Source organism: Panulirus ornatus, chromosome 31 (assembly GCF_036320965.1).
Source record: "Panulirus ornatus isolate Po-2019 chromosome 31, ASM3632096v1, whole genome shotgun sequence".
Classification (NCBI taxonomy): Eukaryota; Metazoa; Arthropoda; class Malacostraca; order Decapoda; family Palinuridae; genus Panulirus; species Panulirus ornatus.
The window spans coordinates 1,787,465-1,859,553 of record NC_092254.1 but is presented as its reverse complement, the minus strand read 5'-3'; the positions used below and the strand labels follow the sequence as shown (position 1 = coordinate 1,859,553).

At 39.7% G+C, this 72,089-nt stretch overlaps 3 protein-coding genes across 5 annotated transcripts in view; 1 reads left to right on the top strand and 2 right to left on the bottom strand.

Moving 5' to 3' along the window:
* Nucleotides 1–21,070: 21,070 nt before the first annotated feature.
* Nucleotides 21,071–32,708, top strand: LOC139758673 (myotrophin-like). Its single transcript, XM_071680260.1, has 4 exons — nt 21,071–21,226; nt 23,807–23,920; nt 25,195–25,278; nt 27,970–32,708. Exons 1-4 carry the CDS (start codon nt 21,161–21,163, stop codon nt 28,054–28,056), a joined length of 351 nt encoding a protein of 116 aa, XP_071536361.1. The 5' UTR covers nt 21,071–21,160; the 3' UTR covers nt 28,057–32,708.
* Nucleotides 32,709–39,566: 6,858 nt separating this feature from the next.
* Nucleotides 39,567–55,264, bottom strand: LOC139758671 (uncharacterized). 2 transcript variants are annotated; one of them, XM_071680255.1, is made up of 5 exons: nt 54,834–55,264; nt 53,791–53,950; nt 52,874–53,069; nt 52,557–52,654; nt 39,567–41,899 (listed from the first exon to the last, which is right to left on the bottom strand). In XM_071680255.1, exons 1-5 carry the CDS (start codon nt 55,072–55,074, stop codon nt 41,776–41,778), a joined length of 819 nt encoding a protein of 272 aa, XP_071536356.1. In that variant the 5' UTR covers nt 55,075–55,264; the 3' UTR covers nt 39,567–41,775. The 2 variants fall into 2 exon arrangements, with proteins under 2 accessions (XP_071536356.1, XP_071536355.1); XM_071680254.1 differs by lacking the exon at nt 39,567–41,899 and adding an exon at nt 47,637–48,700.
* Nucleotides 55,265–57,545: 2,281 nt separating this feature from the next.
* Sec8 (Secretory 8) overlaps nt 57,546–72,089 on the bottom strand; it is a 20,602-nt gene continuing 6,058 nt past the window's right edge. The window contains exons 6-19 of one of the 2 annotated variants that reach the window (XM_071680252.1): nt 71,760–71,889; nt 71,187–71,354; nt 70,942–71,079; nt 70,167–70,294; nt 69,637–69,761; nt 69,383–69,536; nt 67,649–67,826; nt 66,597–66,817; nt 66,374–66,452; nt 63,536–63,664; nt 62,384–62,566; nt 60,378–60,542; nt 59,604–59,810; nt 57,546–58,038 (exon numbers count right to left, since the gene is read on the bottom strand). In XM_071680252.1, coding sequence (XP_071536353.1) covers nt 57,871–58,038; nt 59,604–59,810; nt 60,378–60,542; nt 62,384–62,566; nt 63,536–63,664; nt 66,374–66,452; nt 66,597–66,817; nt 67,649–67,826; nt 69,383–69,536; nt 69,637–69,761; nt 70,167–70,294; nt 70,942–71,079; nt 71,187–71,354; nt 71,760–71,889 — 2,173 coding nt within the window. In that variant the 3' untranslated portion in view covers nt 57,546–57,870. The remainder of the gene's footprint in view (nt 58,039–59,603; nt 59,811–60,377; nt 60,543–62,383; nt 62,567–63,535; nt 63,665–66,373; nt 66,453–66,596; nt 66,818–67,648; nt 67,827–69,382; nt 69,537–69,636; nt 69,762–70,166; nt 70,295–70,941; nt 71,080–71,186; nt 71,355–71,759; nt 71,890–72,089) is intronic. The other variant, XM_071680251.1, reaches the window with a different exon arrangement.

The following is a 72,089-nucleotide window of genomic DNA, read 5'->3' as shown; positions in this document are numbered from 1 at the left end:
ACACTGCTGTGTCTCTTACGCTCCCTCTTCAATAACTCCAACTTGGCAACTCCAGAGTCGATATCATGAGCCTCGTATTACAATCAATAGATGGCGGTGGCGTTCGGGAGTGTGTGTGTGTGTGTGTGTGTGTGTGTGTGTGTGTGTGTGACGTCATTGATCCGTCGTCTGCTGCAAGATGTTATTGACCGCTCGGTCTCGCCTTCCGACTTTTACGCAGACGAGCTTTTGAATACAGAATAGACTCGTTTGCCCAGCCTCGATAGATAGAGCCAGGACGATCTAGATACTCTATAGCTCTCTAGATAATAGATATAGTTATCTCTTATTAGACTACTTTCCCCTCGACGTCACGGATAAAAAGTGAGGTATATATTGTGATGGTATTACTCACATGGCTCTTGGTGATGTTTGTTTGATGGAAGTAGATGAAAACGATGATGTTTGATCGCTCCTGCAGGAGGACGGACCCCGGACGATCAGGGGTTCTGCCTGGCTGGAGATGATACTGGAGGTCAACACAAGAAGAGATCGAAGATTCAGCTGTTTCCAGGGCCGTCTTTACCTCCCACCTCCCAGCGTGATGTTTACCTCCCCCACCCAGGGTGATGTTTACCTCCCACCTCCCAGCGTGATGTTTACCTCCCCCACCCAGGGTGATGTTTACCTCCCCCACCCAGGGTGATGTTTACCTCGCACATCGCCCTTCTCCCCAGGTCGACCTCATATCTGAAGTCATCTTTTATTGTTTAAATTTTCGGGTCTGGGGTTAGGTTTGGGAGGATTTTATACAGAGTTGAACTCAGTCATTCGTGAGTTATTGTTGATATTATGGTCACGGCCCTGCCATCTAGTGGTCAGTGGCCGTACTTCACTAATATGGCAACTTCATCGACAAAAGTTTCACGTCTGTCTCAACTTCAGTGAGAAAAGTATCCCTTCTGTCTTGTATAACAATATCCTCTCCTTCCCATGCGGGACTTTGCTTCCCTGACCTGCAGACTACTAAAAAGCATTGAATCACCTTTGTCATGTGTGGTACGCGTATGGTTCGCAGTCTGGCATAATTGCCGTCCGGCGCCAAACGCTTCAAACCAACTTCAAACATCCAAGCGCTATTTCATGTGGCCAAACTGGTCGTGGAAAGACCTTTCTGGTTTTGACAGTACATTATCTCCCCGTCCTAGACCCGTCCTATACACGTATTTTTCCCTCGCTCAACTCTCCATTCTGCCATCTCGTATCCGAGGCATTGGCTGGGGGTTCGAAGCGTGGGATATGAATGGGCGAAGCACTCCAGTGATGAGCAGTCCCAGGCCTTTCTGGCCATTACTGGCGATTGACAGCCCTGTGAGAGAGAGAGAGAGAGAGAGAGAGAGAGAGAGAGAGAGAGAGAGAGAGAGAGAGAGAGGAGGGGGGGGGGGCAGCTTCAGGTGAAAATGACGGGAGGAAACAGGTCGACGAATATGAGTGAAAATGACGTGTAGGAGCAGGTTCGATGCGCTCTGGTGAAAATGAGTGAGAGGAACGGGTTGTTTGCGCACACTGCCCACGTCAGCCGGAGCTGAGCGAGAGATCACCCTGAGGAGATGAGAGATTAACGGCGCCCCAGTATATCACACTTGTCTAATTCGCTTTATCGTCCGTAATAACGTAAATTCGAAGGAGGGTTTACTGCCTGGCACATGTTGTACTTAACGAAACAGCCCTCGTTAAACGCTATAGAAAAGAAACATACCCCGCTTTCTCTCCCTTACCCCACCCCACCCCACCACATCTACCTATCCCCACGCTTGAGATTCGAACCGAGACACTCGTGTTAACACGTGCAGCGGCCAAACCACCAGACCACAGCGCCCCTAGGTGACCTCGTCTCTCGTCCCCCCCAACATCCAGGTGAGTTTTCTGAAAATGACAAACTTGTTTGTGAGTTCATGTCATTACCAGTATTTCACAAGACATGATGTCTGTTGATTGTTATATAATTCTTCCTTCCATTGTATTCCCACCGTGTTGACTAGGGGGGGGGCGATGCCAGGGTTGGCTGGGGGGGATGATGCCAGGTTATCCTCACCGTAAACCCATGATCCACACCTGTCGAATGATCAGGTACAAAAGGGGGAGGACCAGAGTTTATGGACGAGATACATTTACCCTGGAATTTCTAATATTTCTACCTTAAGATCGTGTCCTTCCATGTCATATACAATGATCCCATTTTCTTCGAAGCCAGCCACCCCCTCCCCCTACCTTGCTAACCTGTGATTCTCGTTTTCTATCACCATTTCTTATGTGTACCAAATGCCCCATTTTCCAACAGATGTCCTGTTATTTGCCAGCGATAACTCACGTCCCTGTCACACTCTACGTCACACCCAAGAATACATTTTTTTCCTTTATCCGGAATTTAGAAACATCGACGTAGATTAAAAAGAAAGGTCGAATTTATGTTCCTTTTTTTTCTTTTGCTACAAATTTCTGCTTTCCTGATCTTTGGTCTGACGCCATCTTGTGCTGGAAACCTTCAACTCAACCGCCATCCAGGCAGGAGATGGTCCAGCGCCCTGGCCTCCTCATCCCATCCACTGGAACAATTATCTTCACTACATTTCCAGGCGAGTAAGTGGCTTCATCCGCTTAAAAAGAAATGACTTGCGTAAGAAAACAAGGCCATAAATTTTTCACAGTTCCCCCCCACTGTTCCCTCAGGCGGAGGATAAAGAAAAAGAAAGAAAGAAAACGTCTCTAGTATACTGTGCTGCTTCCCATTTTCTCTGGGAGGGAAAACAAAGAAAATGGGCGTGTGGTTGCCCGTTTTTCTCCGCCTCACGGAACAAAAGGGGGGAAATCTAGACTGAAATTTGAATCATATTCGGATGAAACGAGATCACGATACGGGAGAGAAAACGATATCCTCCACCTGCTGTTAAAAAATAATTCTCTCTCTCTCTCTCTCTCTCTCTCTCTCTCTCTCTCTCTCTCTCTCTCTCTCTCTCTCTCTCTCTCTCACTCACATATTTGCGTCAGTATGTTAATGAGTCGGGTGCGACAGTGGGTTGCAGAGCGCAATAGATCGTCAAAGGACTATGTGGATGACTCGACTGGACGACGCGCGCGCGAGCGCGCTGTGCCACATTCATCGAATGTCACTTTCTCTTCCTGACCCCGTGTGACCTGACATGACCTGATCTGGTCTGCTTGTTTTGACCTGGTGTCAGGAAGCACCTCAGACTTCCACAAGTCTTGATGTTGGAGGAGTTAACGTCGCCAGCACCACACGCCAGCCTCATCTCCAACACTAGACACCTGGGGCATCTCCAACAGTAGAAGTACATCTCCAACACTTGAGGCCAAGCTGGAGGTATCATCTTGCACACGTCAGCTGGTCTGAACTACGCTACATGACCGTAATTCAAGCAACAGATGTTGACCTTTGGTGACCTCCCGTCACCCAGTTCGACTCTCTCTCTCTCTCTCTCTCTCTCTCTCTCTCTCTCTCTCTCTCTCTCTCTCTCTCTCTCTCTTTATCTATCTATCTATCTATCTATCTCTGATATCTAAATAGGGAACCCCATTATAGAATTCCCTTTCTATATATATAGGGATCCTAGTTATAGAATTTCTATATCTGGCTTAACAAGGTCTATACCACTCAGGTGAGAGTTTGATGGTCTATTAACAGCGTCACTGCAGAGCCATTTCCCCATCGATAGTGATAACAGTTATCACTCTGGGTGTGTTAATGATCACTCTTATCTTATCTTCAGTGAACCAAGGAACAGGAGTGGGTAGTGCAGGGCGTCAGGTGTGACCCCGTGTGGTAAGGTCGGGATTCCTGGGGACCACCTTGCTTGTCGTCCTGCCTCCCGGCCAAACATGAGATTTAATAAACATGTTTTTGCTTCTAAAAGTTTTCGGTCGTTGGGTCGTCCTCTGAGAAGGATGACGCTATTTTTCGACCATGTTGTAATTGAATTTGACCCAGCCCGCGTGGAAGTTAGATTGGATTTGTTACTCCAGTCAATTAATGAAAAAAAAAAAAGATCACAAGGAGACCCTGGTGGTAATTTCACAGTCATACAGGATCTGATCCTATACTGGGCAGGTCCTACACCCATACAGGATGCGATCCTCTCACGGGTAAGAAATCCTGTGAGGAGTTTGGTGACCTTGTGTGAACTTTGACCCCACAGGACAAGGATGAGAATGTCTGGTCTTTAAATTGATATGTACGAGTCAAGGGTTGCTCAACTCTCTCTCAACTTACCTCCTCCTCCTCCTCCTCCTCCTGTGTCTGTAGTTGCAATAGTATGTCTCAGTAGTCTAAAAAAAAGATTGTTTGTATTTGTCTTTGTTTATGTAAATCTTCATCTACGTCTTCCTCAACTTTAGTTCTGTCTGGAGTTCATCCCGTAATTATACACATAGTCTTCTGAAATCACATAGTCCTCGCTACTCCGCCTTCTGTGGTTGATCACTACAATGTTCGTTCATCTAACGTTTCTTACAATCAAGAACCAGATGTATGATAACACGACGGTGGCTGTATTTTCCACCTTAATCCACTAACCATTCCACCAAAAGGGATGGTCATTGTACGTGTCTATCTTCACTAATTGATCGTGATGTATTCAATGGATCAACTTTTTCCTAATTTCTATAATTTAAAATCTTTTCAACGAATCCCTTTTATTGATTCGAACCCTTATTATATGAACCATTGATCTTGGGTTATATATATTCAAAACACATTCATATTGTGTTCGTCCCAAATGTTCCTGATTTGTTCATCTTCGTAGAACACACACACACACACACACACACACACACACACACACACACACACACACACAGTAGAGGAATGTCTGTCCGTATATTTGCGGCTAAATATTCGTGTTTATTTGCTGATAACCACGAGTGGATATGAGACGTGTTTCATTTGACTGTTGTGGGTTCATCAGCAAATACTAGGCCATGGGCATTCCTGTTTATGTGTTATATGCGTGTGTGTGTGTGTGTGTGTGTGTGTGTGTGTGTGTGTGTGTGTGTACACGTACTGTTACATATATAATACATTGAACTTCTGTGTATAATATTCATGTCTATGCCTTTGTGCTGTATAGATGAATCCTACGTATAGATATAGACTATTACATAGGAATATAGAAACACCACAATGGTACACATAGGTTTTCCTTCGTAAGGACTTGACCTGGTAAATCCCTGGAGAGTTATTCGACCAGGAATTGGCTGTTGGTAAACTTCCGAGACGTGATTGGTCAGGTCCCGGGGTTCGAAACTTCTGTGAGACAAAGTGGTTGGCTGGAGATGTAATTGTCTGTGGTTTTGCTGCCTGCCGTGGACTGCTGGGGGAGTTGAGTTCCAGGGTTCGATGCTAGACGCTCCTTGTCGCAACAGCAGAAAGAGTCTCTCTCTCTCTCTCTCTCTCTCTCTCTCTCTCTCTCTCTCTCTCTCTCTCTCTCTCTCTCTCTCTCTCTCTCTCTCTCATGCCCCCCCCCCCCAGTGTGACCCATTAGCCCCTGCCTTCACAAATAATAGCGTCTTTCTGTTCCATTGTGATGGCGGGCCCGGAGGACGGCAGAAGCGTCATAACTTTTGCAATAAGCCAGACAGTAGTGCCACATGGCTCTAATGGAGCCATGCAGTATGTGCATATGACTAAGAGGCATAGAGCCTGGGGCTCTACAACACCCTAACATAGAGCCTGGAACAACCGTAACATAGAGCCTGGGACTCTACAACACCCTAACATAGAGCCTGGGGCTCTACAACACCCTGACATAGAACCTGGGGTTCTACAATACTCATATATAGAGTCTAGGGTTCCACAACCCCCACACACTTTATAGAGACATAGAGTCTGACCCTCTGCGAGAGAAGTACATTATATAGAGCCTTCTTTGGGGGACCAGTTTACAATAGAGCTGCGACAGAACTCTAAAGCTCTGTAGAATATATAGATGGCTGTCGATGCCTTAAAGAATGGGTAAAGTTCATAATATAGTTTATATAGATAACATTTATATAAATCAAATAGTTTATGTAGGCCATACAGTTATATACACACCATATATTTTATATGAGACGTGTGGTATATATGGAGAGCTTATAATGTACAGGGGAAATATGTTTTTATACATTAGGAAAATCATTTTTATTTTTCGGTTTATTGATGACCATTCAACCTAATCCAGCAACCAGTTATGGTGTCTCAACTTGGTTGATATTTGGGTTGATGACCAAGGCTCCACCATGTTACGTTTTCTTTAGGCTGATCGAAGAATTTTCTCTTTATAGGAATTAATCAAATTAATCCTGTAGGGATTAAGAGATTAAGTGTGTGTATGTGTGTGTGTGTGTGTGTGTGTGTGTGTGTGTGTGTGTCTGTGTGTGTGATCCTACTGATATCACAAGGTTCAGGAAGAATCACAGAATCACAAAGATCATTAAGAATCACGGCGAGAATCACACGATTCTCTCGAGGTGGAGAATCAAGTCAGAAGCACCAGCCAAACCACCAGACCCCTTGTAAAGGGACCAGCGCACCACGATGACGTCAGAGAGCCAAGTCACTAGGTCGTATTTTTCCGATCCATAGTAAGGAAACTCGACCATGATTACACGGTTTGTGAAGCTCGGTCTTGAAGCCAGAAAGGAAAAAAACACTGGCTTAATGTGTTTGATGATAGCTTCAGTTTCAGCCTTCCATTAAACACTTAGGTTTGACGATTTATTTTTTCTTTATTGTATTTATGTCTAATGCGTCAGCTTGTATATATATATTTTTTTCCTCCCCTTTTAGATCATTTCCACGCCGTTTCGTTCAGAATGAACTATTATTGTGGCTTAGTTATCGTTCAGCAGTTAATCTTTAACAACCCTGACCTGACCTTGTGTACTTAGATTTGACCCTTAATTCGTGTAGAGCAATAGAGTAAACTCTATATATCATTATAGGTTAAGGGTATTTCTATAACATCCTGTAAGTACATATGTATATAACTTGCTCTATGTGGCTATAGAAATGTCACGATAAAAGCGTCCTCTCTGATCGTTTTGACCCGGCATTTCTTTCTCTCGTTTGTTTATCTTCTCTCTTCTCTATCGCCTGGCTTGTGATACATAGAAATCGTTTAGAGTAAATCCTGTTGACTAACACAGTTCCCCTCCCCCCTCCCTTCAGTATCGCTACTGATAAATGACCAAGAAAAGCAACTCAGGGCATTTTTTTTAACTTGTTCGTGAGATATGAGCCAGGACCCGCGTTTCCTGCATCAGGAACACTTGGTTGGTTTACAGGTGGCGAGTTGGACACCACTGCCATCTGGCGGTCATGGCCCACAACTCCGTCAGTGCCATCTGGCGGTCATAATCCATAACATCATGACCTTGTGTGTGATATGGAACTCCACCGTGTGCGTTTGGTTGGCTGAGAGTAGCGTATCAAAGGAAACCTTGTCTATGGCCTTCAGCAACACCATACGCCTCCCTACAACCGTTACATGTTTAACCTTTTCTCTACAGGAAGGTTAAAGAGATAAAGACAAGAACCAACCATTAGAGATAAGGGAATCCCCAGTCACTGCCTTGGGGGCCGAGGGATTCGGCGGTCGATCCCAATATTGGGACCCCGGGACACGGTGGTCTATCCCAGTATGGGAGTCTTGGATTAGTCAAGACGACTCGGCTCTCTGGAGACCAGCGCCCCTGGCGGTGTCTCCGGCAAGTTCTTTCACTCAAGCGTTGTGTGATGGCCTACTTGACTGAGACGTGGGTGAACAATTTTTTTTCCGAACAAATGAAGGGGAAAAAATATATATAACTTTTTAAATTCATATCAAACGTGGACGAAATTCTTTGATCTGGTTCTGGACAAAACGATTTTGACATTTTTCACGTCAGGATAGACGGCGTTACGACCTCCATCATACTTGGGTTAAAACTCTTTTGTTTTGGTCGGTCTCCAGGGCTGGTCTGTTGTGTTTTCCGGAGGCGGCCATTGGTTTATTGAGACGAAGGAGATGTTCTTGCTCGGCTGCCAGTCTTGCATTCTCTTTGACCTTCAACCTCGGGGTTAAGTTCTCAAGATTTCTCTTCGAGGTCTGTCTTTCTTCCCCAGTATGACAAAGACCATTAACATTTCCAACGTAACGTAACGAAGAAACTGAGCTTAACGAGAGAGCTAAATGCTTACTGCCTCCCTCACGACGTAAGAAGTGTCGTGGTTTCTTACGAACGTGGAGGAATCCACACAGACACAGACGGTGAACACATCCACACAGACACAGACGGTGAACACATCCACACAGACACAGACGGTGAACACATCCACACAGACACAGACGGTGAACACTTCCCGTTCAATATAGATAAACATCCATTTTCGTTAACACATTATTATTTTCCAATGCGCTTCTAAGGCCCCGCCATTTTCTCTCCTGTTGCACTAATCTATTTGTAAAATCCGATTTTCTTCCTTTTATCGAAGATCTGTATGCCCCCCCACCTCCCCCTCCCCCTCCCCCCCAACCCCACCCCACCCCCCCAAGCGGCCGAGTGTTGCCATCACGAGAGCCTTGAATAAAAAGCCTGGTCTACTGGGATTCCTCATTCGCGACGCCAGAGTTATGAGACGCCCCCCCACCCACCCACCCACCCCTGTCAAAACCCAGGACACGCCATGGGGGCTCTCTCTCTCTCTCTCTCTCTCTCTCTCTCTCTCTCTCTCTCTCTCTCTCTTTCTCTCTCTCTCTCCGACCCTAAGGTGTTCCCCCCCTCCCTCATGTGACACGCATGATGTATCTTTGTGCTTTTCCAGCATGTCGTCCTGACGTAATTCTTTTTTCCTTGAAATGTTTGCCACGTTTCCCAGGATTTTGCTCGTGTACTTTTTTGTTTTTGTTTATCAGATTACCATAATGTTACTTTTTTACCCCGAGGTAAATGATTTCTCTTCATCATGTCTTGTGTTCTCACCTCTGGTCATCTTCTTCTAGTCATCACCAACTACAGGAATTACCAGACATGTTTTTGAATTCGATTTATTTCCCTTCTGACACTAGGATGATATTCCTTTGTTCTTAGTAAAGAAACGTTTTGCTTTACGTCGCATGTATCGACATCAACTTAGAATTGATCAGAAGGAACACCAATATATGTGTGTGTGTGTGTGTGTGTGTGTGTCTGTGTGTCTGTGTGTGTGTCTGTGTGTCTGTGTCTGTGTATATAACACATGAAGCCAGTATGAGAAAAATAAAAGTCCATTAGTACAAAGAAAACAACGGCGCATCACTCGCCTGGTAGATAAACGGGAGAGCGTCAGTCAGACCTTAAAAAAATATAACAAAATCGGATGAAATGTCCTGAATACTGGCGGGCCGTTTGGCGGCGTTCATGGCTGTGGGCGAGGAAGACGGCAACCTATCACAGCTTATCTTTATTCAGAGCTTGAAGACCACAAAACCCAGCTGCTGATGGGAGCTCAGAAGGTTGGACATAAGAAAAGTGGACGATGATGAAGAGTAAGTGCGTCAGGAGGGAGGTCCTGGAGCGGGTGTATCGGCAGGGCCACAGAACACTTAAAGTGACAGCGGATGATTGTTTACATGGAAGAGTTATCGTTCGAATATGATGGCTGAGAATTACCTTAAACATGTACATTCATTGAGGAATTTACGATGTAAAATAGAAGAAAGAATGATGTTTTACTTCAGGTTTACTTAAGGTTTACTTATGTAAAGTACCACGTGTCCTAACAAGGTCAAAGCATACTTAAACTCTTTCGAATCCCTGGCCTAGTCATGGGTTGGGACACAGTTGGTGTTAGAGCACGTCCTTGCTAACTACATTACCTTTTTTCCGCCAACATCCACTTCGACAAAAAGAAAACCTGAACCAATTTCGAAAAAGAAAAACGCGCGCCGAAGATCAAATAGAATCCAATATAATTGCTGTAGTAGGAACACTTGTTTTGAATAAATACGCCCTCAAAAAAAGCGATAATAAAGTTGGCAAAATTCCAAACAAAATTAGCTGTTGAGTTCTAGAAACGAGAAAAAAAAGAGATACGCTGCTCAAAGACATGAAAAGATTAAATCATTCTTTCAGATGCCAAAAAAAAAAATATAGAGTCCACATTTAACGCTGGCGAAAAAAGAATTACCTTTGTCTTATACGAACAAAAGAGCTTCGAATTCCCTTCATCTGTTGTGAACAAAAGAGGCCCAGGCTCGTCACAGTCAAGGAGGATCAAGATGCTTGACTGTGAAAGGATGAGCTTGAGGGAGGGAGGGAGAGATCCCCCCGCCAGGGGCGCTGGGGTCGTAGTCAACATGACCTCCTGAAACATGAGTCCTGATGACTGATCCACGACCAGCCCCCCCCCCTCCCCAACACCCAACCACGGATCCCTATATTGGGATCAACCCCCCCCCCCCGGATTCTGGGGTCCCAGTGCTGGGATCAACCCCCGGATTCTGGGGTCCCAATGCTGGGATCGACCCCCGGGTCCTGTCTTTGCTTTACGCCTATGTTCAGAGGTACACTTCTATATAACATAGATATTGGTTAAGGACGTAAGGAGATATTTCTCTGACTCTGTTTGCAGGGTTCGATCCCCAAAACCTAAACCCACTTCACGATAATGGAACACCAAGTCACTGTCTCCCTGGCACACCCTCGTTTTCCTCACCTTTGATATACTGTCGACATTTCCAGTAAATTCTGTTTTGTCCTTCACTGAGGACGCAGAGACAATAGATCCTGGCCAACAGAAGGCGGAGAAATAGAACTTCTGTTCTCAACAGAGGAGGAGAGAAAGAACAAAAATAACAGAGCGAGACAAGGGACAGCCCTTAACCCCCCCCCCCAACAACTACCCCCTCCAACCAACTGGAAACATCAGAACAACAGAAGCTCAACCGACTGTTTCCTCCGCTATTGTGCAGAAGAAGACTGTTTCCTGCGCTGTTGTGCAACAGACCCTTTTGTCCTGGGCTCGTCGTGCAGCAAACAACTGTACTTTCTGGTGTGCAGCAGACGTCTGTGTGTAGCAGAAGTCTATATCTGTTAGCGGGCCGGTTGGTGCTGCAACAATTGCCCAGTACACAGACCTCGCCAGACCCAGGCATATGACTGTAAGAGTTTTCCCCCCAGACATAAAGGACGAATTTTATTGTTATGTTTGTGGTATTAGAAATTCGCAGTGCACACTGTTTTTAAGTTGGTCGGGGGGGGGGGACTTGGGGGTTGTTATTAGCACATGGAGGACCCCTGGCTCTGTGTTCTCTCTCATTGAGGAGTTTAACCCGAAGACACGGGTTCGAGGAGTGGGGTCTGCCCACGTTAACCGGTCGTGGTATTATTAATGTATTATGGATTAAAGCCACAACTCGGGTTTAGCTACTGACAAAGTCCTAAGACTCGGCCAAGCGGCCAGACTTCCCCTAACCGTCAGGAGTTAGTGAACAGTGAGGGCTTTTGTGCAGGGAATTCATATGTAAATAATTCAGGATGTTGATATGGCCTCCCTGCCGGCTCCCACGCCAGGATTATCATACTAATATTCCCGAAGCGAGGCAAGTGGTTTGGCCTTGTAATGCACAACGCTCGAATACTTAACAACACAGGTCTTCCACGTCAGTGAAGTAGGTCTTCTCTGTAATGCTCCTGTACTTACTACTACTACTACTACTACTACTACTACTACTACTACTACTACTACTACTACTATCAACAGGAGACGATGTAGTATTGTGTTAAAAGCCCTTTATTGTCCATTAATATCTGTGCTTGCCTCTTCAGCCCGACTGTCTTCATCCCAGACAACACTGGGGATCTTTGCTCCCACCATTGTACCTAGTGACGCCCATGTTGGCACGAACCGACCCTCTTCCACGTCCATCCCACCCGCGCCCATTCCTCCCACGCCCATCCCTCCCACGTCCATCCCACCCTCCGCTTTGACGTGGTTCATCTCCTATGAGTCAATCTCCCTCCTAGACTTTCTGTGTGAGGTTCGACGCTGTATCTTGCTGACCTTTGATGTTGCTAGGCACGAGGTCGCTCAGGACACCCTCTCGGGGGAGAGGGGTCGTACCATCACAGACACTCCCACACGCAGTTGCTACACCCTTACCGCCAACTACAACATCGAACCCTGAGCCTGGAGTTTCACCCACCCACCTTACCACCTCTGGACACGCCTCTCTGCATATGAACCCCACTTCACTAGCAACGACTTTCTCGACGAAGGAAACAATCACAGTGGCTCAAGAGCGTCATTAGTAATCACTTATGTTATCTATACGTCCTCCTGACCCCAAACCCTTTCAGGTCACTACCTTTCAGGGTCAGGTCAGGGCTGTGTTTCGAACCGGCTGATCGAACTCGAGGGATCACCACCACCGAAGCTGAGACCGTCGCCAAACGTCACCACCTGAGAATCTTCAGGACGCCGGCGGTGGCGTTCCTCAAGACCTTAGTGACTGGGTCCTTCTCTGTTTCTCCCGTGCAACAGACAACGTTGCCAGTGGATATATATTTTGCGCCTGAAGACCAGATACAGTTACAGGCTCAAGCCAAGCAGCATGGTCGCCTATAGTAATGACCCCAAGTCATTGTCGACCACCACCACCATGTTGTCCCTTCTGGTTACCACCAGCCCGACTCCGACGCCAGAGGTAATTCTCTCACCGCCGAACACTCCGACAGCCGACCATTGATCTGTATTACGACTTGCGAGGAAAATACTGAGTGTGGACGTCGACACAGAGGACCACAGCGCTGCAGGGGGCCAGCCTGGCGCACAAATACACCAAAGGAAACGATAAAGCGAAAATGGAGAGGTGATATAGATGTTATTGAAAATATGATGAAAGGAAATATCAGACTTTAGTTTCTACAAATACGAAATGAAACACAAGGACCAAAGTGTTGAAATACAGGGAGAGAAATACCTTCCTAAAATCAGTTTTCTGTATTTTTCTGTAGTGACCTCGTCTATATATGTTGAAGCCAATCCAGTCTTCAGACAAGACCTTGTTTGAATTCCCAGACGGCGCTCAAGTGAGGAAGTTAAAGATTGACTTCTGAATTCTAGCAGTTTTTCACTTTGGTTACCAGCTGGTCTTACTGACAGACAGACACACGACCCAGGTCACTAAGTTAACCCAGGTCACCAGGTTAACCCAGGTCACTAGGTTGATCCAAAGTTACGAGAAATTATATATTTGATAAGGCAACTTTACATATAGATATAGCAATAGCAACTTTATAGATGTAGTAACTCTGAATAGATAGCCACTTTATACACCGGTTTTGCTATACTATTCACGAAAGACTCGTATGTTAGCTGTCTTGGCCAACTATCTTAACTGTCTTGGCCAGCTGTCTTACTTGGCCGGCTATCTTAGATATCTTGACCAGAAACGTGTCTGTTATCTTGGCGGGGAATGTCGCTGGCCGGCCAGATATCTTGGCCAAGGTATGTCGTTGACCAGGAAGATATCTTGGCCAAGGTCGTCATTGGCCAAGATATCAAGCAAAGGATTGTGCTCAAGCTTCACGGTCCAGATTATCTTCCAAGCTTTATGCTAAGGCTGGCGCCCCGCCCCCCCTGCCCCCAGTCTGGTCGTTAGGTGGAGAGGGAAGCCTGATGGCTGCGCCAGAGTTGTGTCCCCAGAGATAGATAGCAAAATTCTCCTCTAGATGAATTCTCTCTCTCTCTCTCTCTCTCTCTCTCTCTCTCTCTCTCTCTCTCTCTCTCTCTCTCTCTCTCTCTCTCTCTCTCTCTCTCTCTCTCTCCACATGGTGCAGGTGATGTCGTGGTCATGTGTAGTGGTGATGTCAGGTGTGTGTGTGTGTGGGGGGGGGGGGGGGGAATGAAGTCTCCTGGTGTCGCCCTGTTGCCAGTGACGTCATGTGATGTCGTGCACATACGCAACGAGGTTGTTAGGTAGAGGCCAGGTCACTGTGGAGGATCTGAACCAGTTAGGGTCGTGTTCCTTTGCCCAGGACGCCCCTCCCCCTTCCTCCCACAGCGTCAAGACATGGTCATGCTGCATATATATATATATATATATGCATGACCTTTGACCTCATGGGAATTTCTCTCTCGCTCAGATATGACCCGGAGTCTCCCAGTAGACTGTAAGAGAGTATGTGAGAGAGTATGTACAGTTTGGGGCAGCTGGGAGAGTTGATCGGTGGTGGGAATGTTCGCCAGCCATCATCACGTACAGTGAGTGATGTTGACTGTATCTGTTGTCATGACGATATCATGATACATTCACGTGATAATGAAGATAAATATTATCATAATTTGTTTACAACAACAAGATCATCAGCCACAAGTTTATCTTATTTCATTTTTCAGAGGAAAACAATTCGAGATGATGTGTTTGTCATTATGCTCAAGGGGTTAAGTGGTCGTACTCAAGGGGTTAAGTGGTCGTACTCAAGGGGTTAAGTGGTCGTACTCAAGGGGTTAAGTGGTCGTACTCAATGGGGTTATGAACACAGGGTCACAGGTCAGCTGGTGAGTCACCCCGAGGTCACTGCCGACATAACATGGTAAGACGAACCAGATTTTACAAGAAGGAAAATATTACAAAATCATTCACTCCCCATACACGTCCCCTCATCATGGATCCTCCCCACACTGTCCCCTCATCATGGGTCCTCCCTACACTGTCCCCTCATCATGGGTCCTCCCTACACTGTCGCTCATCATGGGTCCTCCCTACACTGTCGCTCGGGAGGAGAATGGATGACATGATGTCTTACTCTCCTCCTCAGTGTGTCCAGGATATTGCTCAGGACCCACGTCATGGAGCAATATTCCTGTATTCCTGCAGTAGTGGTGGTAGTAGTAGTAGTAGTAGTAGTAGTAGTAGTAGTGGTAGTAGTAGTAGTAGCAGTAGTAGTAGTAGTAGTGGTAGTAGTAGTAGTAGCAGTAGTAGTAGTAGTAGTAGTAGTAGTAGTAGTAGTAGTAGTAGCAGCAGCCCCCCATATATCACTGGCTGACGATATTTCTTCATTAGGATTTCCAAAACTGATCCAAGAATTGCCGTCCAGAAGTAAAACTTGGGCGAGGCGGAGCGACTATATATATTCCTGCTGTGTCGAAGTCCATGAATGCCGGGTTAAGTGCGCTTTCAGGCAGTGAATGGCGTGGATAAACGACCTTATGGACAAGCATTAGCGGTCGTGGCCTCCTGATGCTCCGGGGGATTATAATGATATACACCACGTTACTGTAAAGACGGTTTTGGGACGAGAGAGAGAGAGAGAGAGACAGACAGACAGACAGACAGACAGACAGATAGACAGACAGACAGACAGACAGACAGACAGACAGACAGACAGACAGAGAGAGGCAGGCAGAGAGAGGAAAGATAAAGAGAAAGAATGTTAGAGAGAGAAAGGGAAAAGGTAGAAACAAATAGTGAAAGATAGAGAGAGAGAGAGAGAGAGAGAGAGAGAGAGAGAGAGAGAGAGAGAGAGAGAGAGAGAGAGAGAGAGAGATCACGGGAGAACTGTGTGTCATGAGGACCCACACATTTACCACTGTACATTTTCCTGTATTCTGTTTGTAAATCAAGACAGGAGAGGGACATGGCCACCTGGACTCCGCTCTCGGTGACCTTATCACTGACCTTATGACCCTGTGTTGGGACGCATTATGGCCAGACACGAACACCACACGACGTACGTATGACCAGTCCACCGAGGGGGATCGAACACCACAGCTGTGGGTGACCAGATAGATGGATCCCACGCCACTGTGGCGACACCTTAGTTACTTATGATGTTAGGGCGAGAAGCTTACACTCGTGTTACCCCGTCTTTTTAATCTTGTATATATGTATCATGTCCTTACTCCTATGTAGTTATGCACACACACACACAGACACACACACACACACACACTAAGCTAGGTACCCATTTGCTGACCAGCCCTGAGGGTAAGTTGAACACCTGGGTTGGGTGTGGGCCAACTGCCGCGCCAAGGACTCGAACCCATGCGATCCCGACCCAGGACCGGCCCATGCTGACTCATGGTCAGTAGCGCTAACCACCACACCACGGCTGCATGTGTATGTGTACACGTGTATGTACGTGTGTCGTATATCACGTGTGTGTGTATTTTTGTCAGGAACCAAACATGTGTACGTTTTGTGTGTCTGTGTATCTTTTCCCCAGAGACTGGGGAACATTTGGACGGATCCAGCTGACCCAGAGGTGTGTGTGTGTGTGTGTGTTGTTGTTGTTGTTGTTGTTGTTGTTGTTGTTGACATAGACCCTACCACAACCATCCACCACAACAGTAGCCATCACGGCCGCTGGTCGTCTGCCGTCCATCATCAAAGGACAACAACAACAACAACAACAACAACAACAACAACTACAATATCTTCCATCATAGAGGGACTTAAGGGATTATCACAACTTTCGACATGAGTGTGTTAAAGGCCGGGATTTTCCCCCTTATGGCGTGATGAAGGCAGTAGTTCTGGAACTGTCCACTAGGGCGGGAGAAGACTGTGCATTGTGGAGAGAGAGAGAGAGAGAGAGAGAGAGAGAGAGAGAGAGAGAGAGAGAGAGAGAGAGAGAGAGAGAGGTTGTTCCTCAAAATTTGGAGCTACGTTTATTGTCATCAGTTGTCCAGTGACCTTTTTTTTTTTCCATTAGTGACTCTCAACCCATGTTGACCTTTGACCTGCTGAGATAGCCGACCTCTGATGACTTCTCCTGACCCTCAAAGAATGACACTTTTTCTGTCCATCATCTTGAAATTTCACCCTTCTTTCCTTCTTTTCTTTGCGTGAACTGTGACCTATGATGGCAGTTTGTGATCTTTGACCTCTGCTGATACATGACCTCTGGTAATACCTAGGGTTCAGCCGGTAACTTCTGGCAATCATTGCCATATGACCTCTGTAACAACAGAGTGATAAGAAGCCATACTGTATCATGACGTGTACGTGTTTAGAACTGGTCATAGACATGTTTCATCCCTGCACCAGCCTCTGTCCCCCACCCCACCCACCCCCCACCAGACCCCTGTAAACACCCCATTCCCCCATTCCTTGCCCCATCCCCCCATTCTTTGCCCCATCCCCCCAATCCTTGTCCCATCCTCCCTTCCAATCTATGACATCCTGGGCCAGGCAGGGCGTGACCCAGGATGTCATATTGAAGACGTTGACATCAATCGTTGTTCAGCTTCGTCACACACGGGTGATGTTTGTCTCGCCCAAGTCTCGTGGGGGACGAGACTCGCCGGGTTTTTGGTCTGATGCAATTTAGGAAACTGTCAGTGAAGCCTTCGTCAACCTAACCTGCACGGGAGGGTTACGCCCTCGTCTCACCGAAATTAAAACCAGGTTTCCTTCGTACGTTTCCAGTCCAAGTGATGACCCATTTTCTTCTCTTGTGCATGACTGTGCCACCCCCCACCCCCCCCCCCCTCCTCAGGTGGTCAGTCATGACTCATGATCGACTGGTCGTTTGTGACTGACGCATCTCACTCACCTTGCATACGAGGGAGGGAGGGAGGGACCTGCCATTACTCCCTCACTCGTCAGTCACGTGAGGGCGAGAGATCAAGACAAGGTCAACCCTCATCACGTGTCTGTAAAGCAACCTCATTGTCACTTACTCTCTCTCTCTCTCTCTCTCTCTCTCTCTCTCTCTCTCTCTCTCTCTCTCTCTCTCTCTCTCTCTCTCTCTCTCTCTCTCGCAGGAGCCTGTGGGCCGTCCTGTAGTCAAGCCATACATAGCATTATAATCCCGCAGAGCATCACGAGGCCAAAGCCACTGAAGTGTTCTCCATAAAGTCGTTTATTCCGCACATTCCCTGCCTGGGAGCGCACTTAACCCCATGTTCATTGCCTCCCACATTCTCAGACCGTACACAAATACCGGCCTTGACTACACTTTTATTTCTCGATGAAATTCTAAACTTTTCTAAACTTTACGTCTGGCCATTGTGGCTCAAGTGGCCTCTGAACGATATACGGCGCTAAAGATATCGTATTCCAAGGTTTTGATCGTCGTACTCAAGGGGTTGAGTCGTCGTACTCAAGGGGTTATATAGTCGTAATCAAGGGGTTGAGTCGTCGCACTCAAAGGGTCCCCGCCAACCTCCACCCATAAGTGGTGTCCCCGCCCTCCTCCCGCCCTCCTGCAAGCTCTCTTGCAAATAGAGCTGCAGCATTACTGGTCCCAGCAGCCTCCCGCCATGTGCTCGACGTCAGTAAATATGGCTTACTGCACCGATCACCTCCTCATTCCTCCCTAACACTCCTCCCTCACAGTCTCCCTCATGCTCCTTCCTTACAGCCTTCCTCACACCCCTCCCTCACAATCTCCTTGAAACTGCTTTACAGTCTGCCTCACAGTCCCTCTAACACATCTCCCTGACCGTCTCCCTCATTCTTCTCCCTCACGGTCTCCCTTACACCCCTCCCTCACACTATCTCCCACCCTCCACCACAGTTCCCCTCACATTCCTCCCAGCAAACTCCTTCCACTTTTCCCTCACAGTCTACCTCACACTCTTCCATCACATTCACTCAACGAAAATTAAACTTTTGATAGATCTCACTTATGAGCAGTATTCTAGAGGACCTAACATGAGGTAAATGGTGTCGGGGTATCGTAAATTTTTAATATGTATATATGTATATGTGTGTGTGTGTGTGTGTGTGTGTGTGTGTGTGTGTGTGTGTGTGTGTGTGTGTGTGTGTGTGTGTGTGTGTGTAGTAGAGAAAAGAAAGTCTCCCCTCAAAATTTTGACATTCACGGGGTTTCTGACATTACAAAGTCTAGATCAAGATAGTGTTCATAGTTTTGCATTATTAAGTACGGCATATCATGTAGATTGAATTTAAATACCACGAAGGAGAGATGAAGTCGAATAGTATTGACACATTGAGACAAAACTGACGAAGAAAGATGAATTATATAGTTTTCTGTAAAGGAAATAAATGATATCGAAGAAAACAAAATCGTTCAATGGGCTAACTTAGTCAAATGGTATAGGTCCCCAATTTCAAAGTTTCAAGCCATTTTAATCATTAAGATTCACGACCTGCACCCCAGTATAAGGACAGAAGTGTTACCCTGAAAAACAGTAGTCATGCTGTTATATCATGATAAATTCTTATCCTTGGTTAGCCGGAAAGTTTTCGGAAATATCTTGGAGGAACAGCGTATACGGATCTTTTGGAATTTCCGAAAGGCCTTTTTAAATGATCCATCATAGGACAGCCAATTATTTAAGAACTGGAGTTCTAGACTGATGTCAACGATGAGCTGATAGTGATTGAAATTAGTTCAGTACGAGAGAACAGAAGGCAGAATTACATTTTTCCTCTAGGCAGAAATGATACGTAGCGTCCCTGAAGGCTCAGTATTAGGGTGTAAAATGTAACTGAAGTAAATATTCGAGAGTGGAAATCCTACAGCGATGCAGTGTAGGATAATGTGGATGGGAAGAGGTAAAAAAGAGATGCTTAGGTTGTTATTTAATGACGTGGTCAACCCTGCTAGACTGGTCAGTCTCCTGACGTGCAGGTGTGTGTGTGTGTGTGTGTGTGTGAGTGTAACATACGACATGAATGGTAGTAGAATCGAAGAAAGATGAGTTACTAGCAGAAAATGGAAAGCCCTCAATTTACTTTCAGTACAGGAAAGGAGACTTAGCAGGGGACATTATAATCACCTTTAAATCTCCTATGATGACGATTACATTGATTTATAAGGATACTCTTATCTTAGATAAGTTTTATGAGCCTGATGGTATACAGTGTTAAATTATTTAACTTTAGTGCAACGATACGACCCTTGAGTACGCCAGATGAACCTGTGAACACGACGCTACGACCCTGAGTGCGGCAGTTCAACCCTTGAACACGACGACATGACCCTTGAGTAGGACAACACAATATTTGTGTATGGTGGCTTGACCTTTAGCCTTAAAGATCAGGTCAAAGGCCATGCCATAATAAACAAGAGTCGTACCGTTGATCTTGAGTGGTTACTGTCGTGTACAATGTTTCGAAATGTTTTCTTTCACATCAAAATTTGTTCTGTAGATAAAGGCAAGCCAGTTGTAACATTAGATATTTAGGCACAAACGAATTTCCAGTGCTTGATTTGGGTCGTAAAGTTATTACCTTATATCGAAAACCAAAGGTTTGAGACAATCCTAATATCATGCACAATTTCACTGTATATGTGGACATTGTGTAATTTTATAGCGTAGATAGATATCCCTTATCTTTTTCTTAATCTAAGAATTATTCTGATCAGCCAATGTTACAAACTAAGCATATATACATATTCTGCCAATCTTCTAGTCCTGTTAACGATCTGCACTTCATCATTTAATATGTAATTTTGGTCAGAACTTGGCTGCTAGTGCCTGCCTTGATGCAATAAAGAATAAAAAACAGATTCCGGAAATCCCGTAGCGGATATGAGTCACCGGCCAGAAGGAAATCGTTATTTCGGCGTAAGTCTGTTTCACTCAAGCTTGACGTATATATGTATGTTATTCCTCCAGTGTCAGGAGAATACAGGTATTGCCGTTTCTGCTGGAACACACTAGGCAATAATTGCAAATTTATGAAACAGTTAAATATTTAATTATTCATGACACCGGTGTCACTGACGTACGGGAGACCTTGATTTCCAAATATTTAGCACTAATTTATAGTCCATTTTACTTTTAATTAGTTCACCTGTCAATCATTTAATTGAAAATAATGGAAACACCCATTAAGGTATCAGTGACAGCTAAATGGCAGTTAGTTAGAAGGAAATTTTTTAAATAACTCTACTCTTCCCTCGTCTTCCAATAATGCGAGGCGGATAATCCAGGATACTTTAGCATTAACACATACATTATTAACGAATCATACATTTATATATTTAATCATATGGGTATTTTTAATAGGAAATATATCGGTTGGTGATAAATCAATGGTAGAAATGGGTTATATAAATTTTTATAAGAGTGTGGTTTCCGGTGCGTGAGTGTGAGACAATCAGGTGTTGGGGGGATGAGTGATCCACTAGACAGTTGTTGTTGTTTTGTTTTGGTTTCGTGTTTTCCTTTAGCTCAGCCAGCATGAGTGAATTTGTGTGGGGCTTAAAGAATGGCGACCTGGACCAGGTCAGAGAGGCCGTGGAGAAGGTGAGGTCATGGCGAACACTACCGCCAGGGAAGAGAGAAATTAAAAAAATATATATTTTTTCCCCACTTAACGTTCTTATAATCCTGATGACAATAGGTTAATTGTTCAGGGGGTGTGGTGGTGACCCCTAGAATTTACGGAAATATGTGTTTAATGTCCTTTAATGATGTTTATTACTCCAAATTTCATGCCTGTCATTGAATATGAATGATTTGTAATTATGGTAGCGTGTAGTACAAGGTTTCCTTCTAGAAGATACTGGTTCTAGCCACTCCCACTATTGCCATTAACACCTGCGGTGCATCAGCTGACCCCTGGGGAAAGGTAGGAGGTCAGGGGCTTCTTCTGACCTCGGGGTCAGGGACAGAGCCAAAACCTTCCATGGGGGAACCCCAGCCTGGCTGCGCCACCCTAGACTAGGGTGGGATCACGTCACGTCCAGTAATTTCATTAATTCTTTACTCTAAGGTTTTAGTAATTTGTAATTAATTACATTAACTAAAATCAGGTCAGTAGATTTCATAATACTGTGACATTTAATTGTAACTGTGCATGGAAATTTGCTTTGGATATTAAATGAAATTGCTTGGCATTGTTTGTGTAGTGTTTAGTGGGTAAGAGTTCCCAAGTGTGATTTGGAGCTTTATGTTTTATTCTTCGATATATAATAAGGCTTTAGTGGTGAGGGTTAAGAATGGTAGGGAAAATGTGGATCCACTTAATTATAACAAGTGTATACTTGTAGAAAACCGCGTATGAGAACTTCAGTTAACCTCCCCGAACAACAGAAATATGTTTCATAGTATAAATATCAATGATGAGTTTATTTCCAGCTATGTGGGACATGATGCTGTTTTTAAGTGATATTTCTTAAAAGAAAAGACATCTTTTCATGATGTAGCCAGTAATTTCCAAATATGTGTTGTGATTTGATAGCTAAAAAATTTTTTATAATAAGTTAATTCAGACTAAAGAGTTTGGGACCATTTGTAGTCAGGGTACAAGAAAAGGAGCTGATCTGTGCCAGGCTTGATTGGTGGGGTAACAAATGTTGATGAGAGCAGAATTGTGATTTGTTACTAAGAAATTGTGATTTTTACGTGGAGATTACTTATGTTGATAACTGCTTATCTTATCAAGGGTTGATTTGACTGTTATACTATACTGTTACTCAGTCAGGGAAGGATCTTACCGTATTCATGTGACAAATGGGGTATTTTCCTATTACATTCATACATTAGAATTGAAAATATGTCCACATTGCTTGTTCCGAATTATTATGGATGAAGAAATATGCATATATGTTTGTAACAATGTCATATGGTTGTATTTAGCTCACAGGAACTTGAATTGTCAGTTTACTGTTAGAACTCACTAGTGAGACACCATTTAATTTGAACCTGATGTGGGTCCATTGTCATGCACATATTGATGAAGCTGAAGTTTATTATCAGGTGCAACCAAGAGGTCTAATACGTGTACTCCATTAGTCCAATGCCCAGATACCTTGCATATACCTTACAGTGGTTTTGTAGCCCATTGTGCCATTCTCTTTAATCTGGAGCTAGTAGATAAGGCATGAATGTCTTGAAAAAAATATGATGAAAGTCATGGGATCTTTTCAGACACTTGCAATACCGGATAAGTTTAAATGTCACATATACTTCTTAACATGAAGAGACTTCTGTTAGATTACCTGGGATAATTGTAATCAGTGAATATTGGAGCTTTGCCATCATAGTTTGTTGTGAGACTGATCCACGTATACTTTTCAAGTTTTACTAACTTTCACATTGCTCAGGAACCAGGCCAAAAGCACAGAAATGTATTTTGTATCTCTTTATTATGAACATTTTCCTGTTATTAACCATTTAGGCATATTGTAATTGTTTTATTTTTATTCATATTCGGACCATTTTCTGTGAAAGATTCCTGATGTTACCCGGGACCTTCCCAAAGGCTCCTGCAGCCCAAGGCTACATCGTGTCCAGTAACAGGGACATGTAGACTCCTTTGGAGTGAGATGTTCTTTGACAAGACTGTACTTCCATTGATACAGTATCTATCAGTGTAATATTAAGCAAACAGCTGTATCTATCACAGTGTAATATTAAGCAGGCAGAGTCCAGTAATGCCAGTACACAGTAATTAGTGAGCTATATATTGTAATTGTGATACCACTTTTCAAGCCAAGTTATAGGTAATAGTATTATACATACAAATTTTTCTAATTGTTCAATAAAGTATTTTTGAACAGATCTACCTCATAAAAGTATGTTTCTCATGCTTGTGATATTCTTCATTGATAGAATTAACAGGTAATGATACTTCACAGCACTTCATGTGTGAAAGAAGCTGTGTAGGAAATGGTTGTCATGGGTAATGTGCCATAGTTATTAACCTCCCACCTCTTTCAATAATTTGTGAATATTTCTGTACAAATGACCATGACATGCATGTGTTATCACCAGTTGAACCAATGTCTTTTGTTAATCACTTCCAAGGATTGTGATATCCACAAGTGTGAAAAGGAGTTAGTCGTAGATTATATTCTACAGTGAAGTCTTCTCTCTTCACAGCAAGGAACAGATGTAAATCTACCAATCGAAGGACGTCCACCACTCTGCTTAGCCTCTGATTATGGCCAGTTAGACATTATCAAATATCTTCTTGAGAAGGGAGCAAATGTGGAGGTTAGTGATGCATTATTAAAATGTCTCTTGTACTTTTGGAACGGTTACAGTCTTAGCTTTTTTTATTTTGAAAAATTAGTTACTTTATTAAATATCAAACATTAAAATGGGTATGAATCCCATGGAAATGTTGGTTAATCCTAATTAAATTGATGCCTTCTGACCAGATGCTTCCATGTACATTTTATTTTAACTGTTAGTGAAAAGAAATTAGCAGGTACTTTTTTGTGATAAAGTATCATAAATTGATTTTATCATTTTTAAATTGTATTGGATGAGATACTATGTCCTATACTGTAAATTAATTGTGCAGTCATTTCTTTGTTACAGCACTACACCCTTCTCATCCAAACCATTCTGTAACAAACCACCAACTCCCCGCTAATTAGTTACTTACAAATCCCCCGCCCCCCAAGTCACAAGGGTCAAAATATATCCACACAAAAATGACTCAACAGGCACTAAATAACTACCCTGTCAACTAATTCCTACGCACCACTTCACCAGACATACACACATCTGATACCACACTCATTAGACATATATGAGATGCTTTTTCTCAAGACCCGTCATGCCCACAACTACCACAGTGAAGACGCTAAACACTTACTGTTCAGTCACCTTGTACTCTCCCCGCCCCCCAAGTCACAAGGGTCAAAATATATCCACACAAAAATGACCCAACAGGCACTAAATAACTACCCTGTCAACTAATTCCTACGCACCACTTCACCAGACATACACACATCTGATACCACACTCATTAGACATATATGAGACGCTTTTTCTCAAGACCGTCATGCCCACAACTACCACAGTGAAGATGCTAAACACTTACTGTTCAGTCACCTTGTACTCTCTCCACATAGACAAGACATGCACACACATCATTATACTGAATGTCCTGTGGTCCAACCTGGTGGATGTCGTTGGCTTCTTGACCATGGGAGGAGCACCTTAGATATGTACCCTAGCCTAAGCTAGGTGCCCATTTATTGACCAGCTCCAAGGGGAGGATCAATAGCTGGGTTTTCAGTAGGTTTACTGCTACACCCAGGATTTGAACCCAGATGGGTCTGTGCATGACTCATGGGTAATGCTAACCACTGCACCTTAGAATAAATATAAAACAGAATGTGAAAAAAAATTTATTTTGGAATTTTGGATAATAAAAACACGCAAAAATATTTGAAAGTACCCTTTCCTCAAGGTATTTCCACTTGATGTGGTGTTGCTAATTCATTCATTTACTTAATACATTTATTTATTTGCAGTCTACAGATAAGCATGGAATCACAGCACTGTTAGCAGCCATTTGGGAAGGACACACACACTGTGTTAAAGTGCTTCTTGAAGCAGTGAGTAATCTTAAAGTATTTCTTTGTAAGTTTTCCAGCTTTCTTTGTAGAGAGTGACTTAATTCCAGTAGAGCCATAGATGAAGGACTGCCTGGACTGTTTTTCTTGGTATGATTGAAAGAAGACAGCTAAGGATCTAATAAGGTTTGACTTCTTGCTGTACTGTTTATTGGATAATATTATCCAGCTTTCTTTGTAAGAGAGCGACTTAATTCCACCAGAGTCATAGATGACGGACTGCCTGGACTGTGAGAGAGAGAGAGTCCCCAGTTAGGGTCCTAGGGTATGTGAGGTGCCAAGACTTTGGGACTCTTATATTCCACATGTAGGATACAAACAAAGCTTCTTTTTCATTAATGTTAAATTATGTACTGGATCAAATTAATCAGGACCCAAAAAGAAAAAATTTCTACGCATGAAGCATAATTGTATGCTATGTGTAAGTGAATTCACATCATCTGTCTATTTACATTATATTTCTGTATGTGTACATGCAGTCAGTGCATTGTTTATTAACCCATGAAAATATTCCAGGCAGACCTATATGGTAGAATTGTGACTTTTATTGCCATTGAACAGTCCAATCACATTGAGATAGTATAATCTTTTGTGTAATAGCAGGTTTCGTCTCCATTAATGAAAAGTTCTTTGATTATGGATGTTATTTTGCTTGCCCATCAGTACTGCAGATTTTAAAAGTTAATTAGCCAACATGTACTTTAACATGAGTAAATTAATGTCTAAAGGTGCATTTTTCCCCATATACCATTTACTATCAGTCATTATTCACATATTTCTCACATTACTGAATGGAATAGTAACTCTCCAGAAACAAGATAGGATAACTCAGGTCTGTAGCCCAGTTAAATGACAGTGACAGATTTTCTGCTTTTCATAGCATGTGTTCCTGTGCTTAACCATGCTACGCCATATTTCTCAGAGTAAGTATACTACTACAGACCACAGACACTATAATGCATGTCTAATTTATCAGTGTTTCATAAGCCCTATCCCTGTATGAATCTTGCACATAAAAAAAAGCTTGTCCATCAGAACTTGCAATTGCCTCTGACCTAAGAAACAATAAGACTGAAAGTGTATGTAGGAGTGATGCACAGTGGGATCTTTGCATCATCATAATGCAGAGTACAAGTTATGTTGATTCTTTTGCTTCATTTCTTGGGTTCATTTGATTTCTGTGAACCATGGCATATTAGAGGAAACCTGATATTTGCATTTGGCTCTAAGTCTTCGTATAGTCCAGAAGTACATTTTGGCTATGACACTTTTAAAGAAAACAAAATGCATTTAGATAGGTGTAAAGAAAAGAAATGCACACTAGCTTTTTTATGAAATAGCTTAGGAAGAAAGACCAAAATGCACTTATAATGTATAAGTAAGACTGCGCTTAAAAGGTCAAAATTCATTGCGCATTATCAGGACCTCAGAGCACTACAACTTGTGTACCTGCTTTGTCTTCATTTCTTACACTCCTCGTCCACATGCTCCTCAGTCCCTGATCTGTGCCTTTTGAGTTCCCCATTCTTACTTATTTTTTCCTCGCTCTCTGCTTCCCTGTACCACCAATACCATTTTCATTCCATACCCCTTGTTTGATTGTTGCAATGCCACTGAGCCTCTGATTCAGTCTTCCCCATTTCTTTGGTACTTGAGTAATTATTCTGTAATAAGACTCATCCCATCTGTACTCATATAGTGTAGCAGTTGGTAGAATTGACTTCTTAGTTGCAATGATCAGAGAATATGGAGAGCTTACAAACAGAAGTTGTCCCAGCATTGCCTTAGGTTAGAGTTTAGTTACTTGGGACATTGCCCTAGGTTTGAGTTTAGTTACTTGGGAGATGGCTGTAGGTTAGAGTTTAGTTACAAGTGTTGGATAGCTCACTTTTGTGAACTGCATTGTTCTCCAGTAGCAATCATAGAATTTCTTGACAATTTTTTTGTTGAGAGCCTGGTCCACATACCTACAACCCTTTTTTAGTTTTCATCATAAATGACACTTTATCCCGTTGGTTAGTTTTCCATGCCTCAAACTTTACATTTAATTGCAATGCCCAGTCATGGAGTGAGAGTAGGCACTCATTGTTATTTACCACTTTTTTAATTTTTCCAAGCAGTTTAATAACTGATAAAGGTAGGACAAGTAGTAGATTACAAGTTCATGTGAACTTACTCTGTTCTTGGTGTGATTTGTGTGTGTAATTATTTTATGCTTCTAACTCCTCTCAATTTGTGTTTATATTGTATGTCTATTTCCATCTTTTTTTATGAGAATGAAGCCTTGGCTGATAATTTAATCAAATTTGTTGTGGTTGGGACACTCCTTTGAGTTCATAGGCAAAGGTCAAAGTGGAGCACTGCAGACAATTATGTTCAGTATTCTTTTATTTTTTATGAACACGTTCTCCTAAAACAGTAGTGCAATAATTTCTTATTCTTTCTTGTGTGCCTTCATGCCCCATCACCATTTCTCTGGCATCTCAGTATTTATCTACCAACAAAATCTTGATGAATTGTGAATTATTATTCAGTCCCATAATCATATTCCCCCTTACTCATTACTATTCCTTTCTTTACTTTTCTGATAAGATGCTCTAGTTTGCTGTTCCATAGATCCTTAGGGTATTATCCAACCTTTGTTAATATCAGGCTTTGTTCTTTTGTAAATAGGGAGCAAACAAGTATGGCACAGCTCCTGATGGCACAAGTTACTTGGATGCTGCTGAGAAGGACGAGATCAAGGCACTTCTGAGATAAACCCAGACAAGTAGTAGAGACTCTAGGGGGTAGAAAGCCATCTTATGACAGTGAATTACTGGACAAATGCTGAAAAGGATAGTTTGAACCAACTTTGTATGTGTAACTTTTTTTGCAGTTCTAAATGTTTTGAGCACAGTGGGATTTTAGGGCCAATGATGGATTAATGTCATTAAGAATGTGACTTGTATTCACAGTTCCAAAAAGGATGAGATACTGAATACTGTCACTTAGTCATAAAATTATTTGCTCCCAAATATTATTGCCGGAGGTGTCTTTTTGCATTTAGCATTTTGCTTTAATCCAGAAGATTGTGGTGTCAGTGCCCATGTTTTAAAAGAGTAAATGTTACGACAGGAAATTTCCCCAAATCACTGAAAATATGTGAAGATATATATATATATATATATATATATATATATATATATATATATATATATATATATATATATATATATTAAAATTACCACATTCTATCCCAGCCAGGACGTTTGTTGAGACTATGCCACCACACTTTGTTCAGTTTCATAGGATACGTCAACTTTCAGGGAAGGAAGTTGGTAGTTGGGATTGTAGCACTGCCGTCCAAAAATAAAAATTTGAGAGTAAGAGAAGACAAAAACTATTCCATTAACATTTGACATGATATCGAGGGATATCCCAATAATGTACAGCATATAGTAAGACTCCCCACCTTCACACACTGCTTGGAAAGAAGAACCAATTTGCTCATTTCTTGTTTGTCTTACGGTTGGCATTCAGTATCGATAATCTTCCAGCAAAGTTTGCAAACATACATTGTAAGGATATTTTGAGATTAATTTTTATTGTCCACATCATTTAAACACTAACATGTATATGAAATACAGAAAAAAAATAAGTACAGCTTAACTATATTTATCTGCCATACTTAAAACCAGACCTTTCGTGAATAATCAAGATTTGGGAATGCATAGGCAGCTATGGCAATTTTGCACATAGTTTAAGAAATAATCTTTTATGGAGGTATGGAGGGAAATTTTTTAAATTGCTACATATATATCATCATTAAGTAGGCTCTCAGAAATTATGAAAAATGGAAAGTATAAAACAATCACAGACATTGATTGTAGTTGTCTAATTCAGGAGACATCTTATATACTAACTGTTAACTAGTAGAACCACTCCTCATCATCTTATATACTAACTGTTTATTAGTAGAACCACTCCTCACGAATGTAAAACTTTAGCCAGTATATTTACAGAAGTGAAATAGTTATAATCTTAAAACATATATAAAGATTTTCGAGTCATGAACAATATAAAAAATTTTGGAACTGTAGAATACTGCTGCCGCATGATCACGTACACTCGGAAAACTTAAATAATTGAGGTATCTATCAAAAATCATTTTTCCATGCAAAATTATATATGAGGGTGAATGCTTTAAGTTTAGATAAGGCTTTATTGCTTTTGTTTATTGTATTGGCTTCCTGAAAAGAAGCATCAATTTAAGCAAGTTCTTTGAACTTACTTTTTTTTTTAATCTACTGACAGTTAAACAGGTGTGCTCTATTATTTGGTCCTTAAGAAGTTTAGGAAAAATGGTAAAAAAAGAAGTAGGGTGACAGCACAGCACCCAGAAAACTTTCATTAGTATGTTATACATGAATTTCACAAACCCTGGGTGAAGGGTGTTTGGGAATGTTACTTCTTACTGTTAAGGTTGTTGCCGTCTTTTGTGATACATGAGGGAGAATCCTTTGGGTCACAACATCTCAACTTGCTTAACCATATGCCATTAATAACTTGGATGATATTCACTGTATGATTAAAATGTTATATGGGACAATTTGTAAAGTGTAATTTTGATTAAAATTTTGTGTGGTTTAAGGACTGGAGGAATTTAAATTCAGAATGTAGGGCATGTATTTGATACTCTATTGATATTGTTATCAGTTTCATGATAATGTAAGCAACAAAATCAATACCAGCATCAGCTGATTATGCCCTGTAAGATAAAGTGTATAAAACTAGGTAAAGCATTGTCTTTTCAAATGTTTAAGAGCCCCTTCTGAGTTTTAGATGAGGAAAACTTACCAACAGAGCTCTTCGTTTATTTCTAAATAATAATATATCTGTTTGACAATTTGATATAAATTGGAACTGGTGCAAAAGAATGTACTTGCTGCTTATATTGGCTTATGAGAATGAATCCTCTATTGTTATGTGCCCATCATTCGCCCTTGTTTAAAATAGAAGTAGGCAGTGAAAAACAGCATATAGTCTATAATTGTTAAATACAAAGTTACGATAACACAGGCAGGCTTTTAATTCATATGAATAGACTGTAGTACTATATACTCACGTTAATATTATGTGGGGCTGATAAATGCCTTGACTCAGTGTATTTTTGCTTGTGTAATTAAAAGTGTGCAATATGACTTCTGCCACACTCCATATTGATGTTCAACATTTGATACACAAGCCTTATTAAATGTTGTGAGCATTTTTTTTTCTTAGAAGATCGACATTGTAATTGTTTTCTTTAAATGATATAAAAAGTGTTTAATATGGTTCATAGAAGGAATGGGAACTGACCAAATGATTTCATGGTAAAATGTAATATAAGAAGGCAGAGTATCTGAGGCAGGTGAAAAGTAGTTTTAAAGTACCCTGTGATTTAGAATACGTATGTGGATATGACATTGTAATGTGACTTCACCCATCAAAACAATAGTTGCTGGAGTGGTAGTAAGCACCATTAACCATGAGCGTACACTTACCTTCCCTACACACGAGTTGTATGTAGACTAAACTGTTGCTCATAGCTGATATATGGTGGCTGCAGTCCATGTCATTCTTACTTCTAGAGATAATGTCAATTACAAGCACTAACTTTGGTGTTAATATACCATAGGGATCTGTTTGGTTGACAACTTGTGTAAAAGACAATATATAGAATATCAGGGTATCAGTCTTTAAAGATTATGCTGTTAATGGGGAGGGAGGTGGGATAATTATACCTTAATGAAATTGTGATTGGCCCCTTGTACTGAATTAAGAAGTTTAATTTTTTATGTAGTTTCTGGGAAATTCGGATGTTGGTACATTTAAGTGTACATAGGCTAGCAAGGCTGTCAGTCATACAAAACTTAAAATGTGTTAAATTTTGCACAAGTAGCATATACAGTGCTTGTATTCACAAACATTTTCTAATATGTTTTTTAGAAAAGATACTGCTGAGACATCTTGGTGTAGTATTTGAAATGCTAAAAATTTATCTAATGAATCATAGGTGACTATAATGACAGCTGCTGTAGCCTAGTTTTTGCTGTGATAATAGCATCAGGCAAGTGGGCATGTACATACCTGAATTGTCAGTACTCTGCACTGTGTAATAAACGAATGATGGAATTTCTTGCAAGTATCAAATATAATTCTGTAAGTGGTTAATTTACATAAGGTAACTGTTTACATCTCCCATTGTTATCTGGATGTATGTGAGTCATGTTATGTTGTAGTAATGTTAGCTTCATGGAAAGATTTATGTAAGTTTTTACACATCTCAGAAAATTTCAAGACTTTTTGAGTAATATTCCTGCCTAGATTCACTGATTGACCTGCCAAGTGAGGCTTGTAAATGCCCAGCTTCACAAGAACCTTCCCTCTTGTATTCCACCTCAAAAGACAGTAGCATCTTCACTTTTTGGTTTGAGCGCCATTGCTCCCAAATCTTATTGTGCCCACCTGAGGCTAGCTCAACAGTTTGAGCATCAGTACAACTGAAACACTGAAGCAGAAGAAAATACTAACATTTACTCACGCACACACACATACACGTGCATGTACATGCTCGCTTCTGGCAGATATCATGTGACTTTTTTGCAGCTTGTTAAAAAGCAGTAACTGTCCATCTTGGAAAAACCTTTCTTGTTATGTGTTACTGCACATTTTTCATTTAATGTTTGTATGAGGACTACAACTTTAGTGATGTGTGAAACAAGGTGAGGGCTTCAGATTTGCAAATTGTTTGTGCTCAAATGGTAAATTAAGGAAACAAGTACTGCCAGGAAAGGGAAATTTAACCAGAAAATGGATAAAAACTCTTCCTTACCATTGCATCTTTCAGTAGCTGTTGCTGCCTTACTATTCCTCCAATAATTCAGATGTTCCCTGTACTGAATACCCATTTCAAAAGATAGCATTAAGCATGTTGAAATTAGTACACTACAAGAACTACTGTTAAAATGTGTTGAACTTATGTGAATGGTATCATGTTGAAACTGTACGTGAGGAGTACAGTAATGTTGTGGGATTCTTTGAATTCCTTGGTCAGACATCAGTTTATCTGTGGAAATCTTTTTTAAATAATATCAGTGGAAATCTTTTTTAAATAAATGTGCAGTTGAATATCAGAACTTTGATGGTAGTAGGACAAATTTCTCATGTCCTCTACTGGGTACTGAGGGGTTTATCTGATTTATCTGGTAATATCCAAGCTGCTTCTTCACATTATAATGTAACATCATCAAATGTTTTCTTAATTTTTCCCAGTACTTGGATGAACATGTTAAAATACTTTCCTCTTACCATAATGACCAATCATGCAAGAATTTACTTTTAAGTTTTATTTGTACTTGTAATAACAGTTTTTCTATGCCTCTCATTCATTGTCATTGTTTTTGTTTCCATTAGTTTTTTAATTAATGATTGTTTTTTATTACTTTACATAGTTATTTGTGTTTTTATGTATTTTCCAAGGTATTCCAGTTTGCCATTTTTAGGTGATCATATAAGACAATGATTGGAAATTTGAAGTCATCATCTATTATTAATTTCAAAACTTTCCATTGTAAATAATGTGACTTGGTCAGGACATATCATTTAGCTTATCTTTTGGAAACAGTGAATACTACCAAAGGAAAAAAGTTCGTAGAAATATCTGATGGGAAGTTTTAATCATCAGCATAAGAGGAACGAGGTTGTCAGATAAGATTTTGGTTCAGTACATAAACTAGTATGAATTAGTCCTTCTTGCTGCTTTGAAGTTCTTGCTTGTAGACAACAGTCAGTTCATGTGATGATATATGTCAGTATTGAAAGCAGTCATAAAAGTCAAATTTTTCTGTGCTGTGTTTAAAGGTTCATAGAATTTAGTCGATTATGGTATAAATTATCTCTCGTCTTTCAAGCTCAGATGTAAACTAAAAGTGTAAAAAACATTGTCTACAGAATAGATTTTTTTAATGATGGTGATGATCTAAGATAGTCTCAAGAGATGCCAATGGATGATGGTTACAAAGTCACAAGAGGCTTTTGTCTATTTTTTATTGCTAGATAAGTATGATTGAGTTTTTTATTGATAAATATGTATGATTGAGTTTTTCATAACTCCATGCCTCAAAACTGTTACATGTGTGATTGTGGAGGATTTATACAAGAGATGCATTCAAGATGTATATGTAACTGTTCCACTTCATATACATTAGTAATATTCCCTCTTAGCAAGTGACCTCCTTATATGTACTGGTCTGCTCATAAGTGTATGGTTGTAGTAGAACTTTCAGTGATATAGAAATTTTATCTCTTGCATGGTAAGTTTTATGCTCGTGATTTAGGATCAAAACCAGCACGTTCTGTTTCCATAAGCTCCCCTTCATAGTTAGGGTAGCAGTATCCTGGGTGAGGGTGTATGTATATTTTAGTTTATAATCCATGCACATAGCTTGGTTTGCCCTGATGTCTCACCTGGTGGAAATGGCTGGCTTCCTGAGCACTGCAAGAGCCCTATTGAAGGGGCCTCTGGGTTAGGAAGGTAGTTATGTATGAAGCAGTCAGAGAAAACAGCAGAAAGGTCTTTAGGGCCTGGTTGTGGATAGGGGCTCTGGTTTCGTTGTGTTATACATGACAGTTAGAGAGTGGATGAGGGGAACGTACGACTGTTAATCATGTTACTGTATTACCTTGTGGGGAAATGGTGAACAAGTTTGAAAAATATATTTCTTTCGTTCATACCTGTTCGGTCTGTCCTGCATTAGGAACAGGGAAAGAAATGACCTCATTCACTCACTTCCACTCTCTAGCTATTACGTGTAATACACTGAAACTGGAGTCCCCTTTCCAGAATCAGGCTCCACAGACCTTTCTGTGGTTTCCCGACTGCTTTATGTGCCTTGGCATAGCCCACCAACAGCAAGTTGCCTACTGTAAAAGGTACATAGCTACGGTTTACTCCATCCGTGGCACACTTCACACCCACTTGCCTATTCAGGCCTCAAATACTTAAGCATTCTTTACTCCATCCTTATACTATCTCATGCACATAACCCCAAAACCCCTTTTTGGAAGGGACTCCTGCAGCTTCAAGGTGGCACCAGTTACAATAGCGGGGAAATGGTAAATTCTCTGGGGTGAGAAATTCCTCAAAAAAACTGTACTCCTTTTCATTAACAGACTGTCATACAGCCTGTCCAAAGGTGACTTTTCACTCAATGTAGCCCACAATAGTGGAGTTTTGGAACACCTGTGAGTCAGTTGTTGTTCGCTGATGATAATACAGCGCTGGTGAGAAACTGCAGAAGTTGGTGACTGAGGTTGGTAAAGTGTGTGAAAGAAGAAAGTTGAGAGTAAATGTGAATGAGAGCAAGGTATTAAGTTCACTAGCGTTGAGGGACAAGTTAACTGGGAGGTCAGCTTGAATGGAGAAAAACTGGAGGAAGTGAAATGTTTTAGATATCTGGGAGTGGACTTACCAGCAGATGGAACTATGGAAGCGGAAGTGAGTCACAGGGTTGGGGAGGGGTTGAAGGTCCTGGAAGCGGTGAAGAATGTGTGGAAGGGGAGAATGTTATCTCGGAGAGTAAAAATGGGTATGTTTGAAGGAATATTGGTTCCAACAATATTATATGGTTGCGAGGCATGGGATATAGATAAGGTTGTGCGGAGGAGGGTGGATGTGTTGGAAATTAAATATTTGAGGACAATATGTGGTATAAGGTGGTTTGATTAAGTAATGAAAGGGGTAAGAGAGGTGTGTGGTAATAAAAAGAGCATGGCTGAAGGAGCATAAGAGGGTGTATTGAAATAGTTTGGCCACATGGAGTTAATAAGTGAGGAAAGATTGACAAAATGGATATATGTGTCAGAGGTGGAGGGAACAAGAAATGGGAGACGAAATTGGAGATGGAAGGATGGAGTGAAAAAGATTTTGAGCAATCAGGGCCTGAACATACAGGAGGGTGAAACGCGTGCAAGGAATAGAGTGAATTGCAACGATGTGGTATACCGAAGTCGACGTGCTGTCAGTGGATTGAACCAGGACATGTGAAGCATCTGTGGTAAACCATGGAAAGGTCTGTGGGGTCTGGATGTGGAAAGGAAGGTGTGGTTTTGGTGCATTACCCATGACAACTAGAGACAGTGTGAACAAATGTGGCCTTCGTTGTCTTTTCCTAATGCTATGGGAAGAATTAATGAGGAGAGGTTGACAAAAAGGATATATGAGTCATAAGTGGAAGGAACAAGGAGAAGAGGGACACAAAATTGGAGATAGAAGGATGGGGTGATTAAGAATCTGAGTATACATCTGGTATACATAGGGCAACATGCTGTCAGTGGACTGAACCAGAGTAAATGAAACAGCCAGGAAAAACCCCATAAAGGTCTGTGTTGACTGGTTGTGGATTGACGGTTATGTTTCAGTGCATTGCACAAGACTGTTAGAGGATGGATAAGAGCAAATGGGGCCTTTTCTTCGTTTTACTGGCACAATCTCATTAATACGAGAAATGGTGCAAAAAATATATGTTTACACAGACAGGGTTCCTGGGTTACAAATGGTTTAGGTTCCTGGACCCTCTTCACAAGTCAGTGTTTATAAGACAGAAAATATAAAGAATTCCATAAAGGTAAGTACATATATCATACAGTAATAAATTCTCTATAATCTCTGAAACCTGTTCCCTTCTGGAACTCCCTCAAGGGAGTGACCATGGCAATGCAGTCTCCATAACTAGTGAAGACCTGTGCCACTTCTTAGCCTTTAGAACCTCACCCTTAACAGGCCACTAGCAGAGGGTAAGTCTACCACAGTTTTTGTAGAGGCTCCTACCTAATGTTCCTTATGACTTCTACCTAATGCTCTTACCCAATGTTCCTACGTTTTACTTCTAGCTATTGCTCCTACCATTTTGACAGTAAAGTATTAAATAATGCGTTCTGAAGTAAATATAGTTGATAGAACATCATATTAAGCAACACTCCATGAAAAAAGATGCATTTCCACTGTTCATACATTGAACAATTGACTGTTTGTCAGACCAGAACTTAAATACTGTCTTTTGGGGCTCATTCATAAGTATGGGTTTCCACAGGTCAGGCACTCATACGTCAGGGACCCTGTGTGTGTGTGTGTGTATATGCAGGGAAATGTAGACTCGTTTGGAGTGATAAGTTCTTTAACAAAACTGTACTCTTAATGGTACAACTTTGTCAAAGGTGACTTTCCACTTGTTGAGTAACCTTAATTACATAGAGTCTGTTAGCACCAATATATATATATATATATATATATATATATATATATATATATATATATATATATATATATATATATATAAATATATTATCCCTGGGGATAGGGGATTAAGAATACTTCCCACGTATTCCCTGCGTGTCGTAGAAGGCGACTAAAAGGGGAGGGAGCGGGGGGCTGGAAATCCTCCCCTCTCGGTTTTTTTTTTTTTTTTTTTTTTTTTTTTTTTTTTTCAAAAGAAGGAACAGAGAATTGGGCCAGGTGAGGGTATTCCCTCAAAGGCCCAGTCCTCTGTTCTTAACGCTACCTCGCTAATGCGGGAAATGGCGAATAGTTTGAAAGAGAAGAAAATATATATATATATATATATATATATATATATATATATATATATATATATATATATATAATATATATATATCTTTCTTTCATACTATTCGCCATTTCCCGCGTCAGCGAGGTAGCGTTAAGAACAGAGGACTGGGCCTCTGAGGAAACATCCTCATCCAGCCCCCTTCTCTGTTCCTTCCTTTGGGAAAAAAAAAAAGGGGGGGGGGGGGAGAGAAAGAATACTTCCCACGTATTTCCTGCGTGTCGTAGAAGGTGACTAAAAGGGAAGGGAGCGGGGGGCTGGAAATCCTCCCTCTTTTTTTTTTTCCCAAAAGAAGGAACAGAGAAGGGGGCCAGGTGAAGATATTTCCCTCAAAGGCCCAGTCCTCTGTTCTTAACGCTACCTCGCAAATGAGGGAAATAGCGAATAGTATAGTATGAAAATATTTCTTTTTCCTTCTTTCATACTATTCACCATTTCCCGCATTAACGAGGTAGCGTTAAGAACAGAGGACTGGGCCTTTGAGGGAATACCCTCACCTGGCCCCCTTCTCTGTTCCTTCTTTTGGGAAAAAAAAAATGAGGGGAGGATTTCCAGCCCCCGCTCCCTCCCGTTTTAGTCGCCTTCTATGACACGCAGGGAATACGTGGGAAGTATTCTTTCTCCCCTATCCCCAGGGATAATATATTATATACCCTTGACTGCCATTTCCCATGTCAGCAAGGCAGCACCAGGTACAAACATAGAAAGGCCACATCTACTCACATGCACATATAAATAATTTACACAGGTACACACACACACACATATATATAAGGAAAGAGACGAAAGAAATGGCCCAACCAACCCCCATACACAATGTATATCCATACACGTCCACACACGCAAATATACATACCTATACATCTCAATGTACACATATATATACACACACAGACACATACATATATACCCATGCACACAATTCACATTGTCTGCCTTTATTCATTCCCATCGCCACCTCGCCACACATGGAATACCATCCCCCTCCCCCCTCATGTGTGCGAGGTAGCACTAGGAAAAGACAACAAAGGCCCCATTCGTTCACACTCAGTCTCTGGCTGTCATGCAATAATGCCCAAAACCACAGCTCCCTTTCCACATCCAGGCCCCACACAACTTTCCATGGTTTACCCCAGATGCTTCACATGCCCTGATTCAATCCACTGACAGCACGTCAACCCCAGTATACCACATCAATCCAATTCACTCTATTCCTTGCCCTCCTTTCACCCTCCTGCATGTTCAGGCCCCAATCACACAAAATCTTTTTCACTCCATCTTTCCACCTCCAATTTGGTCTCCCACTTCTCCTCGTTCCCTTCACCTCCGACACATATATCCTCTTGGTCAATCTTTCCTCACTCTTCTGCTCTCTCAACCACGCTCTTTTTATTTCCACACATCTCTCTTACCCTTACATTACTCGATCAAACCACCTCACAAACCATATATATATATATATATATATATATATATATATATATATATATATCTTTCTTTTTTCTTTCAAACTATTCGCCATTTCCCGCATTAGCGAGGTAGCGTTAAGAACAGAGGACTGGGCCTTGAGGGAATACCCTCACCTGGCCCAATTCTCTGTTCCTTCTTTTGGAAAATTAAAAAAAAAAACGAGAGGGGAGGATTTCCAGCCCCCCGCTCCCTCCCCTTTTAGTCGCCTTCTACGACACGCAGGGAATACGTGGGAAGTATTCTTTCTCCCCTATCAACAGGGATAATATATATATATATATATATATATATATATACCTGCTTGCCATTTCCCATCATCGTCAGAAGCAGAATCAGGAGCATATTCCTAAGCCTTCAAGGAAAACTCCTTCCTTGGCCCCATCCTCTTCCTTCTTTTGGAAAGTATGAGGAAGGAAGAATTTCCAGTTTCCTGCTCCCACCCTTTTTAGTCACATCGCATGACAGGCAGTAGACACGGGACCAGTATTCTTTCCCACTATTACCTTGGGGACCTCATTCATGGAGCTGCTTCAGCTTTGACACTATGTTCCATGCAGGAATGAGAAAGGTGAACTCCTTTGGGGCAAAAAGGCCCTTGATAACACTGTACAGTTTTCTTTCCGCTGCCAATAATTCTATCTTGTGAGAAGATAACTTATTGCTCGAAGCATTGCCCCCTTCAGATAAAACCACTAACACTGTGTATATATAATTTGATTTTTTTTCAGACAAGTACTGTTAAGATTTAAATGGCTCTTAGGTTTAATAACCAAAGTTTTCTTATCATGGGAACTAAAGCATATCTAGATATAAATCTAAACCACACTTTCAGTGATGAGGCATCAAACGTTTCTTACATTGCATTGGATCTCTTGTCAGTAGCTTTAGGTTATACTTGTGTGCTATTATTTTCTTTGTTTCCAAATTATTTTAAGGAACCACAGTGCACCAGAGAAACGATCCATTTAATCAAATTAAAATATAGATTTTAATTCACTTTTGATTAAAAATGCATTTCAATATTTTGTACTTTTGCTTTTTAAAATTTGGGCAAAAATTTATATAATTGGCTTTTTAGGGTTTGTGTAATTTTCAGTGTTTTTTGATTAATGTACTTGAAATATAGTGTCGTTGAAGCTCATTCTGTATTCCTTTTTTTTTTTACATCATTTTGTAACATTTAATCATGTATATTGAAGAGACCAATGCAATTGTAATTTATGTTTTCTTTCCACGACCCTCACACCACTTACTGTTATCTTCTATCCTGTGTTTGTATTGTCTCATGTTCAAAAAAAAGTTTTAGGGATGTGATTTTGTATGATCAACTGTTACGCATTTTTATAACTACAAGGGGCCTATGGCTTGTTTAATGGTCTAGTTATTTGCCTGTAACCACTTTAATATGAAGCAAATATCAGCAATTTTGAGCAGTGTTTTAGTAACCCTATGGATTTGTCGTTCATAACAAGAAAAGTACAATTCATTAACTGTATATCTAGGTATCACATGATTCACTGGGCCTGAACAAAAAAAAATATACAATGAAAGGAGTTTCAGTAAAACTGAAAATCATTCAATACTGAAGATCTAATACCACAGATGCACTTATTATAGAGATTTTTTCATTTTTGGGTAGGCTGATCTTAAAGTAAGAAAAATAGTTTTCTCTAGTCCCTCAAAAAAGAAAATTTTCTATGAATCAGTATTTGAAAAAGTACTTTCCACTGCTTGGTATGCTAAATGCTGATGCATATATGTAGTCTCCAAGAAATGTTTGAATCATTTCTGTTGTAACAATCTAAAATTCTGAACAGTCTATCAATCTATATCTCCTTTATATTTGTTTCCAACTGGAAATCCATCAAGGTGATGGCCAAGGCAATAGTCTCCATAACTAGTGAACCCCAGTGCTGCTTCTTAGCCATTAGTTCCTCACCCTAAACAGTCCACCGGCAGAGGCAACTCAAGCATAGTGTTTGTAGAGGCTCCTACCTAATGTTCCTACTGACTACTACCAAATGCTCCTGCATGATGTTCCAACTTACTACTTCTACTTAATGTTCCAGCCTAAATGTTCCTAACTACTGCTCCTAACGTTCTGCCAAAAGGCAGGGCTAGCAGACAGTGCTCACTGCAGGAAAATCTAGAGTTACGAAGAATAAGCTGTGTGAGTTAAGTCACTGTCAAATATGACAAGGAAAGATTGTGTGTTTGTGGACAGAATGCCAGTAGTCTATATGAGAGAGGCATAAAGAAAAGACAGCTACCTGGGTCAGAGGAATGCAACTTGACAAACACTGAAGTGCTGGTTATTATGGCGGTGTCACAAACCCTACTGATATTCAGGTGGGTAGTACTGGTAATATACTTCCCTAGTCATTGGCTGCCCACCAACTACTGCCTGATGGATTCTGACGATTATAAAAGAAGAGTACAAACTAATATGATAACAGACCAAAAACCAAAAATTAAAGTTGCAGAGGAATGTTACGTGACTTACTCCTAAACATGTTTCTCTTCCCTTTCAAAGCAGGAAAATAATTATTATAAAAAAGAAAAAACCGATGACCCAAGATTTTTTTTTACTTTTTTTTCTCAAATATGGAAAACATGTGAGTAAGGAGAATACCACTTTAACCTTAAACCTGATTTGCTGAAAAACATTTTTTTTCCAATTAAAAGATTGAGTAGTAATCTGCTTATTTGTTTATGTAATTATCTATAATCAATAGGGGAAAGTAGTAGGTTGAGGCATTAGCTGGGAACATTAGGTAGAAGAAGTAGATTCAAACATTTGGCAGAAACATTAAATAGAAGTAGTTAGTAGGAACATTAGTTAACAGCCTCTGAAAAGACTGCACAAGAGTTGCCCTCTGCCAGTGGCCTCTTGAGGGTGAGACACTAAAGGCTAAGAAGCAGGAGTGAAGATCAACAGTTATAAACTCTTTTGCCATAGCCATTCCCATGAGGGAGTTCCCAAAGAGAATGGGAGTCTGTGATATTAGATACATAGTCATTACCTGTTCTACTTAAAAGAGTTAATATCTAATAGAAATACAACCTACAGATCCTAAATCCTTATTTTGCAGGATGAACTGCATCTGTGATGAAATTATTCACAAAATAATTAGATTTTAAAAGTGACACAGTAAGGTGCTTACCCAAGTTTTTTGATGAAACACTATCAAAAAAATTTAGAAAAGTATGTGAATTCATGGTTTACTACCTATATTCTTACTCAAGTCTCCTAAAAACTGTCCTGAGGACCAACAGGTCATTACTACTTAAGACTACTTGGCTTATTGCCCTCATTAAAACTACTGTGACTAGCAAAAACATGACTTACATACCCTAGTGCTTATTCTGCATGATATATATATATATATATATGACGAAATTTTTCAGTGAAATCACCGTACAAATATAATGGCCAAAATACGAGGTTTAGCGTGTCTTTCAGTCCAAAACCTTTTGCATCTATTCTGAAAAATAATGTTATTAAAAGGTTTATTACATTTATACACAATTTCTGAGAACATGCTGTACTGTATAAGATCAACAGGTTACAAATAATAAAGATATATCTACTATAATCAACTATATTCCCAATTCCATTTATAAATCGTGTACATTAAGCCTCAATCACTCATAAACTCTGGCACATGCTCAGCTCAAGCCCAGCATGTCTAGAGGTAGCATGAACTTTCACACGAATAAAAGTGCTACTTATTTTTTTTAGCTCTGCACACAAAGTTGATAATGTTAAGTCAGACCAATTACTACCAATCTACTATCCTCATATGATATAATTCTTTATTTTATTAAACCTAATCGCTGTTTCCCACATCAGTGAGGTAGCGCCAAGAAACAGACGAAGAATGGCCCATCCACTCATATACACGTGTATAAACATACACACAAACATACATACATATACATATACATATACATACACATACATATATACAAATGTACATATTCACATACATATATATACATGTACATATTCATATTTGCTTGCCTTCATCCATTCCTGGCGCTACCTGTCCCAAAGGAAACAGCATCACTACCCTCTGCTTCAGCAAGATAGTAGTGCCAGGAAAACAGACAAAAAGGCCACATTCATTCACATTCAGTGTCTGTGCCAGGAAAACAGACAAAAAGACCACATTCATTTACATTCAGTCTCTAGCTGTCATGCATAATGCAACAAAACCACAGCTCCCTATCCACATCCAGGCCCCACAGACCTTTCCATGGTATATCCCAGACGTTTCACATGCCCTGGTTCAGTCCATTGACAGCACGTCAATACCACATCATTCCAATTCACTCTATTCCTTGCATGCATCTCACCCTCCTGTATGTTCAGGCCCTGATCGCTCAAAATCTTTTTCACTCCATCCCACCTCCAATTTGGTCTGCTTCTCCTTGTTCCCTCCACCCAATACAAATATCCTCTTTGTCGATCCTTCCTCACTCATTCTATCCATATGTCCAAACCATTTCAACACACCCTCTTCTGCTCTCTCAACCATACTCTTTTTATTTCCACACATCTCTTTTACCCTTGCATTACTTACTCGATCAAACCACCTCACGCCACATACTGACCTCAAACAATTCATTTCCAATACATCAACCCTCCTCCATACAACCCTATCTACAGCCCATGCCTCGCAACCATATAACATTGTTGGAACTAATATTCCTTCAAACATACCTATTTCTGTTCTCCGAGATAACGTTCTCTCCCTACATCTTCAGCTATATTACTGCATATTTTCTTTCCCAACTTATCACCTACTATACTTTCTATATGACCATACAATACCACACTAAAAGACTTTAACCCATGCACCTTGTCAATTCTTTCACACAACATATCATTCAGGGATTCACAGCGGGTATTTGATTAGTTGTTCCATAGTTGTTCCAGATTATTAATGAGAGAACATGAAAGTCTCAACTCCATCAGAATCATCTGAATTAGAACTAATGAAAGAACAAGAAAGCCTCAACTCCATCAGAATCATCTGAATTAGAACGAAGTCAATTTCTGCATGTGAAACCTGATATACCTAGCATTGCGAATTTCAATACAAAAATGTGTAAAAGGCAAGTCCTCAAATACGGAAGCTAAACTGTTAAGTTGTCCAAAGTTCAAGGAACTAAGGGAAAATATATGAAACACAGAATCAGAGGTACTTTTATTGTAGATGCAAAGAGTGCAACAAACTGATATGCCCCTAATAATGTGGGCAAACTAAGTTATAAAATCATCAATATGGGAAGGTATGTGTGTGCTGTGCTCTTACATGTCCACAAAATACCTTGTCCACCCCAATATATTTTCAAATGCTTACATTTTAGTAATAATGTTTCCATTGCACCACTAAAGCAACCCCAATTCATCACACTGTCTAGGTATTTCATTGTCATCACTGTGAAATAAGAGCCATGGCACCCACCAGCCTCCTCACTCTCCCTTGCTTCAACTGAATACTCTTGAAGAAAATTATATCAGAAAATATCACCTTGTGGTATATAATAAATCCCCTTGTTCTACTGTTGCTCATTCCAGACATTCTATTTCTTTGCAAATGCAAGTCATTTGCATTTCATTTCCTCGCAAGCATGGGTTTGGCAGCTTTGGCAGCTAGTTTGCGGGAGGGAACGTGAAAGATTCTTTTGCAGGCAATGCTGGATGGTTCTTTGAGAGAAGTTTACAAGAAGTTTTCGATGGCTTTTCTTAAGTTCAGCTGCTGAAATACAGGGTTGCTTTGATGCTCCTTTTCTTAGGAGGTTATCTGTAGACCTAGAAGTCCTCTTTGGGTGACCAGGGATACGTCTTCGAGGTGGAATGAAGTTGTCATGGGGGGTTGAGTACTGACAAGCAGTGCCTGATCATGTATTCTCAGCACTGTGCACCCAAAAATCTCATGCATACCCATATTTCCTTGCTTCTAGGCAAGGTTTTTAGCTTTCTTCTACATAGAAAAGTAAAAACCATCCATCGTGAGGAAGAAATACTGAGCCCTGAAGCAAAATTCCCAAAATGACATGGCAGCCACAAGGAATTAAGTAAGAACATCCTTTTCTGAAGATAGCCTCAGGCATACTGAAGTGGATTGGTGGTTCTCACATCATTAGAAACACTAGTCTCAGCAACCTAATGTATGATGATCTCATCAAGAGAGCGCCATATGCTTGTATCCACAATAAACCTTAACCATGTATCGCCTTTGAAATCTATGGGGGCGAACAAGGTTACCTATGGACAACGACAGTTCAATACAGTGAATATTAAAAGCTACAGTACAAATAAATGTAAGGTGAGTATTCACTTAAGTATTTATTGGTGCATATGCACCTGGGCATGAGAAGAAAGATCATGAGAGGCAAGTGTTTTGGGAGCAGCTAAATGAGTGTGTTAGCGGTTTTGATGCACGAGACCGGGTTATAGTGATGGGTGATTTGAATGCAAAGGTGAGTAATGTGGCAGTTGAGGGAATAATTGGTATGCATGGGGTGTTCAGTGTTGTAAATGGAAATGGTGAAGAGCTTGTAGATTTATGTGCTGAAAAAGGACTGATGATTGGGAATACCTGGTTTAAAAAGCGAGATATACATAAGTATACTTATGTAAGTAGGAGAGATGGCCAGAGAGCGTTATTGGATTACGTGTTAATTGACAGGCGTGCGAAAGAGAGACTTTTGGATGTTAATGTGCTGAGAGGTGCAACTGGAGGGATGTCTGATCATTATCTTGTGGAGGCTAAGGTGAAGATTAGTATGGGTTTTCAGAAAAGAGGAGTGAATGTTGGGGTGAAGAAGGTGGTGAGAGTAAGTGAGCTTGGGAAGGAGACCTGTGTGGGGAAGTACCAGGAGAGACTGTGTACAGAATGGAAAAAGGTGAGAACAATGGAAGTAAGGGGAGTCGGGGAGGAATGGGATGTATTTAGGGAATCAGTGATGGATTGCGCAAAAGATGCTTGTGGCATGAGAAGAGTGGGAGGTGGGCTGTTTAGAAAGGGTAGTGTGTGGTGGGATGAAGAAGTAAGAGTATTAGTGAAAGAGAAGAGAGAGGCATTTGGACGATTTTTGCAGGGAAAAAATGCAATTGAGTGGGAGAAGTATAAAAGAAAGAGACAGGAGGTCAAGAGAAAGGTGCAAGAGGTGAAAAAAAGGGCAAATGAGAGTTGGGGTGAGAGACTATCAGTAAATTTTAGGGAGAATAAAAAGATGTTCTGGAAGGAGGTAAATAGGGTGCGTAAGACAAGGGAGCAAATGGGAACTTCAGTGAAGGGCGTAAATGGGGAGGTGATAACAAGTAGCGGTGATGTGAGAAGGAGATGGAATGAGTATTTTGAAGGTTTGTTGAATGTGTCTGATGACAGAGTGGCAGATATAGGGTGTTTTGGTCGAGGTGGTGTGCAAAGTGAGAGGGTTAGGGAAAATGATTTGGTAAACAGAGAAGAGGTAGTAAAAGCTTTGCGGAAGATGAAAGCCGGCAAGGCTGCAGGTTTGGATGGTATTGCAGTGGAATTTATTAAGAAAGGGGGTGACTGTATTGTTGACTGGTTGGTAAGGTTATTTAATGTATGTATGACTCATGGTGAGGTGCCTGAGGATTGGCGGAATGCGTGCATAGTGCCATTGTACAAAGGCAAAGGGGATAAGAGTGAGTGCTCAAATTACAGAGGTATAAGTTTGTTGAGTATTCCTGGTAAATTATATGGGAGGGTATTGATTGAGAGGGTGAAGGCATGTACAGAGCATCAGATTGGGGAAGAGCAGTGCGGTTTCAGAAGTGGTAGAGGATGTGTGGATCAGGTGTTTGCTTTGAAGAATGTATGTGAGAAATACTTAGAAAAGCAAAGGGATTTGTATGTAGCATTTATGGATCTGGAGAAGGCATATGATAGAGTTGATAGAGATGCTCTGTGGAAGGTATTAAGAATATATGGTGTGGGAGGCAAGTTGTTAGAAGCAGTGAAAAGTTTTTATCGAGGATGTAAGGCATGTGTACGTGTAGGAAGAGAGGAAAGTGATTGGTTCTCAGTGAATGTAGGTTTGCGGCAGGGGTGTGTGATGTCTCCATGGTTGTTTAATTTGTTTATGGATGGGGTTGTAAAGGAGGTAAATGCAAGAGTCCTGGAAAGAGGGGCAAGTATGAAGTCTGTTGGGGATGAGAGAGCTTGGGAAGTGAGTCAATTGTTGTTCGCTGATGATACAGCGCTGGTGGCTGATTCATGTGAGAAACTGCAGAAGCTGGTGACTGAGTTTGGTAAAGTGTGTGGAAGAAGAAAGTTGAGAGTAAATGTGAATAAGAGCAAGGTTATTAGGTACAGTAGGGGTGAGGGTCAAGTCAATTGGGAGGTGAGTTTGAATGGAGAAAAACTGGAGGAAGTGAAGTGTTTTAGATATCTGGGAGTGGATCTGTCAGCGGATGGAACCATGGAAGCGGAAGTGGATCATAGGGTGGGGGAGGGGGCGAAAATTTTGGGAGCCTTGAAAAATGTGTGGAAGTCGAGAACATTATCTCGGAAAGCAAAAATGGGTATGTTTGAGGGAATAGTGGTACCAACAATGCTGTATGGCTGCGAGGCGTGGGCTATGGATAGAGATGTGCGCAGGAGGATGGATGTGCTGGAAATGAGAGGTTTGAGGACAATGTGTGGTGTGAGGTGGTTTGAGCGAGTAAGTAACGTAAGGGTAAGAGAGATGTGTGGAAATAAAAAGAGCGTGGTTGAGAGAGCAGAAGAGGGTGTTTTGAAATGGTTTGGGCACATGGAGAGAATGAGTGAGGAGAGATTGACCAAGAGGATATATGTGTCGGAGGTGGAGGGAACGAGGAGAAGAGGGAGACCAAATTGGAGGTGGAAAGATGGAGTGAAAAAGATTTTGTGTGATCGGGGCCTGAACATGCAGGAGGGTGAAAGGAGGGCAAGAAATAGAGTGAATTGGAGTCATGTGGTATACAGGGGTTGACGTGCTGTCAGTGGATTGAAGCAAGGCATGTGAAGCGTCTGGGGTAAACCATGGAAAGCTGTGTAGGTATGTATATTTGCGTGTGTGGACGTGTGTATGTACATGTGTATGGGGGGGGGGGGGCCATTTCTTTCGTCTGTTTCCTTGCGCTACCTCGCAAACGCGGGAGACAGCGACAAAGTATAAAAAAAAAAAAAAAAAAAAAAAATTTATTGGCTTTTGCACACTGTGCAAAATCAGTGTGGAAATCCCACTAAGAAAGCTGCACAGAGAAGTTCTATCTTAAACAAGCCTCTGCACAAAACTGAAATTTTAGGGAGTACAAAAATTTTTAGATAGATGGTATCAAAGCTGATATCTCAAAATTCAAAAGGCTTGAAATATACAGATGGTAACAAAGCTGGATATCTCAAAATTCAAGAGTCTTAAAATATATGATTTTGTAATGCAGCAGGCACACAGCCACTGGAGAAAAATCAGTGGTAAGGGTTATAGTTGGAGACTGATCCTTGGACAGCTGGATTTCAGCTATAACCACATGAAAAAGTACAAAGATGGTGATTTACAGAGGGCAGATTAGATGTGAAACTGCAAATACTAAAAAAAATTCATACCATCTGGAGGCAGTATTAACAAAAGTGGAAAGCATATATTTCTGCACATCCATGGGTATGAGCACATTTTTGTTTTTTATGCAACTTTCATCCTAGTACAAAAAATAAAAATATTAAAACAGGATGATGGTACATTTGTAAAACCTCTTCTTGCCACTAAATTGGGTATAGAAGGTGGAAAATGCCCTTCAATAACTTCTATTCACACACAAACTTTGTCAAATACTAGTTTGTCTATCTTTTTCACTTATGATATTTTCTGAATTTTTTCTTTTCTTGCCTCTCTTTCTTGACTGCTTTCTTTTCTTTATAACTATGTTAATACCCTCTTTAGACCCTGTTTGTGCTTTGTGTGACACATTCTCACTATGAACTTCAATGCTTATCTTGGAGCCTGTGGTATCTTTTTTCTTCATCTTTTTCTTACCATATGGATATTCTTTGGACTTATGCACTAAACAGTTTATACCATTCATATCTTCAATGTTTTCTACGTGCTTATAATCATTCCTGATCTCATGTCTCCCCTTCATCATACAATCCTGAATTCCATTTATTTCCTGGCTTATACAATCAGCTGAAGTCCTCGCTGTTGTCGTGCATGTCTCATTACAAGCCACTGCCAAAACTGACCCATTGGCTCCTCTGTCTTTGACTTTATACCTTTCCAAGTACCTGAAGTTATGCATGTATCAAGGATGTGTACAAAATTATTACACCATCGTACAATGATATTTGGAGTAAAACTACAAAAAAGACATCCATAATTCCCAAAGCACCTAATTATTACACTCAACTATTAAAAAAAAAATGTGATACAAACCTAATGGGTAAAAGCATAAAAATCATGAACTAAAAATTTTGCAACACTGCTTAACCCATTCACTGTGGCCAGATCACACACCCTGGTATGCTAATTTACAAGTAATCTTTTCATTTCATTACAGATAAGGCATATACATTAAAAATTCTTAAATCGCTCGCTTTAGCCTCAAGGCAAAATATACAGCCATTAATGCTTATAGTGGTTTCTCGAGTATTGCTACTAGTGGCACGTTTAAATTTTTTTGATACACTAGTCAGTACAAGTGAAAATGTCAAGGAAGCCTCTACAAGATCTGTACTCTCACATTATGAAATAATTTGAGAAGCTATGACAGTCTTACATGATAATAAGTATTGATGAAAACCCTTAGTAACCATATTTGTCTGCAACAAAATCATTTCCAAAATACTACACATCTCACTACATATGGCTGAAAGTAATTCTGGTATAACTCATACACCTGGCTGCAGAGCAGAATAAATGAAAGGGCTCACAGCATGTAATTAGTGCTTCACCAAGATGAGTTGTACATCATTCTATTTAGAAATTATGTACTTGTTAATAATAACAAAGAACTTATGAGGATTTTTTTTATATAATTTGAGATCACCTGACATGCATACTGTACAGCGGATATTAAGACTACCACAGTGAAAGGGATAAAGGTCTTAAACACCTCTGGCGGACAAAAAATTAGTAAGAAAATGCTAATAACTGTTTTATTCTTCCCTTAATATCTCCTACGTTTATTTAATCTTATAACATCTGAATATTCAAACACACTCAATTTAAATCCCTCCCTATGTCTTTTACCATACTGTGCAAGCTGCACCCATTGTCTGAATCTAATTTTTTGAAGCTATTTTTGTGGAAATCCTGAGCTATGAAGAAACCTATGTAGCTCATGCTACTGTGTACCATAAAGCACACAAATCTTTAGAAGGAAAACAAGTGCCAAACCACAGAATAAACTTTCTACACCTATCTATTTCATTATGATCATATCATTTATTTATTTATATCTATTATGCTTTGTCGCTGTCTCCCACGTTAGCGAGGTAGAGCAAGGACACAGACAAAAGAATGGCCCAACCCACCCACATACACATCCACTCACACACACATATACATACCAATACATTTCAACATATATACATATACATACATACACTTACATATACATATATACACAAGTACATAATTCATACTTGCTGCCTTTATTCATTCCCATCGCCATATTACAATTCATAATCTAATGCAACTTCCTCTTCATGCATTTAAACATTTTCCAGAGATTTTTCTTATTCCACATCATATAAAATAATTCATTTCATGCTGAGACTCTGCATTATGAATACACCTCTTCATCAAATTTAATACTTAGGTATTATAGTTGCATTTTATTAAAAAATATTACTCTAGCTCAAAACCTAAACAAGGAGTGCACAATGCAAAGTACTAATTTTTTTCTATTTTTCTTTGTTTTTGGCTGAAAAGCTGCAGATTAGGACAGTGTACAGTAAATCAATATATACTTCTGATGAAAGTTTCTCATAAATCCAAGCATTTCTATGATTATTTCCAATAAGTGAGGTAGTTAAGGCCACTAAGAATGGCTTATATCATTTCAAAATAAAATTTCTTTCATTTACCTCATCTGCATAACCATATTGAAATCATTTTCACATTTGGTATTTGAAATTTCATAAAAATGCAAACTTAAATCAATAATGTAAAGAATCTTTAACTAATTAATGACAATCACCACTTGTATGGAACTTTTTTTTTTTTTTTTTTTTTTGCTTTATCGCTGTCTCCCGCGTTTGCGAGGTAGCGCAAGGAAACAGACGATCTGGCAGCGGATGGAACCATGGAAGCGGAAGTGGATCATAGGGTGGGGGAGGGGGCGAAAATCCTGGGAGCCCTGAAGAATGTGTGGCAGATGAGAACATTATCTCGGAAAGCAAAAATGGGTATGTTTGAAGGAATAGTAGTTCCAACAATGTTGTATGGTTGCGAGGCGTCAGCTATGGATAGAGTTGTGCGCAGGAGGGTGAATGTGCTGGAAATGAGATGTTTGAGGACAATGTGTGGTGTGAGGTGGTTTGATCGAGTAAGTAATGTAAGGGTAAGAGAGATGCGTGGAAATAAAAAGAGCGTGCTTGAGAGAGCAGAAGAGGGTGTTTTGAAATGGTTTGGGCACATGGAGAGAATGAGTGAGGAAAGATTGACCAAGAGGATATATGTGTCGCAGGTGGAGGGAACGAGGAGAAGTGGGAGACCAAATTGGAGGTGGAAAGATGGAGTGAAAAAGATTTTGAGTGATCAGGGACTGAACATGCAGGAGGGTGAAAGGCGGGCAAGGAATAGAGTGAATTGGATTGATGCGGTATACCGGGGTTGACATGCTGTCAGTGGATTGAATCATGGCATGTGAAGCGTCTGGGGTAAACCATGGAAAGTTGTGTGGGGCCTGGATGTGGAAAGGGAGCTGTGGTTTCGGGCATTATTGCATGACAGCTAGAGACTGAGTGTGAACGAATGAGGCCTTTGTTGTCTTTTCCTAGCACTACCTCGCACACATGAGGGGGGAGGGGGATGGTTTTCCATGTGTGGTGAGGTGGCGATGGGAATGAATAAAGGCAGACAGTGTGAATTGTGTGCATGGGTATATATGTATGTGTCTGTGTGTATATATATATATGTGTACAATGAGATGTATAGGTATGTATATTTGCGTGTGTGGACGTGTGTGTAGATACATGTGTATGGGGGTGGGTTGGGCCATCTCTTTCGTCTGTTTCCTTGCGCTACCTAGCAAACGCGGGAGACAGCGACAAAGCAAAATAAATAAATAAAATATAAATATAAATATGTGGAAGTGGATGGAAGGCTGTGGTTTCGATGCATTGCACATGGCAGCTAGAGACTGAGTGTGGACAAACATGCCCTTTTTTTGTCTGTTTTCCTGGTGCTAACTCGCTAAAGCAGAAGGTAGCAATGCTGTTTCCTGTGGAGCGGGGTAGTGCCAGGAATGGATGACGGCAAGTAAAGATGAGGTTTTTTTTCATACTATCTGCCATTTCCCGTGTTAGGGAGGTAGCGTTAAGAACACAGGACCGAGCCTTTGAGGAATACCCTCACTTGGCCCCCTTCTCTGTTCCTCTTTTGGAAAGCTAAAAAAAACACAAGAGGGAAGGATTTCCAGCTCCCCCTCCCTCCCCTTTTAGTCGCCTTCTACAACACGCAGGGAAGACGTGGGAAGCATTCCTTCTCCCCTATCCCCAGGGATAATATATATATAATATTTTTTTTTCAAACTATTCGCCATTTCCCACGTTAGCGAGGTAGCGTTAAGAACAGAGGACTGGGCCTTTGAGGGAATATCTTCACCTGGCCCCCTTCTCTGTTCCTTTTTTTTGGAAAATTGAAAAAAAATGAGAGGGGAGGATTTCCTGGTGCTACCTCCCTGATGCAGGAAACAGCAATCACTTATGATCAATAAATAAATAAATATGTATATAAAAGCAAAATAAATTAAACAGCAAAGTAACTGGAATGCCCCATGGTTAGTAATGATAATCCATCTAAATATGAACTAGGTACAAGAATAAGGGAAATGGATATTTTCTAATAAAAAACTGGTAAAAATGATAGGCCATACATGAGAAAAGTTTGCAAGAAACACATGTATTTATATATTACCTGATATTTTTGGGATGAGGCCATGGATAGTCATCAGATTTATCAAGAATTGACTGTGGAGAGAGAGCCAAAATGCGGCAATTTGACACAACGTCATCCTGAAAATGTTTTAAAATCCTTTCACTCAAACATATTTCAAGGAAGACTAAAATATTACATTCAGGTATGCAGTGTATATCATAATTTTGTATCCTAAATCACTTCATTCATAACAGGTCACAGTACCTCAATTCTGCAGATGTGACAAAAAAATCTTTTACACAAACAAAGGATATCAAATATTTGTTTACTGAAATAAAGATTAGAGTATCAGTTACCTCATCTGAACTGTCAAAGTAGCTGAATTTTTTCTGCTTCACCTTCCTCCTCTTCTGATAAGCACCTTCAGTTCCTTGTTTGGTAATATTTTCAAAACTAAAATCTTTTAATAAACATATTGATGGCTTTCTTGTTTCATCTCTACAAGCAGGATTATCAGAAATGTCATCAGGATTTACAGTTATTCCTATGCTCCTGTAATAAAGACGAATATTTACTTCATCAAAACAAGCAGAATCATAGATATACTAATCACATTTACTGTTAGTTAATACACTCTCCAGTCTATTATGAATAATTTGACAAAATCTACCTTCTATTTTTGCAGCCTATTATCACATACTCATTTGTGTTACACTTTATTCCTTTTTCACTATTTTTAATGTAATTCCACTGTTCCCTGGTTTCAAATCAAGCCTGAATGTTTCCTCCTTTTTTTGAAGAGTCTCTTAAGCTTTTTACAGAAGATCTGGAAACCTCTTGGCCAACTGAACATGTCTATCACAACCATCATTTTCATAAACTATAGGTGAGGTTTCCAGAAAATGCTTTTTTCCTTGATATTCCAAATTATTTCCACTACTAAGGAATAGTTTCAAAGGAGAAATCACAAATTCAAAAACAAAATGTAGAATAGATACCACCCTTATTTTCTAATTAAAAGAAAAATTATCTGACAAGGCAATCAGTAGCACTTACAGATAGATATTAAGCCAGCGAAAAGCATCTTTTGTTCAAAGGCACAAAGCTATCAATGGTTTACAATAAGCCAAATTACTTAAGGTCTGATGAACAGCAATGTCAATACCAACACTGCACATAACATTCAGCATAAATAGTCATGAGCTAAACTCTACTGAAATACTTATCTAATAATCTGTTATCCATAGATCCACTAGTTTCATGTAAAACTCACTTTTCTAACAATCCAGTCAGCTGCTTAGCTAAGTATGCAGAAAGTGGTGAAGGAGCATCAATGCCAGGGAGTGTCTTATTCCTCCGTGTGCAATGGCCTACAGTGCCAAGAGATGATCGTTTTTTGTCCACCTTCCAACCATTCATACATTCTCCTGCAACTGTTAGTAGGACTATATTACTACACAATTATTTATACTTTTTACAATCACAGAAGATACAATGCATTCCCTGCAACTTTACTTATCATATTAATTGACGTCTTATGAAAATTACACATCAATATGGTCAATCATTAAATATGTTAGTTCTAGCAATTCTCTCTTATCTTCAAAGACTGCCTTTAATGATGTTTTAAGTGCCATAAGACGACAAATAGTCTATATTCCAGTATCAATCCCTCCTTTAAATATCTCAGAATGTATGGGCCAGGATCAACAGCATATTTTCAGTTTCCTGACTTAATGGCAAACACAGTATCATAAACTGATTCATAACTCTAATAAAAGAAGGAAGGACATGATTAATTACTTTTCTCAGTGAAAATTATATGATTCTATCAATTAGAACACTTGTGCATATGTTACTATCAGTTTTCTGACTATACATTAAATCAGTAAAGAAATGCACATCCTTTAAGTACATATTCACACATAAATCTTATTGCCCTGCCATCCATTACCAAATTCTTATCATGCAAAAGCTTTACTAATGATACCAATAAATATAATAGTTACAATTACCCATACCGGTATAACATAGTTATTTTTTCCATATGTTGATTATGAAATTTCATAATCTAAACAGTACTCACGATTTCCTAAATTCCCACATCATATGAACTGCCATGAGAAGTTACTGATTTAACTGATTAATTAATGAGGCAAAAGTACATCATGATTGTAGCAATGAACAGAACATAAGAAAACCTACTCTAACCTCCCCTGAAAGAAAACGTTTGCCTTCATTTTTCATGTTAAAATCAAAACATGTCAACAACAATGGTATCCCCTACTCTTTCCTATGGGGTCAACAATAACCTACCAACAGTATTCCGAGAGATAGATTCCTTGATTTTACTCATGAGTAAAAACGATTCTCTTGTTTCTTGTTCTTGATAATCCTTGACCTGGTTTGCTTCAGTATTTGTGGTGCCGCAGTGCTGGAGACTGTCTCCCTCATTTTTACTGATGATATTTCTGTCAAACACAATCGAAAAGCTTGGGTCACAAACTTCTCGGAAGCGAGAGCGGTCTTCATCCTCAGAACTGCTAGAGTCTGACATTTCAAGATATCTATGACGTGAAAATATTCTTTGTGGTTTTTCCAGTTATCACTGACATCCACCTTCTTTCTGTTAACCTTTAGACACCTTTGGTAACTTCTGTTTAGCAACACGTGCCTCAAACGAGGAAGCGGTTTTACAATAACAAATACAGATAAACATGGAACGTGCTATTAGGGTAAAGTTAAAATGACATACAAGGAAATTTTTCATTGTTTTCGGATCATACTTCGTTAAGTATTTTATTATACATTGTATTACATTTACAATGAAAATTGATATAAAAACTTTACCTACATCATATAACAATTGAATTAATAATCTTTAAAAGAATCAATATACATTCAGATCCACAAATATAAACATTGAATGTTTACATTAGCTTATAAATACACCAATCATATACCGCTTGAAATTATCTATATATTCACAGATAGAATGAAAGGTTTGATATATATGTAAGAGAATGTACACAGTCTGGATGTCGATAGGGAGCTGTGGTTTCGGTGCATTACACATGACAGCTAGAATGAGTGAAAGAATTTGGCCTTTTTGTCTTCTTGGTGCTACCTCACTTAAGGGGGTGGGGGGGATGCTATTTCCTGTGTGGCGGAGTAGCAACGTAAATGGATGAAAGCAGCAAGTATGAATATGTGCATATGATTATATATATTTTTTTTTTTTTTTTTTTGCCGCTGTCTCCCGCGTTTGCGAGGTAGCGCAAGGAAACAGACGAAAGAAATGGCCCAACCCACCCCCATACACATGTATATACATACACGTCCACACACGCAAATATACATACCTACACAGCTTTCCATGGTTTACCCCAGACGCTTCACATGCCCTGATTCAATCCACTGACAGCACGTCAACCCCGGTATACCACATCGATCCAATTCACTCTATTCCTTGCCCTCCTTTCACCCTCCTGCATGTTCAGGCCCCGATTACACAAAATCTTTTTCACTCCATCTTTCCACCTCCAATTTGGTCTCCCACTTCTTGTTCCCTCCACCTCCGACACATATATCCTCTTTGTCAATCATTCTTCACTCATTCTCTAAATGTGACCAAACCATTTCAACACACCCTCTTCTGCTCTCTCAACCACACTCTTTTTACTACCACACATCTCTCTTACCCTTTCATTACTTACACGATGAAACTGCCTCACACCACATATTGTCCTGAAACATTTCATTTCCAGCACATCCACCCTCCTCCACACAACCCTATCCATATCCCAATGCCTCGCAACCATATATCCATATATATCACGAAGCTTTATGACTGTGGTCCTGACCAATGGACATAACTGCATGATTGCTGCATAAGGATAGAAGGGACTCATGGGGCATGAAATAAGTCTATGTAAGTGAGATATCATCTTTCATGGAGCTTTATCATTGTCAAGGAGTCATCATTTCCCTGTTCCTTGATGGAGTGCAGCCCCAAAGCTGCAGGAACGATTGATCCACAACACTTGTCATCTTGAAGTAAGTCTGAAGGTCAACCCCGTGATGTTTTATCCATTAAGTTCATATAATGAGCAGAGACTCTTAATCCAGTTGTCTTCTACCAGAGTGTCTTGTTACAAGGTTCCTAATGTTTTAATTTCTAGAGTTACAGTTCACTTAAATAATGTGTCAGGGTTTAAGTATTAACATTTTTATTACATGATGGATTTATATAAACATTTCATATCTTTTATTACACCAGGACCAATTTCTATGAAAGGATTCTGATGTTACACAGGACCTCTCTAAAGGCCCCTGCTCCCCAAGGCTGCACTACTTCCAGTAGCAGGAAAATGTAGACTCCTTTGAATAGGTAATGGTGGCATTCTGTGTGTGAGAGTGGCATGAATGGGAACTTTGGTTTGAGCTGATAAAGCAATTTAGCAAGAAAAATGAAATATTAGGAAGCACTTTATGTGCTTTTATCTCTGGGGATAGGGGAAGAAGAATGCTTCCCACATATTCCCTGCATGTCGTAGAAAGTGACTAAAAGGGGAGGGAGCGAGGGGTTGGAAATCCTCCCCTCCCAATTTTTCACTTTTGCACAAAAAAGGAACAGAAAGCAAGGCCAGGTGAGGATATTCCCTCAAAGGCTCACTCCTGTTCTTAATGCTACCTCACAAATGCGGGAAATGGCAAATATGTATAAAAGACTATGTGTGTTGCTGAGGCTATACATATCTGGATCACCTTATGTGCGTTGCTGAGGCTATATACGCCTGGAAAACCTTATGTATGTTGCTGAGGCTATGTATACCTGGAACATCCTATCAAACTGGGAATATAGTAAGAAAAATTTGTGTAATTATTGAAAAATGAATTTGTATGCTTCAAACTAGTATATATTTCCCAAAGCACCCATTGAACAAAGGAAAACCTCAATTTTCATGTATGCCAGAACACATTTTAGCATTTTGGTATTAACTACTAAGGTTATCTAATAATTCAGTATTTCATGGGTATCACAGCATTTTATTTAATATTATCCATGCTCCTACAACAACACTACTCTTATCAATATTCAATTTGTTAACAAGCAATATAAAATCAAATATATATATATATATATATGTATATATATATATATATATATATATATATATATATATATATATATATATATATATATATATATATACATATATATGTATATCCTCATTCTCTCAATATTAAAATCTATATAAATACATAAATTATATACATAATCAGATGTTGACTATATCATCATAGAGCAATTTCACATTTATATGAAAAGATGTTTCAAATATCTGCAACTTCAAACAGTGACACCAATGTCACCTAAGATCTCTGAGAGTCGCTGAAGGCTTGTTTGTAATGATTCTTGTGATAAGCCAGGAGAAGACCGGTACAGAAGTTGTAACGCATTGATGTATTCCAGTTCTGAAAACTGCTTCCCTCGGTTCAATATTCCATTTAGAATTTCCTGTGGATTCAAATTGTCTTTTAGCATTCTCCAACAAAACCTAAACAGATTCTGATCAAAATCTGTAATAGTGACATGCATGTATGAGAGCATGATTGCCTGCTTGCAAGTGAAAATCATTTACACATGGTTGTTTGACCAAAGACTCAGTAGAAAATAACATGAGCCCACAAGCAAAATGTCCAAAAGTATATCCTTCAAGTCAGTGAACAAAAATCAGTATGTGATAACATGGGCACTCTGAAGATAAGATATACCACTTTATACCAACAGAATATTCTCTTGACAATAACAGAAGCAAGTCTCTTCCATATTATCACACACACAACACTCCTTGGACCCCTATCATATTTCTCTATCCTTTTCTGTTTTCCTTTATTACTAATCGCCTCCATCTCTTTATGCTTCTCAAGTCCTCATCCTTATGTTGTGTATACTTGCTACAAACTCAATCTACTCTACAATTTTCACTTTACCATCAGCAAGTGGCACCTGCTTCATTATGTACAGCCATGAATGTACAAAAATTTTTAGCAATTATTCCTTTGGTTGCTGTAGGGTCTTTGGGCAGTAGCAAATGAAATACGGAAGGGAGTCCAAGCAGCACTATATGGATGCAAGTCATGGGCCCTGAATGCAAAAGAAAGGTAAAGGGTGGACATGTTGGACATTTAATGCCTAAGATGGTATGTGGTGTAAAGCAAGTTGATCATGTACAGAATGACAATGTAAGGGAAAGGCATAGGCATAAGTGCAGTATGTCTGAGAGCTGACTATGGTGAGCTTAAATGGTTCAAACACATGGAGAGGATGAAAACAGAAAGACTGACTTAAGGGGATCTATGTTTCAGAACAAGGCAGAGACCAATAAGGAAATGGAAGGATGTCATGAAGAAGACTTTAAGGTGTCAGGGCATGGACATTCTGGAGGGTGACAGAAATGCATGTTATTGAATCAATTAATTCAATGTAATATATGAGGCAATAGGCCATATCAGGGAATATGAAGTGGTCAAGGTAAACCATTAAACAGTCTTGAGGGGCTTGGCTGTATATGGTAGGCTTTGTTCTCAATAAATCATGCATGATAACCAAAGAACCAATGTATGCAAAGGTCGTTGTTTTTTCTTTCATATATTCATTTAATATACTTGATCGCCTTCACCAGTGTCAGCGAGGTAGCGCCAGGAAACAGACGAAGAATGGTCCATCCACTCATATACACATATATGCCCATACATGCATATATACATACATATACATATCAACATATACACATATGCATGCATATACATACACATACACAGAAAGATACATATATACACATGTACATATTCATACGTGCTTGCCTTCATCCATTCCTGGCACTACCCCATCCACAGGAAACAGCATCACTACCCCCTGCTTCAGCAAGGTAACACCAGGAAAACAGACAAAAAAGGCCACATTCGTTCACACTCAGTCTCTAGCTGTCATGTGTAATACACCGAGGTAAATTTGTGGGAATAGGAAAAGCAACAGAGTATAAAAAATAAACACAGAGATAGCATGAGCATATTACTCACATCTGGATTGTGATACAACAATTCATAGTACTGTCGTGCTTGGTCTAGTGCCAACTCCCTTGTCATGGTTATATTGGTAAGTTGCTGCTGAATGCTGAAAATGTTGCGACACATCTTCTTGATTCCATTTTCATTAATGCGACGAATGTGTACCACTGATGTTGTTAGGATGTTGGCTATCAGAGGACCCAAACCTTCGAAGATATACTGTAAAGAAAGCACACTACAAGGGAGAATGTTACATATAGAAATTTTAAATTATCATAATAATGTTCAAAACCTTGAGGATACCACTCCACAAATATCACCCATGAGCAGCATTCCTCATAACATAAATGTTATACATATAGCAATGAGAGCAAAATATCAATTTACATAAGACAGAGTACTCAGAAAAATCACAGCTGCCTAGCTACCATATATATTCAACACCTGCACTACAGAACAAAAATACCTCCAATACACTCCCACCTCAACATGCTCAGCACCCAGTTCTTTGCATCAATTCTAGCCCCCTCCCAACCAAGCCACTAAATAACCAATCATCAACTCTTTACAGGATATGCTTCCTATTGTTACAACATGTCATGATGATTTGTCAAATATATATTTTGTACAGAAAAGTGGAAGTGAATCAGATGAACTATCATGGAAATAAACAATCTTCATTTTTGTACTTCACGACAGTTCTCTACAACTGACTGAGAAATGAAGCACCACTGCATGTGTAACATTTCTAACAACACAAAAGTATTTTTTCTATTCAAACCATACCCTGCATTTACGAGGATGTAAAGTGTTGTTGAGTGCTTCATCAATTGTGGCAAGATCCTTGATTAATTTGAGAACATCACTGTCTGGTTCCTGTGAGTCCAGTCCTGAGGCAAATCCTCCTCCACGGGCCACAGGCAACAAGTAGAAAAAACAATGAAGGCGTACCTGCAACAATAACCGTATGCAATACATTAGATTATGTGTAGCTGTATACAGACAAATGTGTTTACAGAATATTCTCCTAAGACTAGCTTAATTTAGTTCCAGTTTATGAAACAACAAACTGAGACAAAAGTAATATACAGCAAGTTGTGATTATGCATAAGTTATATGAGACTCATAGAACAAGGATACAGCAGAATGTGATATGGACACACTTTAACAAGAATTCCCTCAGGAATGAGAGGCTGTATGGTAAAAGATATTACATATGACCTGCCTCAAAATATATATGAGTGAAAAATATCTGCTTTAAAGATAATAATCCTGGGATGGGTTTTGAGACAAATATATAAATAAGTAATTTACCTCCATTTATGAACTAGATATAGTGTGTATAATTCTGCTCCATTTCTGTATCTAAATTACAAACCAATAGGCATAGTTATCTTTCAAAGCTTTATTTAAATTCTTGCATGTGTTAAGCAGGTAAGTGACTGAAAACTACAATTCACATTATATGTATAATATCTACACAAGCTAATAACTGAGAACTATGCAATCCGTATTTCATATTCTATACTCTATTTACCATAGAATAAACTTTGACACATTTAGTTATAGACTGTGGTTTAATGATATTACATAAAAAGATCTACCTGTCTAATTAAGTCTCTGATTCCCCTTCCCTCCTTGAACTCCAGTGCCATTTCTTAGCCTTTAGTGCTTCACCCTTAATAGGCCGCTGACAGAAGGCAACTAATCATGAGAATAAACACTAATAGGGTATATTGTAAAAGGCTACAGAAGAATCAAACTTTTGATTAAAAAACAAAAGGTTCTGACATGATAGGTCCAGGTACCATTATTACCTTTAAATCCAACCCAATTTACATAGGGTAGATTATAAGCATACAACTTTCTAACCAATGCTTTTATATCTTGAACATATTTCTTGGATGGTGAAGTGAACATTTTCTAGACTACAACAGCAATGCTTAATCACCATTACAGCACACTGAGTTCAGTAATTAGGCAATGCTAACATTTCATTCATACATCCACCCTACAACACAAAGTGCCTCCAGAGTAAACAATAATCATTACCCACACATCCTCATTGGAAATACACTTAACAGTTCACTCACTGGTTCTATCCACACTGGTTCTATCTACCTCTTTTTAAGTCTATCCTCTCTCTTTATATCTCTAAACATACTCTACTGTTAAACACTTTTCCCAGCCTCTCATTCATCAAATATCAAACTCACCTAAGCCACTTTAACAGGTTTTCCTCTATATAGGCCTTTCTAACAATTTCTCTACACAAACGGGTTTATACACTTTCATTTACCTATTTGCTTAATTTCAATAAACAACATATGTTATCCAATTTTACTCACACACTTTTTGTTGTAATCAATACCTATGAAAATTATGGCTTCACATCCATATATATGGTATGGGTTAAGTATCCCATTATGAAGACTAATTACATATTTTTTTCTATTCATGTTTGCTAGTTCCTACATGAGCAAGTTAGCCTCAGAAATACATGACTGAGCCTAAGAACAAACCTCCTTGCTCGGCTCCTCATTCAGTTCCATCTTATTGAAATCAAAATACAAGGAGGGTAGGGCTTCCAGCCCCCTGCTCCTGCCCATTGGTTACCTTCTACAACATGCACGGAATACAAAGGTAGTATTCTTTCTCCCCTATGCTACAGATGAGCAACTGTAAAACATCTAAACTATGTCACCCTGGAACTAAAGATGAATGAAGGAGAAATACAGATCAAGAACCTCAATAATCATGACCAATAACTGCAAAAACAATATAGTACTTGCCTCTAGATGAAGCACCAACAAACATGTGTAGGCAAGTTCTTCAAAATCTTTAGCAAGAGAAGTAAGAGTCTGTACTGAGGCATCTGAGACTGGAGGCACTTCGCCTGACACCATGATACCAGAGGATGTTGATTTCACAGGCAGTGAGGTGGCAAATTTTATAATACAGCTTCCAAACCATTCCTATAAAGAAAAGGTAAGGTTAGTTTACAAGTAAGAATAAAGAATTATTCATCCTGACTATTTTGAAGAGCAAGGACATGAAACTGTGCCCCGAGAATGACTTGCACTGTCATGCCACACCTGACCTGAAAACTGTTCTGAATGTAAGCATGAGATGTGTGTATCATGATTTTCTACTTATATCAACATACAGATGAATAAGGGAAAAGACAAGCTACTGACCATATATATTGATCCACTAGTCCCATTCCTTAAATTCTATAAATGTAGGAACATAATGGTACACTTATCTCTTATCCAGAAAAGAGCAGCCAAGGGCCTAGAGGGCTCAAAAGGCCCAAATCTGCTAATACAGGTATGTTATAACTCTGAACTTCCCATTATTCAGCACTCCTGAGCCATTGTACATGCAAAAGTTCTTATCAATATGCAAATTTATGCAAGTCCATGCCCTAAAATCCAATCAGTTCATCACTTGCACATAAGGTACCTATAGTGTAAGAAATTTTCATCATGTACCATTCATAACCTTATAGGAGGTAATTATGGTGTAAAAATGAAACTGCTATCATGTATCATTCTTGAGTTATCATGCTAATATGAATATGTCCAAAGACAGACAGATGAAGTTGGTCTGACATTCACCAGATGTAGTAACAGCTCATAATAACACAGTAATATACTGTTAACCGCCATTTTGTGCCTTCTCCTTTACAATCATCTTCATACATATGGACTTCAGCAACAACAGCTGTGATAAGAAGCAGTATCTATTATAGTCATTAATACTGTAGTTATTTTATCTTTTTGCCACTATTAGAATTACTATTCTTATCATCATCACCAAAAGAAATACTGTAAAAACAGCAGCACAGTAGTGAGAAAGAGAGGGGAAGGAGCCAAAGAAAAGCATGAGAGTACCATACAATAAAAAGGAGCATCTAAACATCTTAATCTTAATAAACCTACCAAACTCTCCTGCAAATGAGCCAAAGTCCGTAACTGGGATGGATCAGCCAAGATTTCATGTTGTGGAATCAGCTGATCACCAAGATTACCAGTAAGGATCTCTGCTTCCTTGCGATTACGTTCACCCACCTGTTGGTGTTTAAAAACATTTATCAAAAGCATTAAGATATGATTTACCGATGATTTATGCAGCATCATACTGAGTGATTCATTACTATCAATGATTTATGTGACATGCGTATATAAAATATTTCATTTCTTACAACTGATAATGAACATGAAAGAGATTTTGCAAAAAAAGTTGTACTTCAGGGTAGGTTTTGGGTAATGTAAAAATACATAATAACCACCCAGAGTGAAAGCTTCGAATCTGTTACTCAGGGGACATTATTATCCCTTGACAATTCTTGTACTACAGCTCCTGGGGTGTTATGCACGTCATATTAAGGGTGAATGAAAACCTAAAAACAAATTACACAAATCTTAATTCCCCCACATCATTCATCAAATATATATATATGCATGTATGGGCATTTATGTGTATATATATGTATATGAGTGGATTGGCCATTCTTTGTCTGTTTCCTGGCGCTACCTTGCTGATGTGGGAAACAGCAATCAAGTGTAATGATAATAACAGTAAAAATAACAACAACAATAACAATAATGATAATAATAATAATATTTTGGAAAGAGGGGCAAGTATGCAGTCTGTTGTAGATGAGAGAGCTTGGGAAGTGAGTCAGTTGTTCGCTGATGATACAGCGCTGGTGGCTGATTCATGTGAGAAACTGCAGAAGCTGGTGACTGAGATTGGTAAAGTGTGTGAAAGAAGAAAGTTGAGAGTAAATGTGAATAAGAGCAAGGTTATTAGGTACAGTAGGGTTGAGGGTCAAGTCAATTGGGAGGTAAGTTTGAATGGAGAAAAACTGGAGGAAGTAAAGTGTTTTAGATATCTGGGAGTGGATTTGGCAGCGGATGGAACCATGGAAGCGGAAGTGAATCATAGGGTGGGGGAGGAGGCGAAAACTCTGGGAGCCTTGAAGAATGTGTGGGAGTCAAGAACATTATCTTGGAAAGCAAAAATGGGTATGTTTGAAGGAATAGTGGTTCCAACAATGTTGTATGGTTGCGAGGCATGGGCTATGGATAGAGTTGTGTGCAGGAGGGTGGATGTGCTGGAAATGAGATGTTTTAGGACAATATGTGGTGTGAGGTGGTTTGATCGAGTAAGTAATAATAGGGTAAGAGAGATGTGTGGTAATAAAAAAGAGTGTGGCTGAGAGAGCAGAAGAGGGTGTGTTGAAATGGTTTGGTCACATGGAGAGAATGAGTGAGGAAAGACTGACCAAGAGGATATATGTGTCAGAGGTGGAGGGAACGAGGGGAAGTGGGAGACCAAATTGGAGGTGGAAAGATGCAGTGAAAAAGATTTTGAGTGATCGGGGCCTGAACATGCAAGAGGGTGAAAGGCGTGCAAGGAATAGAGTGAATTGGAACGATGTGGTATACCGGGGTCGATGTGCTGTCAATGGATTGAACCAAGGCATGTGAAGCGTCTGGGGTAAACCATGGAAAGTTCTGTGGGGCCTGGATGTGGAAAGGGAGCTGTGGTTTCGGTGCATTATTACATGACGGCTAAAGACTGAGTGTGAACGAATGTGGCCTTTGTTGTCTTTTCCTAGCGCTACCTCATACACATGAGGGGGGGAGGGGGTTGTTATTCCATGCGTGGCAAGGTGGCGATGGGAATGAATAAGGGCAGATAGTATGAATTATGTACATGCGTATATATGTATATGTCTGTGTGTGTACATATATGTATACATTGAGATGTATAGGTATGTATATTTGCGTGTGTGGACATGTATGTATATACATGTGTATGTGGGTGGGTTGGGCCATTCTTTCGTCTGTTTCCTTGCACTACCTCGCTAATGCGGGAGACAGCGACAAAGTAAATAAATAAATAAATAAATAATAATAATAATAATATTGATAATAATAATAATAATAATAATGATAATAATAATAATAATAATAATAATAATAATAATAATAATAATAATGAGAACATTATCTCAGAAAGCAAAAATGGGTATGTTTGAAGGAATAGTGGTTCCAACAATGTTGTATGGTTGCAAGGCGTGGGCTATGGATAGAGTTGTGCGCAGGAGGATGGATGTGCTGGAAATGAGATGTTTGAGGACAATGTGTGGTGTGAGGTGGTTTGATTGAGTAAGTAACGTAAGGGTAAGAGAGATGTGTGGAAATAAAAAGAGCGTGGTTGAGAGAGCAGAAGAGGGTGTTTTGAAATGGTTTGGGCACATGGAGAGAATGAGTGAAGAAAGATTGACCAAGAGGATATATGTGTCGGAGGTGGAGGGAACGAGGAGAAGAGGGAGACCAAATTGGAGGTGGAAAGATGGAGTGAAAAAGATTTTGTGTGATCGGGGCCTGAACATGCAGGAGGGTGAAAGGAGGGCAAGGGATAGAGTGAATTGGAGCGATGTGGTATACCGGGGTTGACGTGCTGTCAGTGGATTGAATCGGGGCATGTGAAGCGTCTGGGGTAAACCATGGAAAGCTGTGTAGGTATGTATATTTGCGTGTGTGGACGTATGTATATACATGTGTATGGGGGTGGGTTGGGCCATTTCTTTCGTCTGTTTCCTTGCGCTACCTCACAAACGCGGGAGACAGCGGGAAAAAAAAAAAAAAAATAATGATAATAAAAAATATGACTGTGAGAGAAATGAAGAATAAAGGAGTCATTATTGGGAGGCACTGAGTGAGAGTAATATAGTTATATTTGCTATCAGTATAGATATCACCTACCTCCTCTGGATTTTCATCTCCTTCAATACTGCACTCAGATGATACTCCTGCCTGAAGTGCTCTCCAGTTTGGTAAATCTCTGAGAGCAAGAAATGGAGGAATTCAGAACGAATATGTAGCAAGGAGGTATGACATGGTTACCGTACCAAAAAGATTCTATATCTTTTATAAGGTTTTGTGAAATACCATTAGAGAATTCAGATTAAGATTAAAACACACCTACCTTAGGAACCTACTAATATCCTCATCTTTCGCCCAGGTGGCAGAAATAATCCTCTTGTCTTCAGAGTCTGGCTGCGTTATGCCTCGGTATGCTGCTTGGCAAGTCTCACGGTAGTTCATGAGTGTATTGCACATCATGGACACAAAATGATCAGCATAGAATGGAAGGGCTCCTAGCAGCCATCTTAGTTCCTCAATGCTCTGCCACACAGTGATGCTGCTCTACGATGCAAGAGGAACACCATAAATTTCTAAGATATGATTTACACACAATTTTTCAACTCATCTATTATGGCAGAAGTTCAAATTATTTTGCAAGCAAACAAATCTCAAATTCAAGAACACTTTTTGAAACTTAAGTTTTGCCTGAAATAAGACACAGTGATTTCAATCAGAAACTTTTCATTCAACTACATTACACAATCTTAATTTTGGAAATTCCAAAACTTGTCCAAGTTTTCTACCAACAATGACAATCTTGTCACTAAATTATGTGAAAAAATCAGTTCACTCATTACCATAATCTTCATGTACTGTAAAGCCAAAACTGTCAGCACACCACTTACCAAAATGCCAAAGTTTTCAAAATCCAGACAGCATGATTATCATTTTTGCTATTTCAAATGTCTACATTTTCATGCTACCCCTTTCATTCTACTTCTGCTATGGCTCTCCCATCATTTCTACTGTTGTGCACAACGTTTTCCATATCTTCTCATCAGAGTTGTGAATACAGAAATTTTCCTAAATATTTCAGTTTCAGACAATTCACACTTTAAACAAATAAAGACTGATAACTATGCTAGACCATCGCAGACATACTGAGAGAGATATATTACTTCAGAAGAAAAAAGAATTACTAAATCTTCTAATGATGGTTCTTTCTCTTCACTGAAAACCAAACTGCAAGCTTCTTAGTGAACTGCCATACATTCTTACATTCCAACTCTCCTTTATAATGTGTCATTTTCCATTTTTCTATCCTTTACTGTTTCCTCTAACTTTTACCTTCTCCTCATTTCATACATAAAAGCATGAATAATTCAGTCTTACCTGTAACAGAGGCCTGCTGACTTTCAAGCTCTTAAGAAGGTTGGGCTCTTTGCATGTACGCCACTGATCGAGGGCTTTAGTAGCCTGCTCTAGCCTTGCTGCAGTTTCCACATGTAACTGTGCTAAAAAGGCATCCTTAATGTAGTCCGTAATGAACACATACAATGTGCAGTGCGTCCTGGATGTGGTATAAACAGTAATCTATAATTATTAAAAACTTAGGGCAAATAATAAGAGTGCTTGGTAATACATCATATGTGAACAAGAAGGGGATCTTGCAAATCATAAAACAATTGTCTTACACAAAATTTCTCTAAACCTGGATAAATATAAAACACAGCTACAATCTAAAACTGAATAAACACTAAAGATTAAAGAATAATGCAATCATACTGAAGAACTGAAGAAAATCTAAGCCATTATCCTGTATGATTCTAAACACGATAATTTGTGAGTTTAATGCAAAAATAAGAAGGAAGAGAACAGAATAGTAAAAAAATTATGGAAACATTCAATAAGCACTTCCTATAAAAGATATGCAGTACAACTTAAAGTATGATTACTAGAAACCTGAAAATAGTGATTAACCAAATGAAAGCTGAAGTGTTCCTAGTCTAAGCACATATCATATAAAGAATTATTCATATAAACAATCAAAATAAAACAAATAACAGAAAATGTCCAATCAAAATAAAACTAATTAACAGAAAATGTCAAGAGAAATTAAATGATGATAGGGACCACGAGTGCAATAACTTCTAGTCTCAGTAAGATCACTTCACAACAAAAACCTCACACGGAAGGATGGGATGATCTGAAAGATTATTTTCATGCTATATACTTATGATCTCCAATCAAGCAATGTCATTAGCCCAGATGTGTAAGTGCTTGTCATCCATCTGACTTGCAGTTTCTATTTGCCTTAACTAATCTACTTATTCATTTCACTAGGTAAATCTTTTTCTAAGGTCCTTTCCTCATGACTTCTCTTCAGTTCTTTTCAATTCTGCCCCATGAGTTCTACTATGCTTTTATCTTAATCCCCATAGGTCCAATGAGTCTCCTTTTTTGAAGCAAATTAAAAAATCTAAAACCTTCATGCTTTATTCAAACTGCAGATTTTTCAAGTCCCCTTCCTCCAGGCAAAAATAAATCAATTGATCAATAAACAAAAATTCCCTAATATGCAAATAAGAAAATGAAATAAGCAAATATAAAAATAACAATAAAAAAGAATACAAACAAATTCAAGCAGCAAAAGACCACTGTGGTCTTTCAAGGCAATTTGTGATAGTGGAAGATATCAAACACTAACACATCAGTATGGTAAAAGTTAGAAGGCATGCAGGCAATAATAACAGTTACATCAACTTTTACAGATGATTCCTTTAAACAACAATGCTTCAGCTTGACAAATAATTCATATTTACTGAGGAGCAAAACAGAATTATTTCCAATGACAGCCTAGAAACATGTGCATTCTTCTTCCCCTAACTAAAAAACCCTTTTAGGTATGACAAGGAATTCTATAGGAAGAACTGTATCCTTAAATACCATACATGAGACATGACTGTGGACTTAAAAGTGGTCATTGGAATCTAAGCAATGGAGATGGAGTTTTTGGGACGGAATGTGGAAAAGGCAGCTAATGCATGATTCTGTAATAATCAAACTTGAAAATGCTACTTGAACTGGGTCTTTATGAGTATTTGGCTGAAAACACTCATCACTTACCCAGGTGAACATCCAAGGGCATCTTCTATTTCTCTGATAAAAGACTGGAGAGGGTTGAATATTGCAGTTATGTTGTGGGGTGAAGCAGGACAGACTAAAGACTTCTCGCTCATAGTCTTATTCTTGTCACAAGTGCTACTACTGGTATTCCCATCTGTAAAATATTAAATGTTCTCATTCTATTTTCACACACACAGCATCTGTCACTATACATTCCATTCTGTTATAACTGGAAAAAAATTACAACTTCCTACCTGTAACAGACAAACCAGCATCTGGTCCATCTCCACCCTGCCCTGCTGCTTGCTCCATGAGGTAAGAGTTCATGGTCATAGCATGGTATGAAGCTTCAAACTTGAAGAGAGAATAGGCTTTTGCCCTAAGAAGAGAAAACACAAATATCAAAAATAGTCCGGACAGTTTTCATTCATTTGCAAGATGGGAGTTTGACAAAAAGTAGATTCTGATATTGCATCTACTAATAAACAAACTGAAGGATTAATGTGACAATTCAATATCAAATTATCTTCATATGAGTCAAACTGGTTAAGCTTCTCCTCAACTATAAGTAGAAAAAGTGTTTTCATCCTTAAAATATTCAGGAAAAGGTAAATGCTTTGAACAGAGTGCAATGCATGTACAGGACTGTACATGGTGATATATAGCAACAAAAATGCCCTTGGATATACATCATGAAAAATATGAATATATAATCCTCAACTCCTCTCAGAGAAAAGACATAAACACAATGAATAACCAATCATAGTTTCACATAAGAACAAACCTGGGTGTGCGTTTCTTAGTGAAGAATGATGAAAGATCTGTGGCAGTTTCAGTGAATGCTGCTGGGGCTTGCTGTTGGCTAGTGCCCAACTGACTAAGGTCAAGGTACTCACTCAACATCACCTGTAGCTGAGGAAAGGACATCAAGTTTCAATTATGGATTCATCTCTTAATCTGTCTACAAGTATTTCTAGTACATCTACTCCTGCTCTCAATGAAAGATGGGGCACAAAAATTGGGATAGAAACACTTGAAACATTTTCTACAAGATGGATGTAATCTTAGGAAAGTGGACAAAGTGAATGATAAGGAAATCAAATGTAGTTAGCTATGATAAAGGAAACAGATTTAAAAAATATGATACTGTAATATGAGGGGGAGGTAACATATAGACAAAACTGATGCACAGCGAGTAGTTTGAAAAAAGGATATGTAACAGTTCTAAAGATGAGGAGGAAGGAAAGCAAGCTAAAATGTGCAAAATGATTTAATAATCAAAATACGTATAAGAAGTGTGAACAACACTGTGCAGAATGGTAAGGAGTAATAAGATACTTCTATGTAAACATTAATTACAAAGCAGTTACTTAGAGTTCATGATATAACTCAGGAGATGAAACATTTTTGGAAGGTCATACAAAAGCTGAAAAGTGAAAAGACCCACTGAATTTGGTGTTATATTAACCTCAGATCAAGTATACTGGCTACATAAGATCTATTTCAAGTGGTGTTTACTTCTGTCATTAGATAATGAAATCTGCAATTATGATACATACTGCAGCCTGAACTTTTGACCAAACATCAGGCATTGTGTAGAGATGTAATTCAATGCCATGTTTATCAGATGAGGCACGCATACTGACAAGGACAGACTGGTGAGCTGCAACTACCAATCGGAACTGCTCAAACACAACCTGTGAAATAACAGAAAATCAGAAAATGTAATATATATTAAGCAGTTTTTACTGCACAAATTATGATGAGAGCACTGCTTTGGGATATGTAATATTTCTAGTTTTACCTGGAGCAGTTCCTGTAATAATTTTGCTTCCCGAGAGTCAGCTTTCAAGTAAGCCAGGCCGGTAACTGGTGGATCATCTGGCGGCGCAGGAGGATGATATTCTACAATCTGTTGCGTTGTTCTTTGAATTATTATGCCAAGCTCTTTTTGCATACGTCGCTTAATTGTCTGTTAGAAAAAAATGAAGAAAAGGTGAATTCTCTTCATCACATCACATATTTTATACCACAGGAATATGATTACTTGCAAAAGATTACCTGTCTCAAAAGATAACTTTTCGTAAAACAATGCATTAAATTTGCTATAGCTCATTAAGTAATATTTCTTTATTTTCATGGTTTCAGTGCATAACTATAATACAGTAACAGAATGGGTGTAATCACGGGGGGCTTTTATTCATTTGTTACAGATGCTACGTTGTTGGGAAACAGCAGGCAATTAAATATGAAACAAATCCATGCAAAATCTTTTTGTGTTAAGTTTTCTACATTATGTAACTTTTGCAAAATATGACAGGGTGATGTATGGTATGAGAATGGTTTCAAGTTTGATGTGCCAGAATGGGAGCTTCACCTCAACTGCATCTGGTAATTTTCCTAGAAGTGCAAGGCACTCCACAAGTATTGCCATGAAATGCCTTGAGTTGGCTTCAGGATCACTACTACTGACATCCTCCTGTAAACTTTCTCCATCTGCTAATCCCCTGTTGATGAGAAAAAATTATAAAACTTGTTTTATTTTAATAATGTAAGCCTCTTCTTACAATGAAAGCAGGATGGTACAACCAAAAGTCTTCTCAAAACAAAATGATTATCAAACATTTATGCAATTCTTATCAATGTACAAGAATAAAGTACTTTAAGAGAATAAGATGGCTCAAAAGATACAGATGGATAAAAGGTA

Coding starts and splice junctions, on each gene's coding strand:
- LOC139758673 (XM_071680260.1), top strand. CDS start 21,161: ATGAGTGAATTTGTGTGGGGCTTAAAGAATGGCGACCTGGACCAGGTC. Junction 23,921..25,194: donor AGAAGGGAGCAAATGTGGAG/GTTAGTGATGCA, acceptor ATTTATTTGCAG/TCTACAGATAAGCATGGAAT. Junction 25,279..27,969: donor TTAAAGTGCTTCTTGAAGCA/GTGAGTAATCTT, acceptor TTTTGTAAATAG/GGAGCAAACAAGTATGGCAC.
- LOC139758671 (XM_071680254.1), bottom strand. CDS start 55,074: ATGTCAGACTCTAGCAGTTCTGAGGATGAAGACCGCTCTCGCTTCCGA. Junction 53,070..53,790: donor CTGACTGGATTGTTAGAAAA/GTGAGTTTTACA, acceptor TCTTTATTACAG/GAGCATAGGAATAACTGTAA. Junction 52,655..52,873: donor ACTTTGACAGTTCAGATGAG/GTAACTGATACT, acceptor AAACATTTTCAG/GATGACGTTGTGTCAAATTG.